Consider the following 72,089-nt stretch of genomic DNA (forward strand, 5'->3'; position numbering starts at 1 on the left):
TACTTACAATTTTCACTCACAGCTTTACCACTTTGGCTTTGTCTTTGTTTCATAAGCAATGAGATTATTGCATCTTTTGTGTGTTTTTGTACATTTCAGGTTAGATTTACATAACTGTACATCATAGCAAAGACCTAATAATTTTTTATAAGATACATGAAACTCTTGAAAGAGGCTTTAATTTTCCATGGCAATATGACCACCCAGCTCACTCAGCGCAATCAAACGAATCTCCCATCTCTGAAAATGTATGTGAATCCATTTACATAGCATTAGTACGGTTTCTCTGCTGTCACCAGTGATTTACACGGAGCTGAAAGGCCTGAACGCGAGTCAATGGCAGAAAGGCTTAGTCAGGATGCTTTTCAGACTCTGATTGATTTCCTTCCAATGTCCCCTCTCGTACAGTGGCGCAGAGGATTGTTCAAGACTGTCGGCACTTTCTGGAAATAGATGGGAAGAAGTATGAACTTAATGCTTCAGAGCATCCCGAAAGCCTGGATCCAGACCAGGTACAAAACATCCGAATCGTGCACGACCTGTACAGAATTTCAGAACTTTTAGCTTTAATTGTCATTGTTTCGGGGTTTTAGGTCATCTTAAATCTAACAGCAACGGTTGACTACAGCCGGCTTCCTGGTGGAATCACAGCGCTGAAAAACCTTCGTAAAAGGCACCAGGATGTCCAGATAAACCCCACTTCTGCTGAGAGGTGTTGCACATTGTATGGCCCGTACTCCAAAGTGCAGGCCGCTTTGGCCCAACTACTGTGCCATCCTGGCGGTCCAGAGTTCCCAGAGACCAAAGACTCAGGTCCAGCCGCCCCCAGCAAGGCTTGGTTTTCTCAGAAATCAAAAAGGCCTCAAGTGTCAGAAGATCAGAGGAGAAAACCCACCAAGCAAAAAGAACACAGAGAAGAAGAATATGTTCCAAGTGAGGGGGAAAACTTAAGCTCAAACAGAAGTCCGGCACATGACGGTGATTGCTGGGAAGCTCCCAATCACACAGAGAAGGCAGCTCCACGTTCTCCTACTGCCTTCGTAGAGGAGTCCTCTATGATTGTGGATGCAGACGTGTTCCAGTATCTGCAGAAGAACTGCAAGAAGGAATACCAGCAAATCCTCAGTCGCTATGGTGTGGAGGTGGTGAACGAAACAAATCAGGGCCTCACCACCCTCTTTTTGCACATTGCTGATACAGCAGCAGCAGCGGTGGAGGAGGGGCAGGACTGCATGAGACTGGCTAAAAATGCAATAAGTCGACTTTACCAGGAGAACGAGTCAAGCATCTGTCGAGACCAGCTCCCTAAGATTATCCTTCACCCCGCAGGAGGACTGCAGAGGGCAACGGAGAACCTAAGCGCAAAATTTCCAAAGCTTCTTCTAACCGAAGATGAGCAGAATATTTACTTTATTGGTAGCAATAGGGATGTAACTGAGGCCAGACGCTCTCTTCTTATGGACCACAAGGAAGCTAGAGATAAAAAGGAGGGTGTTGCCAGTCTTCTTAATTTTCCTTCATATAATTCTGGCTCATCACCAGTTCGTGCTGATGAGGAAAGAGGCCCCCTGCCTACGCCTCGCACCGAAGGACCTTTGGATGAAAGGATAGATCAGATGCTGATATCAGAGGATGATGACCTAAGGGCTGATGGAGCCAGAAGGTATAAACTAGCTGCTCGGTTTAAAGATTCAGGGCTTTCCGGTTTGGGCAGCTTCCCCTTCCGCCCAAATTCATCACCCAGCAGGCAAACCCGCCAGGAGCCACTGCTGGGGCACGACACGCAGTCCGAAACAACGGCGATATCTGGTGAAGAAGTTTCTAGAGCAGTCGCCCAAAATACAGGAAGGGACGTGTTGTTTAAAGGTGCATACATGTCTCCTCCATCTGCGTTTGCACAGATGAAAACCTCTTTAAACACAGATGTGATAGACACGAGACCAAAGAATCTAACATCCCAGTTTGCCTCAACGTCATCCAGTCTTCCGCAAAACCCGCCACCTTCTGGGTCCGGCTCCACTTTAAAGCGAGCCAGTAGTTTCTCAGGAACGCCTCAGCAGAAAGCTCAACTGTTGGGACAGAAGAGTCAAGATGATTCCAGCAAATCCACAGCCCGAGTCCGGGAGCGGTCTTCCAGCCTTAGCAGCCGGACAGTGAGGGATAAACAAGAAGTCTATCGGGAAGAGATCTTAGTTTCCCGGGTTATGTGGCAGTATATAAAGGAAGCCTACAGCACACGAGTGGAGGACCTGACCTCTGATCTCCAGATGAAAGAGAGTTTCTCTGAAGGCAGCCGGGAAGTGACCGTTATCTTGAGAGGGGCCGACTCATCTAAAGTGACGTTATGTCGGCAGTGTCTACAGACACTCGTCGACTCAGTTAGTGCCGACTTCTCGGTTCAGGAGCTGCGCATGTCTGAACTGGGCCTTTCCAGTACCGAGGATGAAACCTTACAGGCATGCTACTACGAGGTTCGGAGCCGCTTCAAGAAGGTTGTTATCCACCTCATGAAGAAGAGCTTGTATGTTGTTGGTCCAGAACAGCTATGCTCTCAGGTAGCAGCTACACTGAGGGAGGTATTTTCTAGAGAGCCTGAACAATACGACTTCTCAAACCTATCTTCGCTGTTGGAGGCAGCTCAAAGCAGAAGTCAAGGTCTGGACAGCAGTTATCAGGTGGGAGCATGCACCCAAACCGGCAAAGCAGATGGGAACAGTGGGAGTGAGCAATGGAAAACAACCTATGACAGAGACTTTGGTGAGAACGGGCTTTCTAATGGATCAAATAGCCAATCAGAATTGAGGAGAGAGTTTGTCTTCAAGGAAAAACAGGATGGAAAAATAATTGAAAAGAATGGTGTGAACGGTGAGAATGACCGAACTTTGCATGGTACCCAGACGCACACCACGGGGCATAGACCCGCAGAGACCCAAAGGACCTCAGTGGAGTCAAGGCCCGGTCTGGGAGGACAAGTTTCAAGCTGTGCCTGTGGGGAGAGCAAGATGCCAGTGGTGAGAACGAAGTGTGGGGTCACCATGTGCACAGCCTGCCTGGAAAAGATGCACCTTTCCTGCAAAGTCTGCCATGAGGCTCCACAGATACCCCAAGGCGTCCGCGGCGAAATTAAGAAATCCAGACTGAACATGAGTTTACCAGGTCAGAACAAGGTTGGCGTTATCAAGATCACTTACCGCATTCCTGATGGTATCCAAGGGGTGAGTAGCTTACTTATAATCCACCGGCGCTGTTATCTGATAAAGAGCTTGTTTTTAATCTTTAAGAGAGCCCATGAAAGCTTTCCCCAGTACAGAGAAAGCAACCAAGACAGTGATGCTACTCACAGCACGAGATTCTGAAGTAAAATAGACCTAAATTTCAAGACAGAGAGTGCTTCTTGTGAGACAAACCTTTGTGAGACATAACTTTTCATTGGCTGATAAGATAAAGAAGTTATGAAGACAATATATATCCAAGTTTCCTAGCTTTTTTTTTAAACAACAAACGATCATTTTAAGTTTCTTCTAATATTGGTGTTTTAAAAGATTGTAGCTTTAACTATGCAATTTGACTCCAAACCCTGATCTACACATGCCATTTTTAGTGGAGTTCCAGTCTAATACATAGGATTCATTAAAACGTTTTATGTGCTTTATCATCAACTGCATATGAAAATGTATTTCATAAATCAGTCACACAATTTCAATCAGTCCCACTTGCACTTTCTCATGTGCAAAGTCACATTGACGGCAGAAAAAACCTGACGGCAGCAACAAATTCTGGTCCCACTTGAAGCCTAATGCTGTGGGGCACCGGTGTCACGTGTACATGACTAGCTATGAAAAGACTAGACATTAAGTACATTACAACTCGGTACTATTAAAAACTTAAATGTGTGTAGTTCTACTATTCATACCAGGGGTGTTTAGATTAAAGTTTGATAACTACACATGGACCATCTCTGGGCCTTTCAGCAGGATAATGCAGCACAAATGACCAAATCAATACAAAATTAGATTTTTTTTTGAGAAAAGTGCTTTCTCTAGAGCTTTAACTTAGGTACAGATAATTGTGAAAAGTTTATAGCTAAGTCACTAATAGTGTGCTATGAATTGTTGATTGTTGGACTTTGGTTCTAATGTGATTTATCTTTGATCAGGAGGGTCATCCTTCACCTGGAAAACCATTTAAAGGCAAGTTATTCGAAGCCTACCTTCCAGACAATGACGAGGCGAAGAAACTGCTTCCCCGGTTGGAAGAAGCTTTCAGGAAGGGACTCACCTTCACAGTGATAGGCAAAGGAACAGAGGCCAGGGTCTTCTGGGACTGCATCCCCCACAAAACCAGCTTACATGGAGGCAAAACTGAGTGAGTGAATTCAGTTTGGATGTCCAAATATCCAGGCCACTGATGTTAATCTACAAATCTGAGCTCAATTGTTCTTGTTTTGTTTTGTTTCTCTCAGGAAAGGGTACCCCGACTCCATGTACTTGAGCCGTTTGTCCAGTATCTTGACTTCCAAAGGGATTAAGTAGCTGTCCGCCAGTTCAAAATTGAAAAATGGCAGAGAAGGAATTTTTATGGTAATTTTACTTTTTTTGTTCAATATAAACTTGACTGTATTAGTCATTTGATTCTCCTTTTTATTGTAATATTCTCGTAACATCTGTTCTACCTTATTTATCCATGAATGTATATTTAACAGAATCGGGGCAGTGGAAAAAAAATATCTGTATATATTTTTAGATTCTATTTTTAATAATTGTTTTCCCAGGATGTCCTTGAATTTCTGAATGTGTTTAGATGACCTACTGTCACAGTTTGCATCCCTTCATGCAGCATTTCCAAACATTTCTTTTATTATTTCAGCTTATTCAGTTTTTGAACAAGTATTTCTCTATGGTAAGATGAGCACATGACTTCAGAGATAGGCACTTCGGAGTATTCGTCTAACCACAATCCCTGTGGCTATTTGTAGAAGACCAGGGAACATCAATATGAATAAAAAGAGAACATTTCCTGACTTTTTTTTTTATGCTTTTTTTATTAGTCCTGGAAAACATGTAAGGCATATGGTAACATTACACACTGAAGCGTTACAAGCTCTAGAGGCCATGTGGACAGCATGGCACCACGCAGTAAACCCAGAGTCAAGCACAGAAGCAGCATCAGTTCAAAGGGTTTAAAAAACAAAGTCGAGACGAGAAGTGTTGTTGTTTTTTTACTTTTCTTTCTTTCCTTTTTAACCCCAAAAAACATCAGAGCGAAGGAAATGTAGAAATCACCTGTTGGGTATGCGTTGTAAAAAAAAAAAAAAAAAACGACCAGTGCTGACAGAACTCCGAACAGGAGGAGGGATGTAAAGTCAGGATCCGAAGCATTTCCCAGAGATAGGTTAAGATGTCACGTGGCTCTACCAGCTGGCCTTGGCAGCACCTGTGCTGAAGGTAAGAGCAGGGACTCTGCGGTGCACTGGCACTCTCCTACTTCACACCACAAGACTATGCAAAACCGATGAGAAGCTACACAATTGCTTTATTTTCTGGTTGACTAAACATGCATTCTAATACTGTACAGAGCCCTGCGCAGGTTGTGCTTTCTTAGCGTCTCTGCGATGCCTCTCCATCGCATTATCTTAAAAAGAGACTGCTAAGAACATTAGAGCTGCAGGCAGATGTTGTCTGAATGAATACGAGCCACTGACTGATCCCCCCTTTTCACATCGGATATGGATGTGAAGGAAAATCATGCAGTCGGAGTTTGTGTCATGAACACAGTGGAACAGCTGCGTATGTGTGCGTGTAATTAGTGAGGGGAAACCCGAGGCTTGGAATGACCTGAGAAACCATAGAAAAGAAAAAATTCACCTCAAAGCTTGACAGTGGACTGAATGCGAGGAACATTAGCCACACACCAAGACAGAGAGGAGATGAGCATTTGAATTACCGACGTCAACGTGTGTCTTCTGGACCTAAATTACTGGTGTTAACTGGCACCGTAATTTCTAAGAAAATGCCTATTTTTACAGTGTAATACTCCCCCCACCCCCCCACTGTGCTTCTCTGGGTTGCTCTCGCATAAGCGCCCGGAATGACTGGGAAACCACTTCAAGATGACATACAATCCGGGTTCACCATAGTGGGAGAGCATCCAGACGGCAGGCCAAAGTAGGAAGGGGGGGGGTGGGCCTCATTTTAACCAAAAGATCCACTTGAGTTTAAACTCCAGACGTGAAGCCCCGCCTCTCTGATTAAGTTCATTTCGAAGGCAACAGCTCCAAAGAACCACTGGGAAAACGAGGGAGAGAAGAAGAAAAAAAAAAAAAAGCCCAAACCTCCTAATCTGTTTTCCACATGCAGATGGATGCGTGCAATATCAAATTCCAGATGTCAAAATCATGTTTTATTTTCTGTGAAAGCGAGTGCGGAGGGAAAGGGGCTGATACCGGGAGGACTTTTGGGCTGGCTGCTTAGCTGCTGCACAGGCCAAGAAGCTGTGCAGATGCAGTGCAGGAAGAGAGGAATGGCTTGCAAACCATCGGTGAATGGAGAGCGGCTGTAAAGCGGAAATGTTGTGTCTGGGGCAGGCTGCGCCTGATCAGCGCTTCGCTTTGCTGGGCTGTTTTACAGTATCTGCATCACTGCACAGCTGTCTGAGAACATCTGTTTTTCTCGCTTGCTTTACGGACTTTTTGGAAACTTGCTAGCAGGGACATATGCACAGAAAGGAATGCGGCGAAGCTTTGGATTTTGAGGAAATCTAGTTGTCCTTTTGGTGAAGTTTTGAGTCCTATTATCTCCGTGTGTTTATAGTTGCCATTACAGTTGTGAACGCACAGGACGGATAATTTTGTTTGTGGGAGAAAATGACTCAACCAACTTGGATTGAGGTGACCTCTGTGTACGGAGAGAGGCACAAAGCAAAAACGCACAAACTGTTTGAAAACTACAAGAAAACAGTCCCACGCTTTCCTGAAATACAAAACTGATACGTATCTGCATTTTTTTTTTCTTCATCTTCTGGGTTGACGGAAATGCATCCAAAGGCAGAATCTTTTTTCAAATATATTTTTATGCACTGTTAATATTCAAAGCATTGACAGAGGAATATACATACAATTTGGCACACATGGTTTGGACCAACAGAAGAAAAAAAAAAAGAACAAAAAAAAAAAACTTTATCACATTTAAAAGGAGTGCAGGTTAGCAGGTCCCCACAGAGTACTGTATGAGCTTTGAACTTTAAACCCTTGGATAACAAAAAAACAAAAAAAAATAAAACAAAAATATTAAGGTAAATCATAATAACATAGTAAGTAAAACATTTTTCTTTCTTTTTTTTTTTACTGAAGCAATTGTTTCTCACATGGCACTCGGAACAGAAGCACCGTCCACAGGTTCACAAAGGGAGCCCAGCAGATTAGAACAGAACACTAACCAGAGGCTGACAGAGCACAATCACTCCCCACACCGGTATGGCAGTGGCACTCCAGTCCATTTCCCCGCAGCTCCGCGTTTTCCTTCCCACAGTCAAGGATGAATGAATGCATTTGAAAAGTTGGCCCAAATGAGGGGGACCTTTACACAATTGAATGTGTTTGTGCCACCTGCTCCGCAAGGACCAGAAACAGGCTGCAAATCTGAAGCTAAAAAAAAAACAAAAACACAAAAATGAATCTCAAAGCCAGCGTGGGACTGGAGAGCCACCGCCATGCTTGCAAGTGCATTAAGATCAGCGAGCAGAGTGCAAAAATACTAATACCAACTGTCCTCGTAACACAGGCCTCTTATCAGACAGGAGGGAGAGACGGAGGTGGAAGGAGGGTCGGTGTGAAGCTACATCGTACTTGTAGCTGAGTAGTGTGAGGCGGAAATAATGTGGCGGGGGTGGGGGGGTTGGGGAGGGGGGGAGGGGTTCTCAAAACCTGACAAACGACCTGAGGACACACACACGTCTTCACACACAATGGCACACCACACACAGCACATGAGGGAGGCCACTCATGCCAACACAAAAACTTTTTTCCCCCCCTTTTTTTTTCTTTTTTTGTCTTTTTTTTTTTTGGAAACAATTTTTTATGTTGGTTTTTTACAAAGTCACTAGTCACCATCTGAGTCTGAACAGTGAAGCCAGACTCAGAGACAGGCAGGCAGGCAGGCAGGCAGGTGTCACGTTTAAAGCTGATAACACAAAGTGCCACTAACACACACCGATGGCCCCCGGCGACTCAACTGTAACTTTACACAAGCTATCACTAGCTAACATCCACACTGTGTAGCACAGCTAGATAGTACAGGCAGAGAGAAAAGCTGCATTTTATCAAAAGTGATTTAAAAAAAAAAAAAAAAGTATAACCTGTTGCAACCGTTTTGGTAGGCGCGGTGCCTTGGGAAAGTGTTTGCTTGCCTGCAGATCTCTTCTGTTCTGTTTTTGTTACAGTGTTTCAGATCATCAAGCACAGCCTAAAACCAGGCAAAGATAGCCTCATTAAACACAAAACGCAGTTTTCAAATAAGTATTGAATTTGTAAAGAGAGAAAATGGAAAAGCTATCAAAACCAACCTGACCCCTTTCAATTTTACGAGGCGCACTGAGCACCAATTACTACTAAATCCGCCAGAGTCAAAGAATCACATTCATACGGGACCCGACTGACAACCTGAAGTTGGCTAAAATGCAGCACACCAGGTCCTGGTCTAAAAAAGTTCACGTCATCATTATCAATGGGTAAATTAGCCATTTCTAAGGCTTCAGGACTCCAAATAGCTACAGACAGGCGTAATTCGTAAACGGAGAAAACACTGAACAGCCGGAAACCTTCTGAGGAAAACTGGACCTACCAAAGTTACTGCATTAGCACGTCACAATGCATCCAGGTCTCAAAGAATCCTGTATAGCAAGACCCTTACTTTCCACAGCTGAGGTCAGTGTTTGGCATTCAACAATAAGAAAGAGAAAAATGACTCCATGGATGTCTTGCTAGGTAAAGAAGAGTGGGCCAACGCTTCTTCACAAAGATGTAAAAAAAAAACCTCAGTATCAGTTATCACAAACGCTAGATGGTAGCTCTTGTTGCCAAGGGTGGCATAACTAGTTTTTAGACTTAGAGTTATTAGATTTAGGAGGCAATTGGTTTTTTCACAAAAGGCCAGATTGATTTGGAAAGCTTTTTTCGCTTCCTAAATATAATCATCCATTGAAAACTGCCTTTTTGCCGTTCAGTCAGATCATCTTTGTCGGATTTGCTTGATGAACAGTTAAGTGTGATTAAAAACTCTTTGACACTAGAAGAGCTCTGTAAGGGAGTAAATACTTTTTCACAGCCCCGTAATCATTAAAAGGAGCATTTCAGTTACTATCAGTGTCAGAGTTACTGACGTGGCGTTAAATATCAGCTATTAATAGCCACAATTATAAAACCCTAGCTGGCTATGAGCCAAACTGTCAATATAAAACATCCGATTTTAGACTGGGTCGAAACCAGATTGGTCGAGCGATGTGAAATGCTTGAAAGCTGCTTCACCCGCTCTCTTTTGTTTGACATCGCGGAAACATCTTCAACCTGTTGAAATACCGGCTGACGGCACCGACTGCTAGCAAACACACAGTTAGAAGAGCATAAAGAAGGAGACACACAGAGAGAGAAAGAGAGAGAGGGAGTTGGAAGAGAGAAAATGAGAGAGACCACAGAGCCATCTCTGACGAGCCTGACGCCTGTTGCTATGCCGACCATAAAGAGGGAACCAGAAAGAGGAGGAAGAGGGAGGAGGCGAAGCATGGACAACAGGGCCGGCTGAATTCGCCTCTCCTGGGTCAGCGTGATCGAAAGGAAGTATGCAGTGAAATTCCTCTCGAAGGATCAGGGAGGAAAGAAAGTCTGGAGCGAAGCAAAACAAAACCAAAAAAAAAAAAAAAAAAAAAAAACTAAGACGTAAACCTTTTTTCTTTTGCTCACTTCAAGCGCCTCGCTGTCTTGGTGGTGCGACAGTGGCTCTTTCATCGGATTTAGAGCCGGCATGTCTGGTCTGTGTGTTTGCACAGAAACAATTTCTCTCTTAATTGGCACCCTGCACTTCTTGCCAACAGTTGGTCAGCTAGAAAAATCTGTAACTAAGGAGAAGGAAGCTGGAAAATAATATCAGCAACTCTATTCAGCAGAGCACAGAAAGGCTCATTATGGAGGGGGGGAAATTAATATTCCGGCAAAGCGGCGACACAAACTTGATTTGGAAGATGATAGGAAAGCTTTCCCTTTGCTCAGTAGCTCTAACGCCATTTTTTTTCTCCTAAATAGCTAAACGTGATTATCAGAAAACTACAATGGAAATATCTCCAGGGGAGGTGAGGTGCATCAGCCAATCAGAGGCATCTCTGACTCATCCTTAGTGACATAACTGAGCTGGACACAGAAAAAAAAAACACAGAAAAAAAACGTGCGAGTGGGTGGGTGTGGTTCTCGGTTTAATCTGCCTGCCTTTGGTGCCTGTCTGTGGGTCCGGCTGGTGATGCTGTGGGAGGTGCGTGTGGTGGTGGTGGGGACTCAGCACAGTGAGGGGGGGGGGGGGGGGGGGGGGAAGCGGAGGTGGCAGGTGGAAGTCAGAGCAGAACAATTTAGCGCGGTGGGAGTCGAGATGCAGAGGGGGCATGGGGGTCAAGGGTGGGGCCGGAGAGTGAAAGGAGATTAAGGTTGTCAGGGAGATGGTAATTTGCCCCCAGGCTTGGACCAAACCCACCATCCTCCACGGCTCTCCGGACGCTTTGATTCCCAATAGCAAAAATCGATTAATACTGCGAGAGGGGTGGGAAATAAGATTAGAGCACATACGGGGTTGAAGGATCGGATTTTTCTCTTTTTTTTTGTTTTTTAAGAGGTAAATATATGGAACAGAAGAGGAAAAGGGGAGGTGGGAGCAGCCAGACCTGAGTAATCACCCAGTAGGTGAGGCAAAGGGGAGGTAAAAGACTGAGACTGGAGTGATCGTTTCAAATTCATCCCGTCTCCTTCCCATCTTCGCTACCACTCCACCCCCATCCCTCTGCAACTCCACCGCCAAGCTCATCCCTGCCACCTCCCCTGCTCCCAGGACACAAACTCCCTGCTGCTGGTCTGCTTGACTATCCATCTTTCCCTCTCACTTCTCCTCCTTCTTGGGCTCTTCCTTCTTCTCCTCCTCCTTCTTGGGCTCTTCCTTCTTCTCCTCTTTCTTGGGCTCCTCTTTCTTCTTCTCATCCTTCTTCTCCTCCTTCTTTCCATCGTCCTTCTTCTTGTCGTCTTTCTTCTTGTCGTCCTTCTTCTTGTCATCCTTCTTGTCCTCCTTCTTGGCCTCCTCCTTCTTCTCCTCCTCCGGCATGGGCTCAGTGGTGAGGATCACTTTGCCGATGTTGTTCCTCTCCTGCATCTTTCGCATGGCATCGCCAACCTGGAGGAAGAAAGTTGGACGATCAGAGAAAGATAGATGGAAGGACAATTAAAGCAAAGAAGGCAAACATGTTTCTAAAGAAAGGTGACAAGAAAAAGACAGATTACCCTCAAACTAATCAAATCCAAACCCAAAACCCTCTGCTTTGCAGCCCCGGTATCCCTGATTTTCTCAGATATTACAGCTGCCAAGAAAAAAAACTAATTCAGGGTTGTTTTCAAATATGAAGTATGTAAGATTTCATTAATATGTGAAGGGAAATTAAACTGTGCCATGCAACAAGCAACAATCTGACAAAACAAAACCGTCTATACAGATAAAACTTCCTTGATATCAAATCCTTTTATCTAATAGTGTTCAAAGCATTACAGTTTTCTCTCTCTCATATTTTTCCATTTAAAAAGCTGAATTTAGACACATTGCTCTACAGTTTCATCTGGTCAAAATCTCTCAAAATCAGAAAAGAACATTTTCTATTTCTGTTATTTAAAACCTTTAAACCTGTTTTCTCCAACTGTTAAAATTTATAGTTGGTATTTTCTTTGGTGTCATTGGTAGGGGTAGTTTAAAGTTTAAAGGCAGGTTCTTTTTGGCAAATATTGACATATGCCCGCCCCTGAACGCAGCGCAGGTGGTTGGAAACTATTTTTTTTTTCAGTCAGATAAATCACCAGAACCACAGAGTTGCATTGACAACGGTCTTTGGGGTAAACACTGATACTGAGCGAAGAACGTTAGCTGTTTTCAGTATTACGGAAGGAAGTCAGAGGAAACTCAGAAGGTTTAAGAATCTATTCAAAAGAAAACAGTATTTTCTGTGACATGTCAGCACGTGTCTGCAGTTCATTCAGGTAGTGAGAGAGAGCAAGACTTACTGTAGAAAACAGGGTGGCTGAATGGAGTCAATCAAAGCTGCTCTGTTTAAAACCTTTGAGCCTCTGTCTGTTATGGAGGATGTTGGATTTTGAAATATTGGCAGGCCTGAGTTGATATACTGATCTACATTCTTGTTTTGGAATAAACATGAAGATCCTCGTTTAGAGCTAGCACAGCTAACCACGCCAATCACTAACATAAAATGCAAAAACAATTTAAAATATTACCTCTGCAATGCTTATGTGTTTGTTTCAAAATATTAGTAAAACGCTGTTTTACGCCGACTCCTCTTTCGTGCGTGTGGTCTGATGTTGAAAAAAAATCCAAACCTTAAAGTGACTTCTGTAAAACCACTAAAGCTCTATCTTTTTGGGATTTTCTTTCTTTCTTTCTTTTTTTTAACAAGACATAATAGACAATTAGACCGTGGAAGTTCAAGTTGAGCCTTCCTAAACCAGCATAGACGACCACAACAAATGAACCAACAAATAAACCCGCCATGAGATAGTCTTAAATCTCCTTGCTGTTGCTGAGATCATATTTTATCACGTGTCCTTATCTGTAATTAGGTTTTCCATACATTCTTGTTGTAGCAGTAAAAAGTAATTTAAGAAGGACAAATTAAAGAGTCTTGGTCAACGTATGTTCGCCTATGTTGGAGTTCTGCTTATAATTTTGAGTGGTAAACCTTAAATGCCGACAAAACTTGGGGATGTTGACTAAAATCTCTAAGTTCTAAAGCTACAATATGAAGGAAATACTGAAAAGAGTCCTTATTGTGTCATAAATCTTAATATCTGCTTAGTTAAAAAAAAAAATTAACAACGTTTTAATCAAATCATGTTAAAAAGGTAAAATAATTCACATCTTTGTGTAGCGTAGACTTAACAAGCCAAAGAAAAATGCACTTTACAATTTAACTGCCTTAAGCCAGTGGAAATAAGACTGTCAGCAGCAGAAATGTTGCACAGATGGTCTTAGCACTATTTTAGGACTTGAATATGTGTACATATCCTTTATGAGACTCCCATTCATCATGATGAGAACAGCAACACATATGTTGGTGCCTCATCTCAAAAATATTCCTGCAAAATTTCATCCCTTGGAGTAAACGGTCCCCTCAAACAACTTCTCCCAAACCCCCACGCGGTGATAAATGGACCGAGGGGCTCTCCATCATAATGATGAGTGGAGGATCCCAGCCAAGATCGGCCCCACCCTCCTCCTCTTTTGACCACTGAGCTCTGTCCACTGTCTGTTTTTGTCTTCATCCCCCCCCCCCCCCCTTTCCTCTCTCCTCCAATCCCCCCACCCCATTTGTGCAAGGCAGGCAAACCACCTAACAACCAATGCCAAGGCAACAAGGCCATCTCTTAGCAACGTAAAGCCTGGCTGAAACGTGGCTCTGACGACTCCCGACACATGGAAACGAAGGGATGGGAGGGGGTCGGGGCGACCGGTACCCTTCAGACAAAGTGTAGGGATAAGTTCAGAAACTGTAAAAATTGCTTTTAGTGTGACCGAAAGTCAACGTGCGCGGCAGAGTATCTTTCCACCAACTCGGTCCACCTCTAAACTGCTCTCACTAAGACCCAAACACTTCTCCGACTCTCTGGTAAAACTGCCTGGACATAAAAGACTGAATGAAGGACGACTTTTATGCAAAATGTTCCTACATTACTACAACTGTGTTTATGTTTTAATTTCACACTTCTCATTGGACTTTTTATTGTGTCAGACGATAGATTTTCAGTGCAAATTTTCCATATAACTTCTCAATTTCTCCAACCCAAGGTGTGGGGAAGACAAACGGCTGAACAGCCGATGCATGTACAGTATAAATCTGGCTGCTGTGGCAGAGTGGCAAGAAGAACGGCACTGTTGAAAGAACGTCATAGCAGGTGATCCCATCTGCCGCAAGACATGTATGGGACGCAGTTGTTTGCTCGAGTCTGCTAAGACAAATCTAACTACATGCAAAAACATTCAGTCCAGCATTTGTGGTGGAGAACTAACCCCGAAAACTAGCCTGAATACACCAACTCCATGGTAAAACCCAGTGGTAGAAGCAGTATGCTGTGGAGACAGCGGGATCAGAGAAGCTAACTACTTAATTGGAGGGTTCACACAGCTAAATTCAGAAGAAACCCCGTTGGAAGCTACAAGATACTAGAGACCAGGCCAGAGGCAGGCTCACCTTAGCCTCGTGAGACCATCCTGATCTCGCGAGCTTTCAAGGTTTCACTCGCAGATCAGTCTGGCTACTTTCTGTTAAAGAAAATTTGGAGCCGTTCACCAAACGAACGTCCAATCAGCGTTGGCTTTGAGGCGGGTTGAGGTGTGACGCAACGAGAAGCGCGACAGTTCAGTCTAAAGAACATGGCGGCTTCGGCCGATGAAACTAGCGTTAGCGTGGCTATCGAGCAAGTTTTATCGGAATTACAGAGTATTTCTTTGCTGAGCTAATGAGCCTTTACCTGCAGCAGCAAGAGTAGCTTGGCTTGTGGTTGTGTTTTCGTCGTCGCTCGTAACAGAGTGACGACGAATCTGATTGGTTCATTTGGCCCGTCTATCACCAACATAGGCCAATCAGCTAACCAGTATTTTCGCCCCTTCCCAAAATTACTTCCACGGAAGGTTTCCAGATGGATATGCGGAGCAAATCTATCTGGCGGAGTCAGGTAAGGCTCACCTTCCTGTAGGACTACAACCCTAAATATACAAGCAGTGCGCTAAAGGAATGGTTTAGATCAAAGAATAATCAGGATTTAGCGCGGTGTAGTTAAAGTCCAGATCGGAATCCAATGGAGAAATGTGATGGGACTAGAAAGTTGATGTTTACAGGAAAAGCAAACAATTTTATTCACTTGATGTGAAAAGCTGGTAGACTTGCAGGAGGTAACTACAGTGAATAGTGGTCCTACAAAGTATTTATTCAGGGTTGTTGGGTACAAACGTTGTTGGGTACACCACAGTTTTCAGATTTTTTTTTAATTGAAATTTTGTTCTATTTTACTATTAAGCTCTACTATGTGCCGGCCTACTCCATACAACTCCCCAAAAATACAACAAAGCTTGTAGTAGCAAGGGGGATAAAAGGAGTAAATTCAAGGGGCACATTTGTGAGGCACTATTCTGTATCCTGTGAGACGTTTCCGGTGGGCTACATAGTAAATGAAAAACTCAGATTTAGAAATATTACAACGGCTAGAAACGACTGACACGCCACATAACAGACTATAAAGTGAATATGAGGCCGTTTCACCGCAGCCCGAGTCCATACAGTTGTCCCGTCTATGAACAACTGCTGCATATCACTTATTGCTGCTGGAGGAACTTTTACCACAGTGCGTAGCGGGGATGGGCCCCTGATGTCAAACTGCAGCGAGGACAGCAACCAAAAATTACTTGGTGTACTGCCCTGCAAGTTGCGGGGACTCGTCAGCTGGTGAAAGCCTTTGGGAAATATATCGCTGTAACTGTGAACTGATTTGACATATTCATACAGAAACCATGCGAACTAAAAAGCAAAAGACAATTTTTTTTTTTTTTAGCACACACATCAGAGGCATTGTGTTACAGAACTAGTCCCATTTCATCTAAAACATGTGGACATATGAAGACTCTAATGCCTTAATATCTTATATAGAGAGAACATTTGACATAAAAGAAGGCATTAATTATGAAAACTAAGAAAAATACCAGTACCAACACTGCTTTAGATTTGAAAAGCAGTCGTCCATTCCTAGCAGGTAAGGATCACAGGTGCATTCAGTTTAGCATCTCGTGGATTTATAATCTTGGTTTATGCAAGTTTATGTAAATTACATTTAAGACTTTCAGACCTTTTTAAGGTATTACAATTTTAAATTAAGAGACAATGAGTAACTTACTAAATAACTTAGTTAAACATAACTTTATTGATTTAAATTGGTGTTTTTCAGCTCTGAAAAACATCTATAGCCAGATGATTAGAAACAGGGCTAGTCCTGATGATCTATGCAGATGTGCAGGGAAAACATTTTAGCCCCCTTATAGATTTTCTTTGCTTTTTTTGTCACACTTTGATGCTTTCTCATCAAATAAATGTTACTATCAGACCAAGTAAATCTTAGTAAATACAAAATGGCCATTTGAGAATGATGTTTTAATTTATTGAGGGGGAAAAAACGCTTTTTGGTCAAAACCTATGTGAAAAAGTAATTGCACCCAAAAGATAACTGCTTGTGCATCCTTTGGTTGCAAAGTGTGCCATCAATGATCTGCAAAAACAAACCGAGTCTTTTGCATAGCTGTGGAGGAGGTTTACCTGACACAAGAGGTTTCTGACCACAAATGGTTTGTTTAAGGTCACACGAAAGAGTCTCAATTGAGCCTTAAGCCCAGACTTTGACTAGGCCACTGCAAAAGCCTAATTTTATTTTCCATTCAAAGCCATTCAGAGGTGGATTTGCTCTGGATTCCCCAATGACCTCTGAGATGAGTCAGTGATGCGCTCTTAGAGTAATTTTGGTAGGCCGGCCACCTCCTGGGAAGGTTGACGTTCTCCATGTTTTCCCCCTTTTGTGGATAAAGGTTTTGAATCTGTGGTTAACCAGATTCTTAAGGCTTTAGACAGCTTTATTTGTCATTTTGCATGCACAAAGTGCGTACAGAATGAAATTTCAAAAAGGCTTAGAAACAGCTTTGTAACCCTTTCCAGATTGATAAGAGTCAAGGAGTCTGTTGAATTTCTTTAGCTCGAGTCATGATCTCTTGCTTTTTAAACTCTACTTCATCTAGCCAGATAGGTTCTATTTAATCCATCTATTTAGTCTTGACTCTTCGGGTCTGGCATTCATCAGGCCTGGCTGGTGAAGGCTGGCGAAATTGAACCAAAGAAAAGTAGTTAATCAAGTTAATTCATTATTGAACAAGGTGGAGCGCAACAACTTTTTTTCCCCCCACACAGGGCCAGGCTGCTTTGAATAGATTTTTTCCCACCTCTTAAGAAATAAAATCATAATTTAGACTGAAACAGCACTTTACTTTATGGATCTGTAGGAGGAAACAGCCTAATGCTAATTTCCAAACATTGTTTGAGCAGGTTTATAGATTTATCTTGCAAATCAAAGAAAGGCAAGGGGGAAGGGTTGTGATGAATGGGGTCAGGGCGTGGCATTTATACTCGGGTTAAAATTATTCATCCATCGCTCCCCGGCAGCATTTTGTCTTTGCGACACAAAGCGCAGAAATATCAGTGTCATAAACCTATAAACTTTACACCAAAGACATGACATCCACCTTTATCTCCTTCTCTGCATCTCTTCTATTTTTTTTTTCATACATCAGGGCTCCTCCCTGAGAGAGACGCATACGCTGACTAAAGGATGTCACCATAGCAACAGGAGAGAAAGAGGGGGAGAAAAAAAGATAGACTGTGAACAGGGAGAAGGAGAGAATAAAGCCAGATAGAAAGAGAGAAAGAGAGAAAGAGAGAGAGAGAGACAGGGAGGGAGTCAATAACCTAAGGATGGCTAAAGAGAAGAATCAGATATAAAGAGCAGACAGATGGAGAGGCAGAGAAAGAGCGTCAGATGGCGGAGAAAGACAGCGGGTGTTTCTCTCCGGCCACAGTCAGCCAAAATACTGACCAGCCTTGACTTTGACAACAGAAGATATCCTTATGATGCTCCCTTTTTTTTTTTAGTCCATTCTCCCCCTTCTATTCATATCTGTTAGCGCTGTTAATTTGTCTGAAACAATCAGAGCCTGTCGGCTCCTGGTGAACTGTGCTGCACGAGACACCGAGCGCCTTGTGGACAACTTTCTGCTTCTGATTGTGAGCCTCGGGGGCCACACCCAGCTGCTGCAGATCCTACCGACAAGCACACAGAGACGCAAAAAAAAACAAAAAAACAACCCAAACACCTGGCATTCATCATGTGTGTTTAAAGCATTTTCAAAAATGCAAAAATGCAATGTAATTCAGGGGGTGACCGCGGCCAAGTCACAATGAATCAATCAGCGTAAGAAGAGGAGGGACGGATCCAATCAGATTAACATCCAAACACAGATGCTTTTCCGGAAAATTTAGTTATGAGTACAAATTAGACAAATCTAAGGCAGGTGTGTGTGGATACATTTGAAAGAAAATTATTGTAAAAAGAAGCAAAGGGCCTAAATTCTTGTCTTAATCAAGAAAAAAATAGTCGTCTGTTGATCCTTACTAAGTTTTCTTTGAGATATTAAGTGAAAAGCTTTTTTTAGCACAAACTCTATGAGGTTACGTAGGTTGGCATTTCCCCAAAAATCCCACTGTGATCTGAGTGATCTGTTGAGACTTCAAAACATGGGTAAAATGGCCACTGAAAGCTAAATCAGCAATAAAATTAGGTAATTTTCAGCTGGAATGAGTAAAAAAAAAAAAAAAAAAAAGAAGTGTTCTCTTTTAAGAAGAACGATTACTATTTTTTTTATTTGCTGGAAGCATCAAAATCAGTTTGAAAAGAAAAGTAAAAAACTGACTCATGAGGTTCCTCCTACAGAAATGTTAAAAAGAGAATGTTGCACCATCAAGGAGATATTTACATTTTTTTAGGCATTTCATTAAAGGAACTTTAAACCAATTAAACGTTATGATAGAAAATTGTTGTGGTTTTGGATGAGAAACTTTTTAAAAACGTGATAAAAGGTGCTTTAGGTTTCTGCCTCACTGGAGGTTTCCTCTATTATTTCACTATCAGATGAATATAGCTTGAGTAAACACAAAAAGCTGTTTTTTAATTATAATTGAATTTATTAAGGGAAAAAAAAAAACACATATAAACCAGTTTGACCTTTTGTTAAAAAGTCTACCTCCTCTCCTTACTGCCATGGCTGTAGAAACAACAAATCACCAGGAGCTTTAAGTTATTCTGTTCAGGGATCAGATGCCAAGATGTTGCAGCTGTTACAGAAAATAAGCTGAATTATCCGATGTGCATGTAGTACAGAATAAAAAAATTTATCTGAAATCGATCATTTTGAGCCCATCACTTCCTCATTTGATTATCTAAAACCTTTTTCTGTTCAATTTTTTGGAAATTGTTCTGTCACTCTAAATTAGTTTATCACATCAAATGTATTTTCTGCATGCCCTGAGTGTGACTTTTTTTTTTAACTCTGTAGAAACATCAGTAAAATGACACTTGATTTCCTAACACATTTATTCATTTCTTAAATCCTGGTGGAAATTGGGGGTGGCGAACAGTTGTACAGTTGGCAGACATGGACAAGAAGGTCCTGGGTTGAAATCCTGGCCTGGGGTCTGTTCTCCATGGGGTTTGCATGTTCTCCCTGTGCATAGGTGGGTTTTCTACAGGTACTCCGGCTTCCTCCCACAGTTCAGAAACATGACTGTTAGGTTAGTTGGTCTCTATATTGCCCTGAGGTGTGAGTGTGAGTGTGTGGTTGTTTGTCCCGTTTCCCTGGGATGTCCAGGGTGCATCCCGCCTCTCGCCCAATTACCACTGGAGATAGGCACCACCACCTCCCTGGTGACCCCGCACAGATAAATGAGTATCGATGGATGGATGGATGGATGGATGGATGGATGGATGGATGCAAATCTGACCGACACCACACACCCAATGTGTTGCTGCCTATAGACGCTCTTCATATTTTTTAGTCCAGTTCATAAACAATGTCTGACTCATGATGCTGTATTTTCATGTCATTTTCATATCAGCAAGGAATAATGTGTAAATAATAAACATGATCAAAAATTTTTTTTTGTAATGTAAATAAAGTTTAAATGTGAAATTTTTATCTAAATTCATTAAAACAAATGTATTACTTTTGAAATGATTTCTCTTTCATTCTGTATATGTCTATTTTGTTTATATGATATGTGGGTGGTGTGCCTATGCAGATCCAGTTATATCTTCTATAGTTTATATATTTTAATCACAGGTATAAAAAAGAGCTTTAATTATACCTTATACTATGTAAAACTGCATATGACAAATATATTAATTCATGTTATTATCGTTTAGTGTGATATTAACTCTTTAATGCCCCCTTTAGAGGGCAAGGCCACACAAGTGGGCGAAAAGGAGGGGTGGTTTGTGCAGCTAATTTCCCGTCATAAAACACAACCCCAAGTCAGTCGAGGCTCACACTGAGCCTGGTTCTGCTGGAGGTTTTTCCTTTCTGTTAAAGGGGAGTTTTTCCTTTCCACTGTTGCAATATGCATGCTTGATATGAGGGATTGTTGCAAAGCCAACGACAACGCAAGCGACTGTCCACTGTCATTACACGCTCTTTCAGGAGGAGTGAATGCTGCAAGTCAATGACTCGGTGCAATCTGCTGGGTTTCCTTAGATAGGAAGCTTTTAAATCAACGTGAATAATAAACTAAACCTGACTGCATTGTTTGATAACTAGGGTCATATTTGAATGTGTATAACTGCCTCCTGTCTGTATGATTAGATCGAATTGCATTTAATATTTTTTTCATTTCCTGGGAATCGGTGCTATATAAATAAACTGAAATGAATTAAATTTCATAAATTATCCAAGTTATCTTTGTGTTATAGTGAAATGTGTGATCAGAACCATTTGTGTATGATAAAAAGGTAAACATCTTTAGGAGTTACATTACTGATAATTTGTCAATGGCTAATTTTTACACATATTTTCAAACTTACACTCACACTAAAACCAGAACCTGTGGTATTTTTGTTGTTCCTTGTTTGACCATAAATTTGCACTGTTATCCTTCTCTAGTTGTTTTTCGGACATCCATAGACAAAATAAACTCTGGGTAAATGTGTCAGACACATGAAAAAGCTAGATGCAAATGGCAAAAAAAAAAAAAAAAAAAAACAAGAACGGGGCAAACCTGCTCAAGATGCCAGGTAGAGTCGATGCGGGGCTTGACTTTACCCTGCTTGTACAGGTCCAGGATGGTGTTCATGGCCTGGGTGAGGAGCTCCATCTCCCCATCCAGGTAGCCCAGGTGAAATCCGCACACGGACTTGTTACCTTGAATAAGGCTGAGCGTGTGGATGGAGAACTGGTGGTACCAGTTCTTAGCCACGGCGATCAGGTTCTTCCTCTGACCCGCCAGCATGTTGGCCGCACCTGAAGGGAGAAACGATTGAAGAACAGAAAGAAATGATCAGGAGTGAATGCTGCTAGTCGAGACTTTGAAGGAATCAACCGGTTCCCTTATATAGGAAAATCTTTGACCAATCTGTATAATATGATTGAGTTTGACTTTGTAAAGTGCCTTGAGATGACATGTTTCATGAATTAGCGCTATATAAATAAAATTGAATTGAAAATTGAATTGAATCAATTCTGACTCCAATAACTTTACACCATGTGTTTTAGCACTTGTTAGTGTATAGCTTTTAACATTGTGTTTACATTTATTTAAAATTAGAAAGTGCTGGCACTAAAAGGTCACATCTCGCTTAACCCATAAGAACCGTCCGCTGTTCTTTCACCCCTGTCTCTCTGTAGTTTCTCACCTATCCTTTCACCCTGAAAAAACCTCTTTAGCACTTCGGCTGCCATCACATCCTCCTCCAACCCCTCCTCCTTACGGGTTAATTTAATGGTCTCGCTACTCTCAATCTTTGCTCTTCTTGGATTGGAGAAAGGGGGTGGAGGGGCGGCAGGGACAAAGCATGCTCTGAGAAAACCGAGGGACCCGGCCCGCTGTATTCACACACATTCCAGGTTTCATGCGGATAGAACGCCCCATTGTTCCACTGTGCCTACTTCTGATAAGCTGGAGGAGAAGCAGCCCAGCGCAGAGACCAGAGAGGCTGAACGGCCGAGGGTGGAGGGCACCATGCTGGGTAGCGACTTTCTGAGGAACACGGGGAAAAAAAAAAAAGGCCAGGCCCTGTTCTCCGTAGATGCCGACTCCGCCCACTCCATGCATGCATTCAGATTTGCATTGTAACAGAGGGAGCGTAAAAGGGCTTCCCACGGACGACACACAGCACACTGAGGACATGGGCCTCCACAGAGAGGCCAATCCACCCACTAGAAAGCAGCTTTTACTCTGCGGCAAGTGTGAAACTCACAACTCTACCATTTACTCACAACCACCTAAAAGGTCTTGGGAAAATGTTTTTATTTTTTGAACCCCCCCCCCCCCCCCCCCCCCCAAAAAAAAACAGCTACAAGTATGTCTTTTTCAGCTGATAGTTACAAGTAAAAAAAAAAAACGATTGTGTGAATACTCCAGGATAAATACCAGCCATACTCCAAAATGATAAGAATGCAAAGAATTTGGTTTGATAATCTGATATGTAGCTGATGTGTTCCAAGAAGGAATGCCCTGTTCGCTGACACCTCTCCTCAAAGACACTAGAGATAATAAACAGGCTTCAACCAACTTTAACTTTAGCCATCATGTATATCTAAAGTCTTAAAATGCAGGGTCCCCTAAAAACACAACAACAAAAAAGATGTCGGTAGACCTAAAGACCCAATGGTGTAGCTTTTTTTCATTAACACATGTACACCAAGAATAAAAAAAACAAAACAAGGCAATTAAGTTTGCATTTCCACTGCAGCATGTCTCAAAATCCTAAGATTTTAAGCAAAAAAAAAAAAAAAAAACACGAAAAAATGCATGCGCTTTATTTGTTTTTGTCTTGATGACATCAACACAAACACATGTTCTTTACATTCTTGTAAAGAAATTTCTTGTCCACAGTTTTTTTGGTTCAATTTCTCTATCGTAACCCAATTGTGATTATTTCCAGGCACGTAGAATCAAGAAATCCCTTAAATAGTACCTGTCTGATAACATGAAGGCTAAAAGTTCACCAAAAGCAACTCATCATATCTAAAAAAAGAAAAAAAAGCAACTCTAATTTAGATAACTTATAAAATCATTGGCATCTATCAGTCTGTAACAGGTTACACGACTCATTCTAAGGCTTTGGCGCGCCAGTGAACTATATTGAGAGCAATTATCAACAGATGAAGAAAACATAAAGCAGCGCTGAACCTACTAAGGAATGGTACGACCCATCCAGGAGGTCACAAAAGAACCCAGAACAGCATCTAATGCGCTAAAGGACTCACTTAGGCTTAAGGGTCAGCTAGGGCCAGAGTCCATTATTCAACAATAAGATGGTGTGAACAAAAATGTCCAGGGGAGATTTCCAAGGCCAAAACAACACCAGAACCAACATTGGCCATAAAAACAATTCTTAATGATACCAAAGACTTTTAATAAAGTAGTAAAATTTTGTCTTGCCACATTGGGAGTATTCTCAAGTAAAAAAAACAAACAAACAAACAAAAAAAACCACATAAAGTAAATCACATCGGAAGTGTCATGCTTTGGGGATACTATGCTGCTTCATGACGTTTGCCGTAATTTAATTCTGCTTTCTAGCGGAACATCACGAAGGACAATGTCCGGCCATCATATTTGTGACCTTAAGCATAAACAGCAAACAGGCTTAAATTGCAAGCAACCGGACTTTCGTTCAGTTCTTTATGAAAACGAATCAACACCTATCCAGGAATCTTTTTTAATTCTGGTGGCTCACACCTGACCAAACTGTGCGCTGCTGTTTTTAAGGACATGGAGGCCCATCCACCGGTTTCCTCCCTTTTAAGCCTGTTTGCTGTTGCGATGATCCGGATGACTGGGGAATGTGCACAGGCTTAAGCACAAGTCTATTTAAATGTGCTTAAATCTATATTTAAAAAGGTGCATAGTGCAAGTTTTGAAGCTATACATTATTTTCTTTCTCATACATGCCCGCACAATTGCCCGACGTGTAAAATGAGTTATCCTGTATTTACAGCAGTTGACTCTTTAAGCTGGATATTCAGTTCACGAGAGAGTAATTCGGGACGAATCCTCTTGTGCACGCTCTTAAATATTAAATATTTATAGCTTTCTTACCTCAGAAGACATCACGCCTCTGAACTAAAGACCTGTGCAGTCGCAGCGGCAGATGCTTTGCCTCTTCTCCAATGCATGTGTACAACACTGGTGTCATTTCAACTTGTCACCAGAGGGGGCACACTTCTGCAGAAATCTTTGAACCTACACTATGATCCTTTAAGATCATGTGGTACGAACTTATTCAGGCCTTATGCAGACCTCATGAAACACCTCCAGAGTGGCTCAATTAAAACAGTTCTAAAAAGATTGGGCCAATATTCTTCCAAATCCCTCCAATTTAAATTTTTATGTAGTTCCAGGTTGGCTGCTGCTGTCAATCTAAACACAAGTAAACGTCTTTGAATGAGTTAAGTTAGGTTTATACTCGCCGCATCGTGAGGGGCGTGAGGGTGCGCATGCCAAAAGTGATGCAGTTGCAGTGTCCCCGGTCCCAAATGCGGGCCCCGCGAGCTGCATTGGTGCAAGATTGTGCACCTTTGAGTATTTGTAAGTTGCCACTGACTGCATGCGCAAGCCTAATTCAAAACGGGGGGATTCAGAGAAGCCCTTGTCGAAAGAAGTTTGCCTGTACTGACATCAAATGGTCTAGAAGTTTTAAGCGGCACAATTTTGTTAAATTCTATGTTGTTACTGCTTATTCTGTGACTGAAAACAGCGTACCCAAATTACTGGTACAGGGGGGAGTTTCTTGGCCAAGTTTATGGGTACAAACGAGGATTTTGATTTCTGTTTCCATCACTTGCAAGCATAAATCAATTATAAAACAACAACTCTCAGTATGTAAAACCATCAGCTCGTATTTAGTACTGCAAAATGTTTTTTAAACCTTTTATTTAAAAAAAGAAAATCCCTGTGGGTTTACACACAGGCTGTATTCCCCATCTTTTCGTCTCATCTTCCTGTATGCAACAGGTGAAATAAACATCTCCGTTTATTTTGCTTAGCTGCCATAAACACACCATCTATTCTCCATTATCGTTTACAACACTGCTCGTGGCCATTTTGGAAATGTGAGGTCGGCCGTTTCTTCTCTTTTTCACTGCATTTCCACTGCTTATGTTGAGTACTGCCCCCCTGTGTTTTTGCCGAATACTGCAACTATGTCCGTGTCAAGTATAAACGTCTACAGCGATTGTGTGGGCTCGCGCTCAGGCCGCACAGACCGGCGTGACAACCCGACGCGTGAGTATAACTCAACCTTTATGGGATGAAATACAAAACAGTCAGAGGTGCATGTGGATTGGTTGCCTTATATGATGTCATCAAAGGCATGTGCAAAACCCTGAGCTATATAATACACTGGAGTGCTGATTTTGCCGAAAAACTGAAGTCACTGGCTGCCATCTTGCTACTCCCTACTCTCACAGAATCCCATAGGATTTGGTTGCAACAACAAGCAGTTTTCTGGCTGTGTGAAAACGTTTCACAGGTAATTATACAGTCAGTGGATGTACTAACACTATCAACTACTAGGAAATGATGTGCTGAAATATTTTACATGTTATTCATATTAAATTTATATATATGTATATATAAGTATGTGTATATGTATATATGTATATATATATGTATACATATATGTAAATATATGTTTTTGTATATTGTTATTTATATATTTATAAATGTTATATATGTATATTTAAATGAATAAAATGCTAAATATTTCAGCACATGACTTTCTCAGTACTTGATAGTTTTAGAACATAACATAAAAGTATATGGCATTTGACATTTTAAAAGTTTTAAGTCCCCCCTGAACATGAGAAAATCATCGTTATTCGATGCTGTAGCGCACATATTCCTTAGTTACTGGAGGAAAATAGGGAGTACCAATATGGCGGCTGGTGACTTCAAAGCGACTCATTCTAACAGCGGCTATTAGCACTCCAGTGTATAATATAGCTCATTAGTGCACATAGAGGCTCGGCTTTGGGAGGGTAGACATTAAGAGGATTTAAAAACTATTTGGAACAATATAACTAAATAAATAGAACTAACCAAAACCTGGTATATAAATAACAAACTATATGTGCAGTGAGTTTAAGAGTGGCTAATAAGTTAGATTTTTTGGCCCAGTATCTCACAAAAGCAAAGCATAACACGAACAGCCTTTTCTTAACATTTTGTGCTGTCATAACACTGATAATCTTTCTGCTGGATTTATTTTTCACTTACCATAGGTGATGAGCTTTCCCATGGGCTTCAGCAGATTGTAGGCCTTGTGGGTGTCTGATCCGCCGAGAGGGTCGAGCACGATGTCCAGTCCTGGGGCAGAGGAGGCAAGCGGTGGAAGTTATCTCGGGCGTGACTTCAGCAGGAGCGGCACGCCAGGTCTCCTGAGCTCAGCATGCCAAAGTTCACCAGGAGTAGTGAGGGTAGGCAAGCTGCTCCATGTTTACTCAAACCCATAAAGGAGGACAGGAGGACCGTAACATAACCTCCCTTATAGGATCCTTTTTCTTTTTTTCCCCCCCTTCATGTCTCTCATCTGACAAGAAGGATGAGACGTCTCCCTGTTGCTAACATTTCAGCATAACAATCCAGCGTCTGCACAGATGGTAAAAGCAGACAATAAACCTTTCTCTGTGGCTTATTAACGTCCGGCCATGTAGGTTCTGCCTTAATGATGTCCCTTTGTGCCAGAGGGAACTCCTTAAACTGGGTTAGCCCTCCTTGCTTTGCTAAACCCTGGTCCTATTGATTGTAGGGGCTCACAGCGGGAGTCTGCCTTGACCGGAGCACACATGAATTGACAGCGAGTCAAAGATAGAAGGATTGGCGGTGAGCGCATTGATCCAAGCTTCTAATTGGATACATTCTGTGTGAGGTGTCAGCTCCTGCTTTAAATCTGTCTGTCTATAGTGTCTGCCTGACTCAAAGATGAGGTGCCAATGAGATGAGCTTCTGGGAAACTGTATCCTTACTTTAAAACGACAGGAAGAGCATGACCTGCACTTTGTTTCTATTAGCTAAACAAAGAGGCGGCAATTCTTTTTAATTTCATAGCAGCAACTTCAGCTACACAAAACATTTCTTGCTACATTATTTGGGGCGGATAGTGTCAGTTTCTGGAGAAAGGATTGTGCTTGGTGGGAAAATGACTCCCTAGTCGACGCTAGTCTGGTGCGAATGAAAGCCCAGAGTGAGAAACTGAGAGGAAAAAAAATGGCACAGCAATGTTTCATGTGACCACATCTACAGAAAGAAAATAATCAAAAATCAACATGCACAATGTTCTAAACAGATTATTTTCAGTTGCATTCCCCTGTGGAAGCAAAATCCAAATTTAGAAGATTTATTCCCTGCGGATGCTAGGTTATTTTTTCACCTTTTGGACTGATCTTGCGGACTTCCTCCACGTAGTCCTTGGTGCGATAGTCGATGGTATGCGTGACTCCACCCTGACTGATGGCCTCATGTTTGCTCGCTGATGCAGTCCCGAACACGGTCACGTCTTTCACAGTCTTGCACAGCTGAGTGGCTGCAATGCCAACACCACCTGAGGAAAAGGTGCGAAAAAAAACCCAGGTAAATGTAGAAACTAAATATAAGTTGGACAAAGTGGAGGGATGTACACCTCTTAGTTTTATCATTTCATCTCCAGAGACTCTTGCCTCTCCTTCCCACTTCAGGTGTTCAGCTAGATTTTATAATTTTGACTAAATTAACCCTTAGTTTAGTCGAAAGAGAGGCTTACTTAAAATGTTTTATTTTCCTGGCCGTCAGTCTCTTGTGACGGTTCCTCTCCCAGAAGAATCAGCTGCTGAGAAGCTGTGCTTAAATGCAGCAACAGAACCAAGCTCTCGAGAATCCATTTGTCCAAAGCAGCTGGACCAGACCCATTCACCAGGCCTTAACAACAGTTACAAAATGTGGTTGAGATAAATGTTTCTTTTTCTCGTAATGTGTGTGCCCAGGTGTCTGTTTTTGACTAAAACTCTACAAGATTCCTATTTTGTTTTATGCATTTCAGCCATCTCTTACTTTAGCCAAGCCCATTACCCAATTCCAGTTAGAAAGTGAGGATCTTCAGACATCCAAAAATTGTGCATTAAGGGAAACCAAAGTGGTTCTGAAAAGAGAGGTGAACTGTGCACAGCTCCAGCTAAAAGCTGAGCAGCTTTCACTCTCCTTTTGCTGGTAGTCTTAAACCAAAGGGAGACAGATTATCCTGGTAGTGTCAAAACTTGGGGCTTTAAAACCTTTTTTTGTTCCTCCCACTTTTGGGTTTTAAATCAGCTTTAATTCCTATAGAAAAAAAAATATCATATTTGATTTACTCTTCTTGAATAAATATTGAGTACGTGTAAAGTAGAAATGCTCAGCTTTTAGAATAATAGTCCTATAGTAACCCTTTTTTTTCTGGTTTTAGAGTTGTAAAAGGTAATTTTTCCATTTTGTTCACTAAATATGCCTCCTAAAAACAAGAAATATAATTTTCTTGTTAAGTGTGATTATTCAGTCAATAGAAATAAATTGAAAGAAAGGAAGAAAGGAATTTCAGAGCAAGTTAAAGGATCAATTTGTTTTTTTTGGAAACCAGCGGGCCGTATTGAGATACCAACACTAATATATCTAAAAGTTGTTGATATTTGGAGCAAAGACCAACGAAAAAAATGACAAGAATTCCAATTCAACACATATTTTCAGGGCCAGGTAAATGTGATTAGCATCATTTATTGTGACAAACAACCAAGTCAATAACACAGTGGATGTGTTTTTCGCTGAGGGGCAGGTATGAAGCACATAAAGCACAATCGCATTACCCCGGCTGGCCTGGGGAAAGAAAACACCCACACAAAGACACATACATCCAACTCTGGAAAAAAGGAGCCATTGTTGTCCTGTAATATATCCAATTTTTTTTTTTCAGTTTTGCATTCTCAAGACAAACTAATATTGCACAACCACACAAATGTAGCTGTAACAGAAAGAAGAAAAAAATCTGCTACACTGTCCGCGACTTTGAATACAAAGTAGAAGTTTGGAATATTTGCGTTTTTCTCCACTGTGTTTGAATGTCTTGGCCGGTGTTTGCAGAGGGAGCCGTTGGGAGAAGTAATAGGTTACCGATAAGCAAGTGGCTTGTTTGAAATGGAGGCTGACTGGAGGGGCCGGGGCTGAGAGGCATCCATAAAGGTCACTCATGCCTGACCAGGAAAGAGCAAATCTTATCTGATGCCAGAGAGTATAAAGAAGCACAGAGCAACAGCTCCATGTCATAGCATTTACTGTTATAATTGGGATGTTTGCACAAAATAAACGACATAGTGTTAAAAAATTAAACAAAAAAGCATTGAACATTGTATGCAACCTGTGCATTTCACTTTATGCATCCAGTGTATATAATATTTGGCTGTTTCGCCAATGCATGTCAGCTTTCAGGAGAGAATCTTGTGCACTGGATGACGCCGGCGCACCTTTTGTCCCTTCGTCTGAACATAAATGTTTCTGAGCCAGTGAGCCTGTCTCATAGCACAACCTCAACCAAATCCAGGCAGTTTCTCTCTGTGGCCGCATCTTTGCATCAAAGCACAAAAACAAGCTGTCTTCATACGAAGAAGGAGGAAGACAATTTATTCCAGGGCAATTCAAATATTTCAATGCAAGTCTTGCACCTAATTGGTAGATAAAGTACTTCTCTGTTAGTGCAGGTCCAACGGGTGCCTGTAAGACGAACAGGCAAGGCTGCATCACTATGATCACGCCTGTTGACAGTGTTAATATAGCTGAAAAGAAAACAAAACCCAAGGCTGTTGCTCTTGGATGCGAGCGCTGCCGTGGCCGCGTTGTAACAGCAGCTCGCGCTCAGTGAGAAAACCAAGTTTGTGTTGCCAAGGTAACCTCAGCCAAATTGCCAGCAATGACGGAGCAAAGGGAACCATTTTGTCTCATTGACTGCTCTTCCTTCGGGCATGCGAGTGCAACAATCGCAAGTTTGCCAGCAGTTCATTTCTGACATTTACATCGGAGCATTTTCTTTTAGACGGACTCGTCTGAAAAGGCATTGTATTGCCTGCTGCTGAATATATAAATATGAATAGTAAAATTGATATAATTTAGAACAGCAGACCGAAATGTCATTTTTTTATCAGACGGTTCTTTCACACAGTAACGTCCTTCATGTACAGGTATTAAAACGGACCAGCAGAATAATGTGTCCATTGATCCTTTGTGCTCACAAGCTCCCAATTACATTTTAATGTATTGCTAAAGCAACTATCGACAACATGGGGATCTCCCTTCTGCTGCAGCTTTATATATACGGTTTTCCAATTTCTTTATCGATAAAAAAGTGAAGACAAGTATTTATCCAGTTCATCAGGGTCTTGATTGTTTTTAGGTCTGGACCTTCACTGGGCAGTCCCAACATATGGCTATGCAGGTGCTGCTGCCACTTACACCAGACTTTAGTGAATGGGTGAATAATAGGAAGAAGTGCAGTGGAGCAGAGACACAACTTAAAAAAGGAAAAACAGTGGGCGCTAAGGTCGAAGATTGAGAAACACTGATCTAGACCATACGTCACTGTAGCTCTGGCTGAATATAGGAAGGAAAGTGAACCTCCGGCCCAGTCACGCGTCTTTTCAGTCTAACAGATTTTCTTCCAGCTTTGCTCCGGATTGACTAGCATGTCTGTCGCTGTAGAACAAATCCAGCCCCACAGCATGATGCTGCCACCACCGTGTTTCACAGCAGGGATGGCATGTTTGGGCTGATATGCATAGTTAGTCTTCCTCCACACATTTTAAACACATAGCACAGTCTTCTACATGTTTGCTGAGTTCAAATACATGATTTGTGGCAAACTCTAAACAAAACATGTTATTGCTTTCTATCAGCAATTGGCTCCTTTTTGCCACTCTTTCATAAATCCACATTTATGAAGTAGATGACTAATAGTTGCGCTTTCAACAGATGCGCCCACCTGAGCTGTGGGTCTCTGCAGCTCCTCCAAAGTTACTTTGGCCCTTTTAGATATTTCTCTTATATGTTCTTCCTTCCCAACCTGTCAGTTTAAATCGGGTAAATCCATATGCAACTATGTGTTATTGTCCTTCACTTTACAAATATGTATGACTTTGTAGGGCTGAAACAATTATTCGGATTAATCACGATTAATCGATTATTGAAGTAATCGTCAACTCATTTAGTATTTGAATCGTTGACTGGAGTCTACAGACTCTAAAATATGTAATTTTCTGCCCACTCAGAGCAGTAATTAAGCCAGGAATGTACAGAAAATATACATTTTGGACCCTTCATCTTTAAATATATTCTATCCAGAACTCCTCAAGCGGCAGAATTTAAGCTTCTCCTGATTCAAGTTATATATATTAAAAAAAATCATTTTTTGCTGTTTGATTATTAATCTGTTAATAAAAAAACAGCACACACATTAAACAATTAGCAAAATAATAGTTGCAGCCCTAGTTATATTGTCTACCGTTTTGCCAAGCAGGGACAAGTAGACTAGACAGACAAGATAGATATAGACCTCAATAATTAAATTATCAGTATTAAATTGATTTTTTTACAGGTTTCTGGCATTTACAATGCATTTAAAATGTACAATAAAAATTTGCACTTTAGTATTGAAGTATGTTAATCTATGAAGAGTGTCTCTTTTTAGATAAATCGGTTACTTGGACAAATAATCGATGGATTACTCAATTACTGACACAATCGATAGCTGCAGCCCTACAACGTTGTTGTGGTCTGTTAATAAAATCCCAAACATGTACAATAAAGTCTGTTGTAATTTAGTATAATGTGGTATGAATGCATTTTTGAGGCACTGTAACTTGTTCTCAGTCAAAAGCATGAAGCTCATACCTGTTTCTGAATCCCATGGGAACAAACCCCTGATCTCCAATCACAAGACTGCTGAACTGTGCCAAGAACCCCTCCAGTCCCTCTCACCTCTGATCAGACACACACATCCATACATACCCACGTCACAAAGGCAAGAAAAGCCTTAAACATTCCCAGATAGCTGGTGGTATCTGCTAATCTTCACAAGATTAAAACGTTAGCCTTCAGTTCATGCATTTACATGTTTTACCAGATTTGATTTTTTTTCCCAGCATGTCCTTAGAGTAGAACCCCATCTCTTAAGAGATTACGGCTGAAAAACAGCCACGAAGAAAAATAAACCTAAGCCAATACTTGCTGCTATCTGCTGTTGTTCTCCGCCAGATTTAATTTAACTGTTTAGACGAGGAAACAAGGACGACTCAAACATCATCCACTTAAACTGAGCACAGAGGAGTTTTGTCTTTCCCCCACAATCCTTACGTTCTCCCATTTTGGCACAAATTGTGCTCCATAACATGGCCGTTATGGAGCGAATAGGAATTTCCCCTCCCCAAAAAAACACAGAAGGAATCCAGACTGACACTGAGGCCGCTATTATTGCTCCACACCCAGCGGTTCGTCAAAAAGCGAGGGAGGAATGGATAGTATGTCTTCAAATCGGTCAATCAGCTACAGAAACTGATATCTATGGATCTATTGGCTGAGTAAACACGATGATCACCGCATGGCAAGGTGCAGGGGGCCAGCTGTGATCTCTGGCATTAGAGGTTGGATGGTTGCCATATTGTTACTGTCAACACCAGGTTTCCCCCCCCCCCTTTCTTTTTGTTTTACTTTACAGATTTTCTTCAACATATTTGCACATTTCCTCCCGGCTTCGTACTGTTCATAACCTATCATTACGCTGTGGCGGTGGTGGCCTGCAGAAAGAATGAAATAAAAACACGGAAAAGAGCGTCGCTTTTCGGCCAAGCTCTCGACGGAAAAACTACGACACGGACCAGCAAATAAACGGCCGGTTCTCTTTTGCAGATGTGGAACGCTCTAACTTGGTTTGGATACGAGTCCTCAAACAATGAGAGGAGCCACAGTTGGCTGTTTTGTGAACGTGTGTGAGGCATTACGCTGCGTTATGTAATCCTGTTGTTTCTCTTGGATGCCTGCGCGAGTGTGGGCTTCAAACACAGTTCAATGTGCTCGCTCACTGAAGGTGATTTTCATAGAGGAAGTCCATTTTTTATTTGCTCGGTGAGTGAAGGAGGCCCTTGTAATTTCCTCCTAAGCATTCTCATATCGAGCGACACGAATAAAACCGCAATCCACAGAAAAGTAATATCACAGACCTGAATATAGAAGTGAGCATGCACAAACTCCTTCCCGTTGCAGACCTGGTTGCGAAACGAACCCCGAGCTGTTGCACACACAAACAGGTGTCCTAACAAAGGCTTCGCATCCACCTGTGATTATGTGGTAGCGGGTAGGGCGGGAGGGGGGGTAGACGGGGTAGACGGGGTCATTTGTCAACGACTGCAGCAATGAAAGCGCGAACGAACGATGTGGTTGGAGGTTGCCCTGGTTTTCTTCCACTATCAGCGCAGCTGATCTGCCTCCGGCGATGACGGGCCCAGGGAACGCAGAAACGGTTCAACCACGCGGCCCAGACTCCCGCTCAGTGGTCAGAGTGGATTAGCATTCACTAAACTAGGGTACGGCCTCTTGAGCAGACAGACTGCGAGGAGAGGGAATGATTCTCAAGCACTTTTTATCACAGTTTAAGAACAAAACACAACCCAAGAGTACAGATGAGCTGATGCTCAGATCAAAATAGCTAAATACTGAACGAGTCCAAGGAGGAAAAACAACAAATGGATTGTTTAATTTTGCTCCCTGTAGAAAACAGAGAAATACTTTTGAACCAGTCAACTCAGAAAACATATTTGAATTGTCACTTTTTCTCGCCAGTCAGCTACGCACAGAAGAAAGATACGCCTGAGGCCCTGCCTGCAGGTTTGACAGCAGCCATGAATATCCACGGCATTTAACAGAACCAAGACATCCAGCCACCTGTTGCACCCACTTTAGTTTAATTTGATGTATATGGCGCTGTGATGGATGCATTCAACAGCAACACGCATCAAATGCAGTGCTGGCAACATTCATTGGTACTCCTACTAAAGATGTGCATCCTGTTTGGTCCCTCAGAGGGTAAATTTAAGCCATCCCTTAGGGAGCAGAGTGCTGCCGACACTGAGTGTCTGTGGTCAAGGGTCTTGCTCAGAGACCCAGAGTGACAGACAGTTTCAAACCGGCAGCCTCAAGACGCAAACGCCCGGCTCCCTAACCTCTAGGCCACCACTCCCACATTTAAGGGCTTGAGGTGAATTTACATTTTACATTGGAAGGAAAAATCCAATCCTTGTTTGATTCCATGTATTATATTTGCTTAGCCTTGTTTTATAAACCTTTCAAGGTTGTCGCATTCAGAGAGATCTTTCACGATTTCTCTCTGCAAAATCGCTCTAGAGCCGCCCGACCCAGGACAGATCCTCTGAATAATTTAAGTGGAGGCCATGTAAAAAAAGGTGATTATGTGAACCATGGGAACCATTTCTGTGCTGATTTTGCCGTACGTTTTGAATCACTGTCTTGTTGAAAGACTCACAAATTAACTGTTTCCATTTTACTGCCAATGTCTGTCAGTTTTATATGATAAATGTCCATGTATTTCAAAGAGTTCATATTACCAACACCGCAACAAGGTGCCGTTGGAGGAGAAACAGATCTACAGCGTCACAGGTCCTCCGCCATACTTACTGTTACTCTGGACCGGAGCTATTTCCCGACATGTTCGCATCCTGGCTTCACAAACGTTCAATTTTGGTCTCGTCTCCAAAGCTCATGCTTCTAGTTAAATTCCCAGTTGGTTTTAGCAAACTCCACATAGTTACATGTGTTAAAGTAGGCCAGAAAATGCTTCTGTCTGACATCCCTTTTAAACAACTAGTAAGCATGTAGATAGCGTTTACATACCTACTATTGTTATGGAGATTTTGGGACCCCAAGCCGCTCTTTGCTGCAGTTCTCCAGCAGTGGGCTTTGGAGAATTTTCCCTTTCATACTATCTGTGTTGGCGAGATAAACTTGGGTCTTCATCAAGCCTATTAGCCAGCGGGTGAAAGAAGTGGCCCCTTGTGTCACATCATGTTTATACTCCAGGGAAACGGAAATTCATGGATTACCTATTATATGTTACATTGATTTCTGGCGTATCGATCATCGTTATGGGATTTTTCTAATCTTTACGAGAGGTGCCAATAAAAACGGCCCTAACCAGACGGTCATTTTGGACCTTGAGTTGTTTTCATGGCCAACAGAGAAAGTGTAAATGACTGACATCTAATGGGAGAGCAAAGTTAACAATGCAATCACATGGGAAGTGCAGTTAGAGCTGAGGTTCTTCCAGCGAATGAGCCAAACAGGAGCAGACTGTGTTGTTGTGTTGTAAAAAAAAAAAAAAAAATAGAACTTTAAAGATTTTTAAACTACAAAGAACAGCATAAATAAAAATACTTCCACAACCAACGCTCCAGCTATGCGGATTACCATTAACAAGGATTTAAACCCCTCAGCTGCGACCACATCCAGTAGCTGGAAGCCTCTCTCTTTAAAACTTAGAAGCTAATCTTCAGCGTAACCCGGTAACTCGATCCAAAACCGGGAGATTTCAACCAGAAGCAGCTGAATAGTGGAAGGAATAAATTCCAACTCACAAATGTCAAACATACGGATGTATGCGCGGATTTTACTGATAAGGTTTATTCAGCAAACCAAAGCACTTAACATAGCTCTGGCAATGATGGAAGTCAAAACCTGAAGGGGACGTAAACTCCTAATCAAATTATGCATTCCTCATCTGCAGTATGACAACGCTTCGTGCTGGACTGCATTTACTCCAGAGCTCATAAATTAAGCAGAACCGGACGTCATCTTTGTAAGCAGTGGGTCCCCATATGCATGCAAGAATGTGTAGTGTGGGTGTGGTGGCTTGGCTGGCGGGCCGGGCCTAATAAACATCAGGACCGGTTCAGGGAGAGGTCAGAGGGAAAGAAAAAAAAAAAAAAGTTGGCTATATACAGTGGAAGACCCACAAGATACATCCAAATGTCGTCCAGCTTCCCCCTCCGCCCCAAACCCCCCCCAGGGGGGGAAGCAAAGGGGAAACGTGCACACGTTCCCAGATGACCAGGACCACGGCACGGATATGGCCGAGGGTCACGAGGAGGGAGACGAGGTTACGGAGGGCTGGGGAGGCGGGCAGCGGAGGATGCAGATGTGTGGCGCGGTGGAGAGGAGAGGCACGATGGGAGGAAATACAAGAAGCTATTGTTTGGAGAGAAAAGACAGGAGCGGAGCCACGAGCGAGGCAGCTGAGGGTTATTCACCACATGCATACAGAATACCAGTCAGACATTCCCAACTGGTCACTTGATCCTGATTGGGAAAGGGCCCTATACTTTTCAGCGAGGGATGCGGGTTGTGATGATGTGACATTACCTACAAATGTGGAACAATGGAGAGGCTAAAAAGGCAACTGAAGGGTGACCCATCATCCTTCTACACTAGAGCTCAACAGGGTATTTGCAGAGTGGAGCTGCAAATGAGACTTATCAGTGGAAAAGTACGAACTCCACTGTGGTACGAGTATCACTGGAGGTACTTCAACTGTGTTTGGTGGTGCAAATATCTGCGTTCACTGTTATAACGTCTCAAAGGATATGAATAATTATTTAATTTTCAAGTTCCCTCAAAAGTAGGGCAGTGGTACCTCTCTTGTTGCTGTGCACAGCTTGTAAGCCGGCTGAAAGAAGCAGTTTGGAAATGCAGTCATGAAAAACAGGCTGCTGTTGTGTGTAAAAGTAAAGCAGGGGCTCCCATCACTTCGGTTAAGTTGACACTGTTTAATATCTGCAGTGGGCAAGCTATGAGCTATCCATCTCTTCCTACATCCTGGCTATGCTGCTAATTCAGGCGATCGCCCAGCTAAAACCAGTTTGTTCTACTCCAAATGTAACGCTATAAAAAGTGTAACAATGAAAAAACAAGATTTTTGCACAGTAAACACATTTACTTGCAGAACTAGAGCTGGATTTTTCAAGCATTTATTGTGCATTTTCTCTTGAGTCTATATATTAAGATCAAAATAACAATGAAATTAGGTTATAAATAATTTAACTGTAATAGTATGTTCTATTTCCGCATGCATTGGGGATGACCGATGAAGTAAAATATTTGTGTAATCAAAGTGACTTCATGAAACCATCATATTTCTTCTCAACGATAACGCACAGTGACAATCTCATGTTGGACCATCTGAGGAAATCTGTTACTTCTATTACAATAAAGGTAAAAGTGTAAAAATGTTCCTCCTCACCTTTGCAGAGTCCCGAATTACAGGTTAATAACAACGACGACTGATACTTTTGAGGGTTTGTTTACTTTTGCATGTAAATCCTCTAAAATTTGGAAATGGTCTGCACCGACTGACACACACGGTGTGAAAGGAATATTACAAGTTCTACTCTTTTTATAATAAATTATCTTCTTAGCTGAAAGCTTGAGGGCCTTTAGGGATTGAAAGTAGCCCGATCATTTCCCCCAAAGAGATCAAATAAGTGGATTAATTTGTTTCTAGAACGATGGGGTCAGCCATTAAACCCAGACAGGATGAAGCCTATTACTAAAAAGCAGGGAGCTGGGAGTCCATGGCTGCAGCTATGAAAAGCTGTTGATCAAGGTCTTCAATGAAAAAAAAAAAAAAAATCACACTGCATTAAATCACGATGCATACCGCTGCATCCTGTGACTGCGAGTGAAAAAAAAAAAAAAAAACAGCACTGTCTGCCTGTCTTAGGCACTACTGTTACTCCTCATCGGTCCAGATCGTTCACAAGCTGATCTCATCCATGAGCTCTCCATTTTATCTTTACTCAGCCGGCGCGCGATATATACGCGTTGAGGAACGACAGACGCATAAATCTGCTCCTCTTTAGTTGGATATACAGCTTACTGAGCCGTAAAACTGCTCCACGATGTGATGAAATCATTAAACCCACGCAACAGGTAACGCCACGCTCTGTTAGACGGGGCGTGTGCAGAGTTTGCGGCCGGGGCCAAGCTTTTAATTGCTTGTTTGTCTTTAATTATTGTTTCACAAAATTACAAAACATAAATGCAAAAAAGAAATAACCTCTTCTTGGAGTGTTGTTTTAAAAAAAAAAAAAAAAAAGAAAAACAGGAATGTCTGGAATTGGGGAAATAGCAGTGGTGTTCCACATCATCATCATGTGATACTTAAGTCAGATAAATGTCAAATAAATATTCTTATGTAACTTCGAAATACGCATGCAGGGAATAAGAGCACCATTATTAGCAAAAGGTAATACATGAGAGGCTTTAGATGTTTCAAAGAAAAGCCCCATTTAAGCTTAAAGAATACATAAGACTGCGATTTAATGAGACGTTGCTTTAGTCAGGGAGATGTTAAAGATTTTTTGTTTTTTAGTCAGAAAGCTTGTTCACTAATTTAGCTGAAAAGGCCACAATAAACAACTACTTATACTGTTACATATATTAATGTATGAAATCAAATGAATTCAATTGAACACAGTGAGTACAGCATTTCTCTGGGATCTACAACAGCTTAGTGTGAAAAATCATTACATGGATGAAACACAAAGAGATAAGATTGATCACATGAATGATATATGAGGCAAACGGCTCAAATTTGTCAACAGATTTAGTGAGCTGTGTAGTCGTCTGGTGGTTCTGCTTTTCCTGTCCTGTTCCCAACTGTTCAAAAACGTTAATGGAGAGGGTTTGAGGGCTCCGTGACAATGTTCAGAACCAAGTTCCTGCAGCGACTCAGAAACAGGTCCTGGAAAAAGGGAAGAGACGCGCTTACGAAGTTCTCAGCTCCCCTCACCATCTCCTTCGGGGCCCTATTGCAGCTGTATTGCTGTTGAGATGGAGTGCCAACACAATCCCAACCACAGACAGATGTTGTGAGAAAACACAAAACAGGTATTGGAGGTTAAAGACGTATGATATATTACATTTGTGATCTCCCTTATACTCCTAATATTACTTATATGTGTGCTTGCTGGCACAGAAGATTTTTTCTTAATTGCCCGTGGTTGAATTTATTTATTAGTCCCAGACGAACTAATTATTTTTACTTAGCTCTGCAGATTTACATGAGAGAATTCAATTTTAACTGTGGTGGGTTAGTCTTGGTCATTTGCAACTACAATACAGACACCAAACGGGGCTTTAATACCCTTCAATCCATTGTAACATGCCTTGTCATTTTCCCTGGATGTAACACATATATAGTACATTGAACGTCTTTATTTATATCACCAATAGAAGTTTGTTACACTGATATATGGTCAGGAAAGCAACTTCTTTTGGTTTGATAGCTCTGGTTTGGAAATAAAGCTAAGCCTGCCTGCCGTCTCTTTCATATTATTACATGAAAGCCGAGCACAAACAGGCCCACACCTCCCCACTCTTCTTCTCTCTCTGGCCCCGTCACAGCAGATACCTTTGATCTGTCTAATCACTGAGCATCAGCGACAATTTTGACAGAATCCTGGGTGGAACATCCCCTCGACACATAAGACACCCGGCATCGAGCTCCATGTGCGAACCCTGAGATTTACATGGGGAGGGGGCTATTTCACACCACAGGAATATCAACGCACAAACCATCTAGGCATGTGTTTTTTTTACAATGCTAATGTCCGGACAGCAGGAGATTAAAGTCTTCCCTGAGAAACACGAGGCGATCTTCTGACTAAACCAGCGGGGGGGGAAAGTGCTTTAAAACCCATTTCCACAGTGTTCCTCCTATAAGGAACACGTATTCTGCACAGAATACTGCAGCATGTGTTCTCACAGGGGTGGATGACATCACCGGGAGGATATGATAAAGGCAAACATTTGGGATTCTCAACACCACCAGTCCCACAGCCACAACGCTGTTAGCTATTGCTATAAATTGCAGAATGTTGCACTTACAAATTCACTCCCGTCCAACGTGAAGGGACATGCGCACCTGCACTGGCGGGCTCCCAAAGCGTTATCATTTTTTTCTGTTTCCCATCGAGAATAAGGCCAGATTTCATTATGTGCTCCGAGCCATTTACACCCACACACACACTGTCCCAAATGTAAACGCTCCGTTCCTAGATCCCCCTGCACAAGAAAAAGTGGGAATGAGAGGCAAAGCGATGATGCAGAGAAGGGGAACAATATCCTTTAACTAATAATTTCGTTCCAGCTGGCCTGAGTGTGAAAACACAGAAAAAAAAAACCTAAAAGCTCTCAGGCTCATCACGCCCCGAAACAGGTGCTTTCTATCCCTCACTCCCCATTCTTCTTCTGTACAGCTCTCCCATTCTGAACTTTGGCCTCTAAAGCACAGGTGGCAGGTGTGCTTACATTAGCGCAGTCATGCCAAGAGCACAACACTGAACTGATGTGCATCTCACACTAGTAAAGCGTGGAACCTTTTACAACAGCTTTAAGATTAATGGAGAAACAGATGCAGCAGCAAGAAGTGCAAAATGAGAAGAAGCCTCCAAACCCCTCGAGGTTGTGAGCTTAATGCAGCTTTACGAGTTTCTTATTTTTTCCTTTCTGTTTTAGTAGGGCACACTTTAATATTCTAATATGTATTGAGGCTGCTAACGACAGCACGTCGAAATAGCTATTGCTAAGGGCAAGCAAGATGGTCCTGTAGAGGAAAACCTGGAGGGCTCATTAAAATGTCCCTGGATCTGCATCAGAACTGCTGCAGGAACAGGGCTCAGTGCTGAGCTGCTTTTAAAATGATGCACTTTATATTATAGTACCAATTTTATATTTTTATGTAATTTTTGTTTTTATAAACCTGGGTTTTATCCATCCATATTTCGTTTACACCAATCCGTAGATTTACCCCAGAGACACACTGTCAACTATTTGCTTTAAAGAATAATGACAACCAATCCAATGTGAGAAAAAGTGATTATGTTTGTAGTTCTACTGTTCTTCAATTATGCATTATGTGTCGTCATTTCTGGTTTAACTTTCTGTTCTCTCTCTTTTATCTTGATAGTAGGTACATCTGGTCTGACGTTCTGTTAACTGTGACATCATCCAGGGAAGACGGCTCACACGCTATTACCATCTAATGTAGAACAGATTACTAGATCAATGTGTGCTTCTGTGTTTTTTGTTTCTCTTGTTGTGTCTCTGCTCTGTCTTCTGTAACCCCCAGTGGGTCGAGGCAGATGACCGTTCATACTGAGCCCGGTTCTGCTGGAGGTTTTTCCTTCCCGTTAATGGGGAGTTTTTCTTCCCACTGTCGCTTCATGCTTGCTCAGTATGAGGAATTGCAGCAAAGCCATGTACAATGCAGACGACTCTCCCTGTGGCTCTACACTTCCCCAGGAGTGAATGCTGCTTGTCGGGACTTTGATGCAATCAACTGGTTTCCTTATATAGGACATTTTTGACCAATCTGTATAATCTGACCCAATCTGTATAATATGATTGAACTTGACTTTGTAAAGTGCCTTGAGATGACATGTTTCATGATTTGGCGCTATATAAATAAAATTGAATTGAATTGAATAGTTTAAATTTCCTCCTGGAGTAATTTAAGAATTTCTCGTTAATCCCTACCTGGACCTGTGAACAACTGACTGAAAAGGTGTTCGAGGCTGTGCCGTACCTGCAGCAGAATGGATGAGGACGCTCTGGTTGGGTCGCAGGTTGCCAAAGTCAAACAGCATCAGGTAGGCGGTGATGTAGTTGACTGGGAGGGCAGCTGCCTCCTCAAAACTCATCCCGTCCGGGATAAGGAAGGTGTGGCTGGCGGGCACCACAGCCACCTCCTGCCAAAGCCCAAAGCGGTTCAACACCATCACCTTATCACCAACCTATAAAAACAAGACGGCAGATGAAGAGATGGGATCGGTGAGAATCAGAAAACAAAAGTAGTTTTCATCCAGGTGGCCACTTTTTGAAGTTGTTAAAGACATCTAAAAAGAATAAATTTAAAATGAGTTATCAACTGATAAAAAAAACAATCTGTACATTTTTCTTGAATGGACAGAATAGGCTACTACACATCAGCAGTTTTCCTTCTGTACATTTGTACCTCATTATTTCTTTTCATAGTCCTATGAACACTGACCGAATACCCCTGAATGCTGCAGGAAAGTTTATTGTGTTTGGCTAGTAATTGCTAACATTCACAGCGATGGTTGCTACTTTGCAAAAACTCATAAACGGACAAAACAATCAAATAACATTTAAAGCAGTGGCTCATAGGAGTTTCAATGGTTATTTTCGGATTTGCTTTATCAGCTAGCTGTGCAGCATTGTTACGGATGCTTGTAAACATCTTTACGCTGATGACACAGTGGTTTATTGCCGTGCAAAAGTGTTACTGCTGTGCTTAGGTGTCTACAGTCTGCATTTGACTTTATTCAATCTGACGTGCTTAATCTGAGACTAACCCTAAAGACTGATACCACAAATGTCCTGCTGTTTGACAACAAAAAGAATCTTTCACAAAATCTCCCTTCCATAAAAACAATGAACATATACAGCAATGGAGCTTGTTGAAACTTACAAGTATCTTGACATAAGAATGGTCAATAACCTTTCCTTTAGGTCATATATTGAACATGTTGTAAAGAAGTTAAAGAACAAGCTATGTTTTTTCTTCAGAAAGAGTCTGCTTTTTCACTGCAAGTAAGCATCTCGTCGTAATGCCCTTTCAGCCTCTAGATCACGATGATGTTCTTTACATGAAAGCATCTGCCACCTCTCTGCATATGCTGGATGCTCTCTATAATGGAGCATTATGGTTCATATCATAACACTGTACTTTGCATTCTCAGGTCAACTGGCCATCATTATCAATCTGCAGACTCATGCACTGGTGAACTTTTATCGATCAAGCTGTTGTTAGACGGTTCCCGCCTTCTTTAACCTCCTACATGTCCCTTAGACTGAAACGCATTTCTTTCTCTGCCCCGTCAACTTGGACCTCTCAACAGAGTAAGATTGGAAATTATCCACATTTATTCCTTTGAGACAATTTGAACTTATTTTAAGAAAAATAGAAAGATAGTCTAATGAAACTTGTTCTTTTTACATCACATGAGTTATCTTAGATTGAATCAAATGTTTTATTTTTATCGATTGTACATTTTTTGTTGTTTTTGTGTTTTATCCAAACAGGTCTATCTTGTTAGTGAGATTTTGGATCTCAATTAAACAACCTGCATAAATAAATAAAAAAATATAAATCGTGCTAATGCTAGCTTGTGTGTATATAGAAACAGAGGAGATTTGGAAGTTGTGTCATTTAAGGCTATTGGTGTCCTCCCTTTATCAGGAACACATCCAACAAAATTTTAATTATCTTTGCTTTAAAAAAGTTTATTATTTGGTCATGCTTATGTTATAGCAATATAGCTTCCAAACAAGTAAGTATCAAGTTAACTAAATCTAGTTAATTAAATCAAATCAACAGTACAAATCAGGGCTGCCGATCATCAGGAAAATATTTAATACTTATATTTCTATTGCTGAAATTGCAATTGTGATATCGATTAAACCCCATCATCCTGACATTTTTTCTTTAAAATTACACAAAGACACGCCCCTCCAAGAAAAAAGAAAAAAAACTCCAGCCAATAAAGATTAGGATGATAAGGATTTAAGTGCAGTTAGAGTCAATCCAGGTGGCAAAATACATATGATACATAGATATGCAACGTGTGACTTAATGAAATTAGAAATATAATATACCACCTAATACTGCCTCCAGTCAGTGTTTTGTGAGTTTTTTGTTGCACTCACTGATGACGCATGATAACCGAGAGTTGATATATGGAGTAGCTGTAGTACAAGGACAGTATTTCAGAGCTGTGAACGATTAAGGGTTTTTAAACACAAACCAACAGACCAAAATCTTGGGTTGACAACCGTTCAAGTTGGGGCTGTTGGTGACCTGCCATGCGACGCTCACTGTTTCACTGAAACAAGTGTGCAGGATGCAAATTGTGTGGCAGGACCGGTAAGAATGGGAAATATTGTTTTGCCTAAAGCAGCAGTTGACATGCAAAAGTGAAACCACCTCATCTAGTGTCATCATGAGGCCAAGCAGAAAATACAGCTGAAGCAGGGCAGAATGCAAAAGGTCGTAAGAAACAGAGTACATGGATGGTATAATGGATCAAACGTCACCAATTAAAAAGGTGACAGATTTAATAAAGAAGAAGATCACCAGAGTTTTGGCTTCTTTACAGTTAAAAAGCAACACGCTGCAAGCCGTGAATTCCCACCTCCTCTGATCCCAACCTTTCCTTATCAAAGCAGGATCCTCAGATACACAACTGTCTCTCGCCAGAAGAATGAGCCATGATATAAACTTCCGCCCCGAGCTCCTAGACCAGCCAATCAGGAGAACTCACTCTAGGGACACAGGAAACAGAGACGACAGCGGCATTATAACTCTCTTCCTGTTTTCTTCCTCCCCCCCTTATCCAGTCCTCCCAACATAGCCTTCCCTCCCACCCTATTTCCATTCTCCTCACTTTTTCTCTTCCCTTCTTTCTCTTTCACTTCCTGAAGTCCTTTTCCTCTTACAACTTCAGAATGTCTTCCTTCCCCTTCTCCAGTCCCCCCCCCCGGTCTCATCCTGTCTGTCTTGTATGGCGCTCCTTCTTTCATCCTCAGCCTCTCATTTTGTTGTGTTTTTTTCTGCTACCCCTTGTGAGGAATGCCCCCCTCCCTTCCCTGCACCCCAGACACACACACCACCACCATCCATCCCTTCTTCCTCATCAGCGTAACAGGACAATGGGGCCCATCTTCTCCCATGGCTTCTCTCTACTCATCAGCCTCCCTGCCAGATTCTTCCCCATGGCTGAGCATAAGACAAGCTCTCTCCTCCTGGGAACAAACCCTCTCTCCACCCGGACCTCTCTAATGGTCCGGAGGGAGCCATGCGTCTCACTGTCAATCCACTCCAATTAGAGAGAGCTCTGTCTCTTTCTTTCCGAGTCCCCCATCTCACTGTCTGAGGCCCTCATCTCACTGTCTGAGTCAGTCCTTTGGTTTACTTCAAACTATATATTTTTTTATTTTGTTGCTATTGGTTAATTTCTTTATTCTGTCTGCAACTCCATTTTTTTTTTTTTTTTGTCACGGCTGTGGAGTCTTCAAACTCATCAAGCTCACTGGATAATTGGGGGTGCAAAAAAAAAAAAAAGACAAGAAAATCGATATGCGGGGGAGTTCAGGCTTTTACAGGAAAAATAAAAAACATGACTCACGCCGTCGAAAGGGTCTGCCGCTATTCTTTAGAGCCCCTGCAAAGCATGTGAGTTACTGTCAGTCATACTGCCAGATTAGGAGGAACATTCAAAGCCAAGCAAAAAAGGGGCCTTGTGACACTTCTGTTTCAACATCTTCACAGCGTGACACATAGACAAGCAGTCACTTCTTGCATTTCCTCTCAGCTTTCTTTCTGGGCAGTCACAGTGGGGGTCAGGAGCGAGGGGGGGGGGGGGTCACCAAACAAAGACACTTCCAGTTAACTGTATATGAAAAGACTTAATCAGATGGTGATTCAATTTCATGGGTATGCAGGCCTCCGAGTCAGCACACTTTGTAGTTTAGAGCTTTGACATGCTCAGCAAAAAAAGAAATAAAAAAAAAACAGAAAGGTAGTCAGATTTGTGTTTGTCAGAGTGTTTCTGAGTCATCTCTGAGGCAAAAAAAGGCTCAATTTAGCAGTATGACCAAAGGTTGTGGTGTCGCTGTACTTTAAAGCTATAGGTGGTAATCCTGTTCAGAAACATTTTTTGTTATACTGGGTAAAATCGTCCTTCCATCCGGACAGTAGTTAATATATTATGTCTTCACAAAAAGGAAGTAAAAAAAATGGTTCTCTGTGGGAGCTGCAGACCTGTAAAAAAACTATAACCTCTGTCGTTAGGTCCGAAGGGTAGGGTTTTGTCAGAGTTTTATTCCTGCTCTCCCCCTCTGTCCCTCAAGTTATGGGGGAATCGCCTTATCTATTGGTTCTCCCACATGCCAACCATTCTGACACGCTCACGTAACACCAGTGTCCATATTCTTTCCTTCTAAGGTCCCGCTTGCTAGCTGCGCAGGCACACTTCTAGTGTTCATGTATCCAGTTAGCTTAGAGGCTAGGTTAGCGGTTAGCCGTTCATCGTAGCTCCACTGCTCTCACCGTAGGCTTTGAACATGGCTGAAAGTCACAAGAAGCAAACTGCGATAATGTTCATGAGAAGAAGAGGAAGGCCTTAGTAGAAAGAAATAAGACCAGAGAGGATTTGGAAGATTTTATTCACGCGATCCCCCTGAAGAGTGGAAGAGCAGGAAAGACGGTCTTGCACATGCAAAGATATTGAAAAAGGGACTTGGGGGAAAATTCCGGTAAAATTGCCGACCCTAGCGGTGCCTTAACACCATTTAAGTCATATACGATAAACTCAATACCTTACCCACAGACTGCACAATCTAAAATGCAAGTCTGGTTTTGCACTAATGAGCTGTTTTGTATCGATTCAAATATATGTTGCCTATTAGCATTTTTTCTTTCGCTCTTTTTTTAAGTACATTTTCACAGATTAAACTTACTTAACTAATGAGATAAATGTTATCCTGGTTTATTTGCGTGTTTGTTTTTGTCAGATCCAGACTTCTGACCCAAATTTCACATAAAAAAGTGGATTGGTTGGGTTTGACTCAGGTTCCTGACTGTGCAAGGATAAACGGGTAAAGGCGATAGATGGATGCACAGGTGGATGGATGGATGGCAGACAGTGGTGATTTTTGATACTAGTCGAATGGGCGGTTATCCAGGGTACCATTAGAATGGGGGTGGGAGTGGGGGTGCTCAAGCACCACTTAAAATATGTACAGTTTATCTTTCAGTTGTGTCATGAACACGTTTTCTATCATTTGGGGTTGGTATCCCTGTGTGTTGTGAAGGTGTGAAAGGGAGTGCAGAGACTATCTTAGGTAGTTTGTGAAAGACTGCACTGCATTTTCTTCTCTCTTATTTTCTGTTTAAATTGGTAAGTGGGGGGTGGGGGGGGGGGCAGAAGGAGGAGTTCACCCAGGATGCATTTCATGTCCGTCATGAGACTGCGCTGAGAGCAGCCGAAACACTTGTCACTGAAAAATACTACGTTCAAAGCAAATGCTGAGTTTACGAGTAGAATAATTACTTATTTAAAAAAAAAAAAAAAAAACTTTGTCCACACACGATTAACTTGAATCAATGATTTTCTCAAATAAGAAAGTAAACACATTAGCGTTATCCTTGCACTTAAGTAAACTGTTCTTCATGAATATGTCATTGAAACAAGGCATGTTTATTGACGGCTGTAGCTGTGTGTGTGAGAAGTCAAATTTTAAGAATGAGCTCAAAACATTTGATGTTTCTCTGTTACTATCCATGTATCACCATCTCATTTACGCAACTAATAAAGTTATCTTCTTAGAAATTTCCACAACTGAAAAAAAAGTTGGTAAAATAAATCGCTGTTTTTTTGTCTTTGTTTCGTTCTTTGAATTGTGCAACAGCTGTCCAGTTGCTTGTCATTAGAGGTATTCAGTTATAGTCCAGTGGGTAAAGGGGTTTTCTCAAGATGACTAGATAGACAGGAGGGGGGTGGGGGTGATGGAGGAAATACCAGACGAACAATGTGGGCCGATGGGAGGTAATTGAGAACACATGGGTCAGATCCCTCCAAAACTTACCAATGGAGCCAGCTTTCATGTTTTTTAAACATGCCTGGAAGAAAAAAATAAATAAAAAAAGTGCTGATATTTGGCTTGAGGGAAGCCTTGGTGTGATTTGTGATGTTTCCACTCTCTCCTCGCTTACTCTGTTACTCTTCCCCCCCCCACCATCCCACTTAGGTCATGTCGGGTGAGCTCACTGCAAAAAAGTATTGCAGTAAAATAAAATAGATCTGAAAATCAAAATAAGAAATGGCATCTAGCACCAAACGATTAAAGGAACCAGGCAGGGTAAAGTCTGTCAGCCAATCAAACATAGATCTACATTCTAATATTAATATATGTTTCTCAAAAAATAAATCTACACGTTGTTTTTTTTTTTGAGGACATTATTACATATCACAATTCATACGTGTATTTATGCAATCCTAAAAGCTTATTTAATTTGTATGAGGGGCAAACAAACGAGAGAGCTTGAAATGCCAGAAAAATGACATAAAATCACATTTGATTTGATGCATATGCTGTTTAATCTGTTTACAAAAGCATTATGTGTTTAGGAGGAAACGCTCAGACACACCCATTGCATGTCTTTGTGTGTGCGTGTCTGTTATAGACAGAGAGAGCAGCAGAGAATTGAACCTCCCCAAATAAAATCAGCATCATTGTGGTCAGCAAATTCTCTGAGTTAGAAGTAAAAAAGAAGAAGAAGAAAAAAAAAAGAAACAGGATCTCCTGTCATCAGAGGGACCGGCTCTTAATGCAATTAGCAGAAAAGCCTGTGAGTGGATGTGAAAGTGTGATGACAAGCTGCATGTGTGTGTGTGTGTGTGTGTGTGTGTGTGTGTGTCGTTTGTGACCTTTAAATCCAATCAACATCTCTGACAATGAGGGATACAGAAATAAATTAACATGGTTGAACTTTCATCATACAGCCCTGATTCCAAACCCATCCATCCATCCATCCATCCATCCATCCATCCATCCATCCATCTATCCATCCATCCATCCATCCATCACTTGGCAGACACATGAGCCACGCCCTGCCAGGTGAATTCAGTCTGCTCCTGCTTCCCTCACACATGCGCTAATCACGATGTTATCCAGAATATGATGCTGAAACAATGTGAATCATCGCGCCTAAATTGCCTTTCCGAGACGTTGCTGTGGTGATGCCATGCAGCCAGGAGAGAGAGCCATGAGCTGCCAGAGCTGCCTGTGACTCATCATGAAATGCAAGAGACACTTACAACCCTCTCAGCCACAATCGGCGCGTTTGATCACTTATAGTCTTAGTGTCAGGTTATAATTTCAATTACAATATATAGATTTTTTTTATTGTTGCAAAGATATCAGGGCCTGCAGTCTTGCAGCTGCGAGGACAAAGACGACCCCACTGTTCACACCTCACGGTGTCTGCTTCTGCTCGCGCCGCGCCTCGCCCTTTTCCACTCTGCGCGTTTGTGCGCCACCGTCGCTCCCGGTAACAAAAGGCGTCGCTGACTCCGATCTCCTCCACCGGTGTCAGATTGCGTCAACCACAGTGGCCTCTTTCCGATGGCTCTCCAAAATAAATCGCTATTTCCAACAAAATCAGCGTCTTTGAATTCAAAATAGCCAGTTAAGTAGATTCTGGCACATTATAGTCTTAATTCCACGATTTCCCTCCCTCTTTATAATTCCCCATTAAGCACGTTGCGCTGTTCATGTTCTAAATATGTAATAATAAAAAAAGAATTTGGCACAGAGTGCCGAGTGCTTTAATTCTGAAGGCAAGAAAAAGCCAATTTCCTGTCTAGCAGCTGCCAACTTGACGCAGCGCTCCGCGCCGTGGCGCACATCAAAGCGCACAGCAGCGTGGGTGCCGCGAGCGTGGATGGCATCCCACGGATTTGAACGGGCTTATTTAGCTTTACGCTTTCAACACACGCACCCTGGATAGACAGAAACAACAGATTGCGTCTTTGAAACTTATCTGTAGCCTGTATTAGAAGTTGCGGTTTTAAAACGCGAAGAGACACATGGGGCGACGCCTGCGTCTGGCGGCGCGGCAACTTGTGTCACCCAAACACTTGATCTCTATTTTTTGCGGAGATCTAAGGATACAACGTCCAGCAAATAAACCAATAAACTCAACTTTTATGCTCCTCAATTATTCAGACAAGCGAACGAACTGAATGGGCTGCATATTCACTGACATTATAAGCGTGATAAAAAATGCACAAGTTGAATATTATTATGTTTTTTTTTGTTAAAATATATTGGTTTATTATCTGAGCTTTGAAGCTTGAAGTTTATTATATTGTGCCTGTGACACAATGAGGCTGCGCTGCCGTCTCTGAGCAGCCAGTGAAGCCTGACACGCCCATGTCCACAAAGCGCCCAAATCAAGTCGACGTTAAAACAATGTGCATCACTTACATTATGAAGGAAAACAAAAAAACACATCAGAAAGACATATGATGATTGCATTCAACAAAGGCTGGTGCTGGCGCGCTTACTTTTCTGTCAGTGACTTCTTCCCCCACAGCCTCCACCACCCCCGAGCACTCCATTCCCGGGGTGACCGGCGGGGACGGCAGCCGGTCGTAGAGACCCTGTCTCGCCATCAGGTCGGCGAAGTTGAGCCCGCAGACCTTGACCCGGACCAGCACCTCGCCAGCTTTGAGCGCCGGCTTGCCCTTCTTCACCTGCAGCTTGACTTTATCATAGCCTCCGTAGCCGGTGAGCACCAGAGCGCGGTAGGTGAACGTCTCCTCCTCGGGGGCCTTCTCGGTGGTCGCCGCCGGGGTGGCCGCTGCCTCCGCGGACTCAGTCTTGGGGGGCTCGGCTTTGGGCTCCTCGGCGGGCTTGGTCTCCTGCTTCTGGTCCACGGCGTTTTGCTGCTGGGCAGGTGCGTCCTCTCCAGACATTGTTGGGCAGATACAGTGGGGATTCTTTAAAAAAAAATTACTTTAAATTTTTGTTTGTTTGTTTGTTTAATTTCACTCTTCAGTGAATTTTCCAGGCGTGGACGGTGTCTCCGGGTGGGATGTGCACGGATTGCTTTTGCAAGAATAAAAAGCAAGTCAGAGTTTCTTTTGCAGCAGTCTTGCACGGAGACTCGAACCCCGACAAAGTGGGTTGATCAGTGGCTGTCAACGCCGCGCTCTGACTGAGAGTGTGAGTGGGGCGAGACGGAGGCAGACTGGAAAACACGGAAAAATTCAGGGATTGGCTCATGTGGCTGTCTGGGTTTGGCTGTTCGGATGGAGCCATAAATTATGCCCATATAGCTTTAAGCAGAGACATCAGCTGGAAAAAATACCCATTAGGAAGCACAGGCAAGTTTAATAAAGCGAAAACCTCCCTTAAAACTACTGGCCAGACTATTCTGTAACATTAATCCAACTCTAGCCATGGTTTCACCCTAAATGACCTGTTATCCTAACTGTTTTTTTAAATTTGTGTAACTACTTAATTAGTGTAATGGGTTATTTAATGTAAAATCTCCCCTCCCAAAATTTAGTCTTCCCTATCCATATAGAATGTCTCTACGTCTACCCCAAAATTACTCATGCACCTTGAACATTTTCACATTTTGTCATATTAATACAATGTGGATATAAAGAAAAAAATGTGTTTTTTCCAATGTTTTCAGAAATGTAAATCTGAAAAGTGTGGCTTGTTTCCCCCCCCCCCAGGGCAGCCTTATATTTACCTTCATCCATGTTCTCACTGACCGACCAGCACGTCTGTCGCTGCTGAAGCAAAGCCTCCCCACATCATGATGCTGCCACCACCATGTGTCACCGTTAGGATGCTGTGCTCAGGGTGATGTGCAGTATTAGTTTTCAGCCACATATAGCATTTTCTGCTAAAACATTCATCTGGCCGGAGCATCTTCTTCCATCTGCGGCAGATTTTTTAATGACTTTTTGAGGAATAGTTGTGCTGTCGGCACTTTCTCCCATCTGAGCGGTGTATCTCTGCAGCTCCTCCAGAGTTACCATGGCGGTCTTGACTGTCTGATTGATGCTCTCCTTGTCCGTCCAGTCAGTCGAGGTTGACAGCCATGTCTTTGTAGGTTTGCAGTCTTGCCATATCTCTTTCTTTTCTTAGATGGGGGATTGAACAGTTTTCAGTGAGATGTTCAAAGTTTGGCACATTGTTCCATGAGCTAGCATTAAAGTTCTCCACAACTTTCTCCCTGACACGTCTGTTGTGTTATTTGGTCTTCACGATGCTGTTTGTTCACTAATGCTCTCTAAGAAACCTTTGAGGCCTTCACAGAACAGCTGGATTCATACTGAGATAAAATTACACACAGATATTTACTCACTAGGTGACTTCTAAGGGGAATTGTTTGCAGTGTTTTATTTAGGGGTGTCAAACTAAAGGGGACTGAATTTATCCATTTCCCTCCACTTCATAGCTGTGCAATACTTATATAGCACATAAAATCTGAATAAAATATATTAAAGTTTGTGGTTGTAATGTTATAAAATATGAAAAAAAAAAACAAAAAAAAAAAACAAGAGCTATATATATTTCCAAATCACTTTACCTCTGATGTCACATAAGGTTTAAAGCAACTGACCAGAGTTCCTCTGGGTGCATTCATTTGAAATTTTCTTGCTTTTTCTTCCTCAGTGGTATGTTTTTAAAGAACTCCTTCAAAGCTGTTCACTTTTATTATGTGTGGCTGCAGCAAACCTGCATAGATCTTAGGAAAGTTTGGCAGCAATAAAATGCATGAACATGGTATGTGAAAGAGGACCAGATTAGCCTGGACTGGAACTGAAAATCACAATTCATGTGATAATCTCTCAAAAGTTGGTTTTCCAACCTAATAGTTACTTAGGCCAGCCAGTCAGCCTGATTCCTGTGAGTTTACCACAAATAGTATTAGAATTAGTAGTGCTTCTGTTTTAAAAAAGTTATTTGAAAGCCTTGCAGTCTGGCCACCCAGTTTTGTTTTTATCATCAGTGCACATTCGTTAGGGAAAATAGTTCAACGCTGGATAGTTTTTTAATAGTAAAGACAAAATCAGAGACAAAAGATGTCTCTTATCAATTACTGCTGACAGTTTTTCCCCTCTTTTGGTCTGCTTGCCAGATTTGCGTTTCAAAATGTGCTCCAGCTCTCCCATACAATAAATCACAAGCTACACTTGCACAGTTAAGGGATTTAAATTTATTGCTGCTTACATTTGCATTCTGTTTACTGCGGCGTGTTTTGCAGAGAGGTCTGTGAAACACCAGGAATGGGAGGAAGCGTCTGTTTATGCTGCCTATTCTACAGTAGGATTTGCAGGAACTTTTGGCCTGCGCACGGCTCATTGTTGCAACTTCCCCACACAGGCAGCTCAGAAAAATATGAGTTTGTGTTGAGGTCAGGCCAGTTTCTAGGTGAAAAAAATATTATCTGCTGTTGTACGACTTGGCCATGCGCGAGGGGAATCCAGAGCCGGCTGCTGGGATCACCTCTCTGAGCAAGCAAGCACAGACAGGGGACCTTTGCAAAGCTGAAGGTCAGAATTTGTGCAAATTTGGTGTTTCTTACAGGTTTCAGAATGAGAAATGGGTATATTTTGACATGTACACAATGAAACTAATTGTCAATGCGATTCATAATTGCCAAAGAACTTCAATCAACTGCGTAAAAGACCCGCATAGTGTCCATTAGGAAGACTGACCACAGGAGGAGTGGAGAGACACCTTGTGGCTCTAAAGTGCCACTCAGCACTAAGTCAGCAGTGTCCCAATCAATATGCCACAGGGGCTTAATGATGTATAATGCAGACATTATAGATCTGCTGCTTTGACACAAGCAAAATGTTACAAACCAAAATGTTTGTTCTGCCTAAATGCACCGAACTGCGCTGGATAATACAGCACTGTGCAAGACTTGAGTCAAGCCTTTTTTTTTTTGTCTTTGCAGTTTTCTGCCAAGAAGCCAGACTCTAATCTCTCAAACTGGTCTTGATCAATAGGTGTTTAAGCTGCTCCAGGGTCTTTTAAAGATTTTGATTGGGCTTTGCAGAGCATGTTCCCAATGGCGCCACCAGGGGGTGGCCAGGGGTGGCCACGGCCACCCAGTGCCATGTCACCCCACTGGCCAGTGTAAATTGCAGTAGCATCAGTTTAGCATTTCATCCCATTATGCACAGCGCTTTTATTTTTTATCTGCCAGTATTTACTTTCCCCTACTAATTGTTTTGATTTTCAATAAATCAATAAATGTGCACCTTATTCCTAATATAATTACACAATAAAAATGAATTGTTGTTCAACTCAAAATGTTAACTGTACTGTTATTGGTCTATGCACATTAGATCATTTGTAACATTAAAAATCAAACAATAAACCAAAAGATATTAGGCGTTTACTTAAGTCTTTAAGATAGTTTTTTTTACATGCAGCTTTACTACAACAGTATAATAAAACCCTGTAATTATGGCTTTTAGTTAATGTGTGCCACCCCAAGACTTTAAGTGGCCCCATCTGACCCCCCTGTGAAACATCTCTGGAGGCGCCACTGCATGTTCCAGCAGCTCAACAGGATTTGTTGAAATGTGTCCATCCCAGCTGATGGCTGAAGCTAAAGGAAGAGTAGTGCACAGGAACCGATGTGTGCACACCTGACGTAGTCTGAAAACTTCTCGTCTAAGTAGGTTACAGAATGCATAATGTTGCTCAGCAGGACAATCTGCCTGGATAGAGTTCTGTGTTCTGTTCCAAGCAAACAGACTGAGTCTGCAGGGAGCCTCTGAGGATGTGCCTTTTGAACTACAAACACACCCACGTTGCAGTTGCATTAAATTGAGAAAACACAGATTTAATAGACATCTATGAGGAGAATTAAGATTGAAATCCCCTTCGTGGCTGCCAGCACGAGTTCCTACCACAGATTTTATATTAATGCCTTTGTGTGAGTGGAGTCTCTTATCTGCTCATCGCTCAACTCATCGTAGCGGTTCAATGGCCTATTAAATCCGGTCACCTTCTTTCACCAGGAAACCGTAAAGCGTAACTTTAAACAACGGATTTCAGCTCCCCTGCTTACAAGTTTTAATATCTCTGAGGTTCAACGTGCGACCAAAACACAGCAGTCTATGAAACACTATGATGGAAAATCCAACATTGAGCAGCAACAACTTAAAAAAGATGTTATCCATGGGAAAAAAAGTAAATAGATGTATGAATGAATAGCAAAATAAAAAAAATACAGATATCAGAAAAAAAACGAGAAAAAAATAAGAGCAAAACTACAACAAAAGATTTAAAGACTTCAAGCCTCAAAACAGTCCAAGAAATCCATTTCCCAAAGTGGAATAAATAAAGTTATTTTGTTACATGTTATATTTTTCCTTAAATGTTTTATGCCCCTAATCATAATCCAATGTTTAAAAAAGGTTTAATTTAACAAATCATTTATTGGTTTAAAATATAGGGTTAAACATTTAAAATATATTATTTCCTTTGCTTTTTAGTTTTTCTTACTTCCAGAAATCTTACACAAACTATTGTTTTTCAGGATATAAAGTAATGAAAACTGGTGTTTTTTGATGGTGGGGAGGCATGGATTTTTCTAATACATTTATGTTTTATTTATTTTTAATTCTTTTTCACTTTTACACAGTAGATATAAAAAAGTCTTGAAAAGACCAGTCTGAGACAAATTTAAATCTTATCAAACCCAGTAAAACTTAATTGAAAAAAAAAAAAAACATACTGAACACTTTTAGGGAGAAAAAAATATAAAAATAAAAATCTACCACTAAATATAATCTACTTGCATATCATCTAATAAATGAGGATTTGGCTGCGTTTAGATTGTTCGGTCAGGGTCTTTCCACACCTGCCATATTTTGATGAATAAATGAATAAATTATTTCAGACAATCCAGTGAAATTATAAATTCAACACATCCAAACATTATGTATAAATAATAATATATATATATGATTATATTATATCCGTAATTTAGTGATTATGTTTCTCAAGTTAGACCTAAACAAGTATAGGCTCAGTTCTTTACTTGGCCTTTTCTGACATTATTTCTGTCACATTTTATGCCAAAGGCCATGGCAACAGAGAGCTTCTAAGGAGTCACTGGAACATTGTGAGGACAGCTGTCATCCAGAGGAGAAGATTTCACAACAACAACATTACCAAGAACTTGAAATCCCTCCAGCATTGATCAGAAAATTTGATAGAAAGTGTCCAGGGAGACTGTTAGGGGATCAAGGAGCTGCAGGAATTTCTGGCAATGCCTGCAATATTATCAATATGCAGTGTTAGAGTGGTAAATCAGGAGTATTTTCTTATGAAGGGAAACATCCAAACCTGATTTAATTTCAAAGTCATTTGAAGTCCCTTCAAAAATCACATGGAAAAATGTGTCATGATCTGATGAAGCCAAGGCTTCGATTTTAGAGCAAAAACACGGCAGATTAACCAAAGAAGACAACAGGCACAGTGAAGCAGTATCATGCTTTGGGACTGTTTTTTAGTCAGATAAAATTCGAGCCTTTGTTAAGGAGGAAGTATTTCTGAACAGCTCTGAACACCGGTACATTTTGGCACTAAACCTTGAGGCTTCTTCTAGAAAGCTGAATGCGCGTCATCCTTCAGCGTGACAAAGAGCTGATCCAAATCAACACAAGAACGGCTTCACTGGAAGAAGACGGCCCAGACATGAACCCGGCAGAAGATCTGTTGGGTTATCTGAAGAGGACCGTGCGCCACAGTCTGTCAGGTTTGGAGTGTTTTTATCGCAGAAGAATGGGCAAATATTTCCACGTCAAGATGTGCCGTGCTGATAGACTCCTACCCAAAAAAAAGACTGAGAACTTTAATAAATTCCCAAGCGGCTTAAACAAGGTCAGCTGAATGGTGTGCACCCTTATTCAACCACACTATGTTTGCTTTTTCACCATAAAAATGGCAGCTTGTCTTTCAACTGTGTTGTACAGATTATTGTTTTTTTATTTATTTATTTTTTATCTAACCCCCTCATCCCCTCACCCCCAGTATTTAATCAAAGGCATGCTACAAAGATAGCACTTCCACTGCAAATTAAATCAGTTTGGGGAGTGTAAAAAGTTGATGACCATTTTGTACAATTCAATGATAGAATTTGTTCTTACATTTGCTTTTATCACCTGGTTTAACAACATAGGAGACAAAATAGCATAATTGTTTACCTGATCTTGTATAATTTTTTTAGAGAAACAGAAAAGGCAAAAGATATTCTCCACTCCCATTATTACCCACTTCATGGCAAATTGAAGTCCCTACCATTTGGAAAGTGATTCAGACAGTATAGCAAAGCCCAGCAGATGGAAAAACCCTTTATTGCATATAATAATAATAATAATAATAATAATAATAATAATAATAATAATAATAATAATAATAATAATAATAATAATAATAATAACAGTAATAATAATAATAATAACTTATTATTATTAAGTTCTGTAAATAGGCTGACGTTTCCCCCCTCTGTTAAACCTGAATATTGCATTTTTTTGGGGTTAGAGTTAGAGTATGCTATGATCTTTGCAGCCCATACACAATGCAAGAACATGCTAGGATTGTACTTATTTATTAAACCTTGCAACAATTTAATATTAATCTGTGACCCTAATACTTCAGCGTGATCTACTTGAGAAAAGATGCTATTACTCAACTGTCTATGTCAGTCTTTAACATCATAGCAGCTGGAAACAGCAGACAGTTCTTGTAATGAATGAATACTGCCATCTGCTGTTTTATTGATGCCAACACTCAAGACAGTGAAGACATTTTTTCCCCCTACAATAAATACCAATAAATCTTTATTAGGCTGCAGCCTTGTCCTGAGCATATAGTTAGCTAAGAGAAGCGGCACCAGTGAAAACTACAATGAAAATATGCAGGCATATTTATTAGTTGTTATTTAATCAGTATGTAAGTGGTCCTTTGCGAGGTCTTTTGTGATTTTAATTAGCAGCAACTCTATATTTGTATGTTTTTCAAGCATTAAACATTCAAGTTGAATCACATTTACCACTTTTCCCTCCCCCTTTCACCCTGAATGCTGTATTTCTAATGCTTTTTTATTTATTTTTTGCTGTGTATGTGTGTATGTGTGTGTGTGTGTGTGTGTGTGTGTGTGTGTGTGTGTGTGTGTGTGTGTGTGGGGGGGGGCTTTTTAAGGGCACACCTGAAAAGGACGAGGTAAGAGCTGCACTCATAAATCCTCTCGATTAATGTCCAGATTCATTCACTAAATTCAATGAATTTGCATATTATTTATGAAAACATGTTGCGTAGATAAACACAGGTTATCAAACCTCCGTCCAGCTCTGTTAATTCTAACTATTTTTTCACTTACAGCTTGTGAAAAACTTACAGCTAGTGAAAACATGACATTTAAGATTAGAATATCACGTCAGACTGAAAAAAATAATAAAAACTACAGAAATGTGGTCTTAATGAAATGTAAATTTAATACATACTTCAATGTACTAAGGATACTTTTAATCTGTGAGTGAGTTGTTGGATTAACCCTAGGAAATGAGATTCAACCTTAGATTGCTACATTAGAATGACTAAAATATTATTCCGCTGTGCCTCGTTTATTTCATGACACATTTGGAAAACTGGCTGTTGGACCCCCAACATCCACCATTCTGCGGTAATAGATGCAGAATTTGCTACATACATTTTCTTGTAGCTCTTCAATAGCCAGTTCATGCTACTATATGTCATATTTTAACGCGTTTGTCTTGCGTTGGTTATCCTCCATTATTTATTTGCAGGTCAGTGTTCAGATTGTTCTTCATGTCATTGACTTATTTCTGCCCACATATTCGTGTCTTTCTTCCATTATTGGTGATTGGTGTGGATTGGTTAAATATCTGAGTGAAGCCTACCTGTCATGACCTGTCAGAGGATCACAGCTTCCTGACTGACAGCAGTAGGTGAGGATGGGTAGCATCTTCTTCTGCTCAAGAATGGCCATCAGCACCAGTGACCCCCAGGGGTGTGTTCTCCCCCCCACTCTGCTTTTCTCTATAGAAATGACAGACAGCAGACCCGTCTGTGAAACTCCTGAAATGCATGTACTACACTGCTGTCATTGGTCTGATCTAGGACATGGAGCAGTCTTCTCAATGGATCGGTTTGTCCACTGATGTAGCCAGAACCACCTGGAACTTAACCCACTCAAGACAATGCAGATGACGATGGACCTCCGGAGAACATCCCCACACTGCTTCTCCTCCTCATCCTCAGCAACACTGTTCCCTTTGTGGATCACTTCCTGTTCCTAGGAACCTCTCAGTATGGGGACCTGAGGTGGTCTTCACACATAGACACTGTTCAGAAGAAGGTCCAGCAGAGACTGTACCCTCTGAGGCAACTCGAGAAGTGCAACAACCTTCCACAGCAGCTGCTGGTCATCTTCTGAACTGCCATGTTCTGTCCCATGTTCATCTATCACTGTGTGGTTTGGCTCATCCACCAATCCAGAGAGATCCAAATTATTATACCATGGTATGGTATGATATGATATGATATGATATGATATGATATGATATGATATGATATGATATGATATGATATGATATGATATGATATGGTGAGTCTGCAGAGAGGATCATCATGGCTGACCTTCTCTCCATCCTGGAGTTGTACAGGTCTAGTGCACGCAAAATGTTTAGACTTTTATCTTAAGGTTGGAGCTACGGAGTGCTATTAGCTAAAACCAGCCACAGACTGACTCGCAGACTTCCCAATGAAGACATATGATAAGATAAGATAGACTTTATTGATCTCACAGTGGAGAAATTCACTTGTCACATCGGCTCAATAATCAAAAGAAGGTGCCAAAAGGAGGAAAAGGTGCATGAGGTATATACAGTGTGTCCACATATATACTGTGGATCAAGAGAACCCCCCCCCCCCCCAGACATTTACATAAGGGATATGAATATGTTTAACAATCCATTTTAAATTACAGATGCTAAGAAAACAAAATAGATTCTTTTTAAAATTGATACTCCTTTTACGTTGTTGTGGTATCTGCAACGTGAGATCAATAAAGCCTATCTTATCTTATCTTATCTTATCTTTGGAGAGATTGCCTTCCAGTAATACAACTTATTAATTTTAATTCAAATAATTAGAAATCAAAACCTAGCCAGGCTATGGAAACTGTTGCTTTTCACCATCTAATACATTACACTTCCAGGAGTTAAATTGAGCGCTTCTTATTTTAATGTATGACAGCCGTTTATTTTTTTGTTTTGACTAAATTCTTATGAAAGGGTTGGATATGGCATGACAATTTGTGTGAGCTGCTTGAGTTGTTGGCATGTTAATTAATGTATGAGTTTTCAAATGAGTAGTTTTTATTAATCGATTCCTTACCATAACGCACTTTCAAATCCGTTTCAAGTTTTGATCAACTGTAGCAGTCAGTCACCACTGGAGGGCGCTGCCGCTCTGCAGGCCAGAAGGAATGACTCAACAATGGCAATGAGTTGCAGCGTCACTCATTCAGAAAAACGTATCATGGGCTACTTAAAGTTGCATCTGCTAAACGAAAAGCTAAGGCCAAAAAACAATCATGTTAGCTCTAACTACTTCATTGAGATCTAGGAACAGCTGGACGAGCCAGATAAACGAAGAAGAAGTAGTAGAAGAACAAGCAGAAGGAGAAGATGATGAAGATTAAATATATTATTATTATTATTATTATTATTATTATTATTATTATTATTATTATTATTATTATTATTATTATTATTTGCAAAACATCCAACAAAGTTGTTTCCTAATATGTAGATTAAACATGTGGATTCTGGAATATAAACTATATTTAATGCTCGTAAAGATCTAAAATCTTTTCATAATGACCGTTGTTTTAGCGCACATCACCAGGGAGCAAACAGTTGATTTGTTTGTAACTTTATGAAAGACCCATTTTTGATTCATTAAAAAAATAACTCGTGGTTCTTTAATTCATTGTCAGACTCCTAATTCTCTGTAAATGCTACATCCCCGTGTGTCAGACGGCAATATCGGGAAGGCGTGGTCAGTCAAGTACCGGAGTTTCCAGTGGAGGCTGTGCGCGTCTTGCTCCTGGTTTCGGCACCGGCCAGTTTAGACACGGTCCGTCAGCGGGAACCACAGGACTGCGCACAGAGGAGCGGAGACTCTGGATTAAAAAGGCGCACCGCTCCTGCGCAAGAAACCGCTCGTTTCTATTCTACGCTGTTCGACTCCCGTGCGCGTTTTGTCGGATGCTGGATGCAGGCGCTCGCCGTGTCAAGAATCCACCTCTGACGGACTAACCATGGACAGCATAGGCAGCAGCCGTTGCAAGATTGTGGTGGTCGGGGATACTCAGTGCGGGAAAACGGCGCTCCTGCACGTCTTTGCCAAGGACTGCTACCCAGAGGTGGGTGTAGGGAAAAGTCTGAACTTCAACTTTTCCTATTATTTTCAAAGTGATTGACATACAGATGAAAAAGAAAAAAGCAGAGCGCAACATCAGGTCTGATTGAGCAGGTTAGATCCACCTGCACAACAGAGAGACAAAGAAGTGCGGACACAGACAGGGGGATGCAAAGAAAACCATAGAACCAGTATAAAATTGCCTCTTTCCTGACATTATGTTACACCCAGCGTTATCCTTCAAATCATATATTCGTTAGAGAACTTTTCAGCAATTGTAGTTACATGTTTTACTGAATTTGACTGTTGAAATATAAAAGCCATCAAACGGCATGTAGCTGAATCTGAATTTGTCTTTGTATGTGTATGACTTGGAAAGTCATGAAAGAATCGAGAATCAAGCGTCAGGAAGCTTTATTGCCTCTGTTGTGTTACCATAATGACATTTTTGGTTATGCAGACACCGGCTCAGAATGCACATAAATACATCCAACACGCACACACAATAAGACATGATCTTCATCTTTTTTTATTTTATTTTTTTATAAACAAGTTGATTGCCTTGGCCAAAGTGTCAAATCAGAGTAAATTGAACAGCAAATGCGTTGAATTGCTCACTGGTGTGTTTTGACAGGCATTTTTCAATGTCTTTGTGAAAGAAGCTTTATTGTGCTCCACGTTACTAAAAGAGAATCTTGTGCTTCCAGAACTACGTGCCCACTGTGTTTGAAAACTACACAGCCAGTTTTGAGATAGACAAGCACCGGACTGAGCTGAATATGTGGGACACGTCAGGTAAGACAGCTTTATAAATCTGTATGCGGCAGCTCTCAGACGACGCTGCTGCTGACATCAAACCCTGCCATGCTGCCTGCCGGTCCCAGGCTGAGACCGTGAGAGGTCTGCCTCCATCTCCCCCTCTCCGACTTTCACACTAGTCATCTCTCTGACAAATTGCTTTGACCCGGCCGGCTTCACATGTTTCTTTTTTCTTTCTCTCGTCTCTACTTTTGAGGCATCTGGTTTTTTATGATTGTTTTCTTTTCGAGGAGACTTCGGTTGCCAGCCCTGCTTCTGTGTGTCTTGTGTTTGCATTCCTTCCCGGGCAGGCCACCGTGTGTGGCTGACTCTTCCCATGCTCCGGCTGAGGGTCAGGCGACTCGGGGGGGAGGGAGGAGACAAGAAAAGAGGGAGAAGGCATGGATAATTCAGACAGGATGGCCCTGAAGGGACCAGTAATTGCTCTAACTGTTTAAATGTCTTCATCCGATTTAGATGAACGCAGGTTTTGCCAGATGTTTGGGTCAAACATGTGGTTTATCATCTGCTGCTTCACAGTGCCTCGCAAAAATCCTCCATTTTTTCTTCACAAATGAACAAATCAAAGTCCAGTCCTAACAATTGAAATCATAAATCGTCCTAATTAGGAAATAGATATTTATTTTCAGTATTAAATTAGCCGTGACGTCCGTAAACCTTTCAGAACAGGGCAGGCCACCTAAACCGAAAGGCACAGAGGCACATGGTAACTCAGGAATGGGATGATGGGTCAACAACTATATGAAGACTGAACCATGTGGAAAAAATGTGCTCTGGTCAGTGAGACGAACATGTCAGTTTGAGGCAGAAAACCTATGGCGCATTTCAACCTAAGCACATGGAGCCCAGACTGAAACACGGTGGTCGGGGTCACGATGTGGGGATGCCTCTTCAGCAGGGAAGGTGGTCAGAGTTAATGACCAAATCAAATCCTCCAAGAAAATCTGACAACAGCTGCAAAACGCTTTGAACCGCAGGGGAGATCCACCCTCCAACAGGATGATATACCTTGACATTCAACCGTTGCTACAATGGGATGGGTAACGCCAAAGGATATCCATGTGTTAGAAGGGCCTAGTCAAAGTCCAGATGTAAATCTATTTGAGAGTCCGTCTTGAGAAGACCCTCTTCATCCAATTTGAGCGAGCTTTAGCAATTTTTAAGAGTTTGTAGGAGCCTGAATTTATATTTTGTGATTTTCTTGGTATGCATTGTTAATGTTTTGGGTTTGTTTTTCTTGCTAAATTTACTTTTCTCAAACTTATTGGTAATTCATATTAATTTTGGGAATTTGTATATTTAGCTATTGGGGTTATTTTGTCATAATTTTCATTATTTCTTTGGTTTAAGGCTCCATACGTGTCACTTTTAAGGATGATGCATCATAGGAGTTCGTTGTTGTGTAGCTCACAGAGTGGAGCCAAATATATATATATATATTTTTTTACCTTTCTATGTATGTTTGGCACCTTTTTTTTAAACTACTCACTAAAACATTTTTAAATGCTCCATGGATTTTCTTGGACGAATCATCTGGACAACTTGTGTTGTCAACAATGTTGAGGGAACAGCGAGTCAGGCCGGCTTCACTTATTTTTGAACCCTACAGAGTTGATTGAGCAAATATATCAGCCTCTAGATCTGCAAAGCAGGCAGAGACACACACCCAAAGTCCTGCAGCTGTAACTGCAGAGGAAGGTGGCTCTGCTCTCTGTTGACTCAGGGGAGCGAAGGCGCAGATGCAACTTTCAGGTTCATTTAATGAGAGTTTCAGCTGATGCTTTTAGTCACCAGATCTTGTTTTAGGGGCACTCCCACCACAACAAAAAGATTCACCACTCATTAAAATAACAACTGCGGGTGACATCAGTGGGAAAGTACTGTGGAAAGCTGGAGCAACTTGAGCGGTTGAGGTTTGAAGTAACCGGTTCTTGCCGGTAGATTTCCCCGTCCGGCAGCCAGAAGCACTGGTCAGACTGTGTCCTGCTCCTGTCAGTGCGGATGGAGTTACAGCTTTGAGCTACTGAGACTTTGCGTGTCAAAACCGTCTCGGGCCAAATCAGCTCCTGTCAGCCAGGACAGGGGACAGGAGCACTTCTATAAGATCTTCCCAGAGGGAATTCTCTAGTTTTTTATTTCTTTTAACATAAACATTCCCAAACCTGAAGCCATATTCCCATGGAGAAATGATGAGAGAGATTTTATTTTTATTTTTGTGTGTATGTGTGTGTGTGTGTCATGAAGGAATGTTATTTTTTCCTTGAACCGAGCCTCGACCCAGAGAGTAAATCAGCTTGAGCTTGTCACTCAGGGGGGTTGAAGCCCTCCAGGGCCCGGGGGCCACAATTTAGAGTTGCTTATCTCTCAGCTGTAAGAAGTTAATGATGCGGAGGAAATATTGTGCTTCTGTCCATCCTTGAAACCCCCCCAACAAACCACCTCTGGTGATTTCAGGCTTTAATCTTCAGTGAGGAGACGCCTAATTCACAACAAACATGACGTCACCCAGCCCACAGGGCAAACCCGTGTGTGTGCGTGTTTGCCTTTGCGCTGCTTTGTGTGTGTCCTCAGTAGTTTTTTTTTATTTTGTGCAGAGCGCCATTATTCACTGATTCAACGCAAACACAGATGTTCATATTTTCTCCCAACAAAAAGGAATAATTGGCTCACACTTAGATGAAAAAGGCTTTCATGTGTAGAAAGTGGTCCATCGTCCAGCATTGATCATTTAGATACTGATTTATATTTCTATCGGTTCTTCGCCTTTAGACTAGGGCTGGGCAAGATGGACCAAAATAATATCTTGACATTTTTAGGCTAAATGCCGATATACAATATTTATCTTAATCTGTTTTTCTTTTCATAAAGTAATTATAAAAAGGCATCTCTGAATCAAAGCTTTATCCCAAATGTCTTTCAGGCACATTTTTTTAACAAACAGCTGTAGATAAATATGAGAAACGACTGAAAAATAACCTACAGGAGTACATAAATGTATAGTTGTAAAGCCACATAGACCATCTCAATATAAATTATATAGTCTTGTCTTATATCTCTTTTTAAAAAATCTCATTATTTTTAAAATCTCAAAATATTGCCCAGCCTTAAATTGTTTTATTAGTTAAAAATGTGGGAAATGCTTGTAATACAGTTAAACAAAAACATTTTAATTAATTTTTCTTGAGACATCTAAACCGTGCCCTTCTGGCTCATTTTTGTCAAAAAAAAATCCAAGACTGAAACATTAACAAGTCACATTGACAACAACACTCTATTACTGAGCGAACAATGCTCACAATTAGCTATTTTCATTATTGGTCAGGTATTTAAAAAGAATGTCAGAGGACGCTTACGAGCTTTTAAGGTGCTATATTATAGGAAGCTGTATTATTGAGGCAGTTGGCTGCACTTTGAGGCTGCTAAATGGAAACACTTCACATTCAGAGGTTCAGAAGTAAAGTGCTAAAGTAAAGAACTATATCAAAAAGAAGACCTACAGTAAATTAAACGAACAATACAATTTAAATGCTACCAAAAAATGTCTGTTCCTGGGAGTCTGGTGACCTCAGAGGTCTAGCAGATCAATCATGGTTCTGCTATTGTTCATATCAGACCTAAAACTCTGAAAGTATCTGAATCTAAAATCATTTAGGGACTCTTTTGGCAGCATTTTGGACAAGCAACTGTCATATAAATTTTTTTACAGAGATAAAAAAATAATCTAGCCCATTTAAAATAAAATAAAAATTGCTAGTCTTTCTGGGTTTTCATTAACCTGACGAGCCAGATGAATTGCGTTCCGCTTAGCTCCGCTTAGCTTCACTAACATCCATCTGGGACCTCTTCCATAGAGAGTGATTTCTCCAACTAATTTTATTGTCCAGCCAATCAGGATGCAGGACTGGAGTTTCATAGATGTGACGTAGTGGAGAAGCGACCGTGAGACTGTTTTGATTCAGACAACAATGGTGGCTCGCATGGAGGAAGCAAGCGTTAGCATTGATGCTGCTATTTCTTCCATGTTGTCCAATCTACTTAATATTGTTTCATTAAAAGAACATCAGAGAACGCCTCTGAAGGCTTTTGTTGGTGGAAACGATGTTTTCGCCCTTCTCCCGACCGGATTTGGCAAGTTTTGTTTTTTCCTGCGTCACTCTTATCAGCGTCACGGGTTATCTTCGGTGTGAGTGGTTGAAATAGCACGCCGATAAAGATGACAGACAAGTGGCTTATCCAATCATATGCAAGGATTTTTGATAAGGCCCAGCCTTGTGAAACGCTATTCCTATGGATCTGTTCCAGATGGATGAGTGGAGCTAGGCGGAGCGAAATTCATTTGGCTAGGGTCAGGTTAGGTTTTCATAGGAAAACCTTAAATGTGGCAATACTTTTTAGATTGTAGTTTGCTCACAGGCATTGTTGACACACTGACTCAGAGACTGTACCGCACTGTGATTATGTCGTGACACGCACATAAAAAGATATTGTGGTACTCCAGAATCTGAGCTTTGCGGAGCACAAGATACTGAATAAGTGAGGCCCAATAACCGACCCATGAGGTACTCCATATGTAATTTTCGTTTTCTCGGCTTTATAATCAGCAAATACGAAAATCTAATCCCATTCTGCCAGGTGAGATCTGGGCACTTTACCAGAAAATAACACCCAACCCTGTTTTACAATGACTGTTCTCTGACACATGGTGGGAGGTTGCCATTGTAGCATAAAGAAGTGAGTAATGAACACTTATGTCAGGAAGGCCAGAAAAATATTTAGCAAGCTGTTAATTATAGCTATTAAAGAGAGATCGGAAGGGCTAAAATTAATATAAGCAAAGCTTTATAAAAGCTTGAAACGTCTGACTGAAGATTTTCTACTTATTTTCTGTCTGCTGGTACAGCTACAGCCCATTTGACATTTTCATGTTAACGAGAAGTTTGTGTTGGTGTACTTTCCACCTGCTATACCAAATCCACACTCTTTTTAATTGTAAATATAAATCTGACTTCTTCTCCTTAGCTCTCACATGAAGAATCGTCTCCTATTTAATTGCTCCCAAAGTCAGACTTCTGCATTCTGCCTCTGTCCACAAAACATTATTGATCACTGCTTGAGGCCAGGCTATTGCGCTGGACCCGACTCACATTTCTCTTGTGGGGTTATGTAGTATTGCCGGTATCCGTTGTTGCTGCATGGAAGTTAGCCATTGATTAGTTTGGTTTCATTAAACCCAACACTTCCTCGAGGTCAGAGCCGGGCAGGAATGCTGAGCTTTGCATCTGCTTGAGGTGGATGTTTTTGCACGTAAACGGATCTGGATTTTTTGCAGGAATTCTAAGTTTTAGGTGTGTGTTCTTGTCTGACCCTGAAGCCCTCTGCAGAGCTAAAGAGCTAAAGGAAATATTATGAACTCATGCTTTATGAGAACGTCGGTGAGCTATTACATAGGGATGAACGGGGAACCCCGTTTCACCAAAACACTTGTCTTTGTCTATTTAAGAAACTCTTTAAGCAACTCAAGCTGTCAAGCAGTCAAGATGTTAATGCCGCTTGGCGTTAACGTGTCTGACACCCATTGGTGATTACTGTCAAACACTCCCAGGCCCCACTAGCCAGCCTGTCTGGGTTTTTACTGTGCCTGAGGTATTATTGCACTTAACCTGCTCCCAGTATGGTGAGAGGGTCTGGGAAATAGCCCCTCTGTAGAGCTGTCGTGGGTGTGAAACCCCTGGAAGAGGTAGGAATGCTGCCTCTTAGATGTCCACGTTTTGGCAGTGTCGGATTTTCCTGAAGTCTCTGCTGTATGCAGTATGCTCATGTGTTTTAGCTTTACTTCCAGCTGCCTCATTTATGCCTAACTTGATTTTCACTTGAAACTCTTGCGCTCTGTTTAGTCATGCAGGGCTGGTGCTCTGAAGACGCAGTCTACAAGAATCTAGCTTCTCTTTCTTCTTCTGCAAACCTCTTTAGTACTACTTTCTAACATAAACTTTTAACCTATGACTCAGACTTTGTGTCCATCGCACTTTTTTTTTTATTTGATTTTGAATGTTTGTTTCTTAATGCCACAGCATTTCCTCTCTGAATCTGATCTAATGAGTTATCCACGGGTGAAGTTGTTTTTAATCTTCCCATTGCAAAATTTTCCCTGTAATTGCATTTGACTCACGAGATAGCAACAAGACACTACGAGTGTGTTACGCCATTCCTAATGCCCGCGATCGCTTACAATTAGTCAGGCATGGATGTGCCTCTCTCCTCTCGTATCCGACTTTCCAACATTCCCGGGGACTTTATGCTCCTAAAGCTCCACATTCTTAGCGCAGTGGAGCGTCAGGACATCCAGCGGCCTATAAAAACACGCTGAGGTCAGTGGGCTTTGCGATCCTTAACACTTTACACTTGATTAATCTTTAATGGACAATGAGTGAACTAAACCCACAGAGCAGAAATAAAATCAACAGACACTCTCCTCTCAAGCACGCAGCTTGCTGGAGCAGGGGGATGCTCAGAAAGTGCTTCAAGATCTGATATAATCTAAGTAACGACAATACTGAACACAGTAGCCTGTATTACATTCTCCATACAGCCGCTCCGATTGGCCCGTCTGAAATGGATTTGTGGCAAACGGGGGAAAACAACAGCAACGTTTTCATTGATTCCACTCGAACCAAGCTCGGTTAGGGGTGTTTGGACCCGCACGATATAAACACAGACTATAAATCCACCTTTAGTTTTCTTTCTTCAGCATCCTGGAGGGATGGATGACGAAACCCTTTCAACTCCGGTTCAAAAGCGCGAACGTGCGCACCGAGCGTAGGCCTTAAAAGTGGTTGCTGCTCTTTGCCTAACCAGCCTGAGGCAACAACTGCCTAAACGAAACCTGTTTGTGATGCATACCTAGAAGAAAAGACTGACACTCCCGTCTACAGAAGAACAGCGTCTGCGTGACACATTAATCAGTAAACAAAAAGCACAAGGTTGGGGAAGAGCTGTAGCATCCCCAGGTTTTTACTCTTTTAACTTACAAACTATGACATGCACAGTGTCTACTCCGTCGCCGATGATTAAAGGTGCGTGGCATTCTGCTAATTCGACGTCAGGAACTTAGCTCCAGCAGGAAGTCATCTGGCAGATGGATCAAGAGTTCCCATCCATGTTTTATGAGCAATTTGCCATTTTGTCACCGTTACAAATAGGCTTAAAATGTTCGGCTAAAAGGTGTATTGATTAATGCGCTGGGGCTGCAAACCGACTGAGCTTTGTGTCTTGGCCAGGGCTTTCTCCTGCAAAAACAACGGCATCTTCGGGGGGAAATGGCATTGTGATGTTTTTCTCCTGGATTGATCGCACCTTCTGCTGCATGGGCAAGGTCCCAGCATCGAGATATACAAAGTTTTAAATAGCGAAGGTTTCAAAATGGCAAAAAAAAACGTTCTCCACTTTAGAGGTGATAGGCAGTTAGGCAGGCACCTTCACTGTCTTCTTTTAAATCATTTTTTAAAGACTCACCTTTGTTCCTTGGTCTTAAACATAGTTTGAGTTGTTTGTTTTCCCCCCAGGAGTCAGCTGTGTACTTTGTTTTTATGTCTGTTTTATTTAATTTTTATTAGTTGTGTTAATGACATGTAGAGCACTTCGGTCAACAATCTGTTGTTTTTAAATGTACTTTATCAATAAATTGGATTTGGGTTCCAGTGGTTTAACTCCTTTTTGTGTCAAACTCAAGGCCCGCGGGCCAAATCCAGCCCGTCAAGTCAATTTATCCGGCCCTCAAGAGCCAAACAAGCATATCATGTCATAAAGCATAGGCATATATCCATTTAAATTGTATAAAGTGGCTAAAGCTGTGCCTCATGTAGCTTATGATTACTGTGTAGTAACAGCATCCTGCCACTAGAGCTTTCCCACAACACATTAAAACAACCCAGAAATGTCCAAAAAGAGAAAAAGTGATGCACAATGATGAGTTTAAAGAGTAACCCACCACAATACCAACTAATTTTGCAAATAAAATGTATGAACTGGGTCTAAGGGTGTTACTTTTATGTTACTGTTCTTTTTTTATATATACATATCTATGTGAACTGAAGTGAAATTATGAGTTTAAAAGTATCATTTATACAGGCGCAACCGTCCCTTTTAATGACTTCATGATGCCAAAGCGGCTCAATATAGAAACGAGTTTGTCACCCCTGCCATATAGGGTGTTAACGTGAGTTTTCTCTGCTTATGTGAAGCATAGAGTAGTGCTAAACCCTCCTTCCCCTACCGTAATTTCCTTAGGTTGTGCTGTTTTAAAACTATAGTTGAGTGTCTCTTAGGCCTTTGACTGGCGGCTTGATACTCATGCAGGAAGTCTGACTAATTAACCAGCTAACTTTAGCTTGTTAAATTCCCAGTTTTACTCTATAACGGGCAGAGCAGCAAAAATTTTGATTTCTTTCAGTTTCATACCCCTGACCAGAAAGAGATGTTGCCCCTATACAAAATAAAAAAAAGACCCTGACAAACACGCACGCACACAATTTTTGGATTTGTCAAACCTGGATTAAATTAGTCTAAACTATTTACAGAGTCTTTATAACAAAGCTATCAACAGTGGGCCAGTCCATTACCGGGCAACACACGCGCCAGATGACCAAGCATGCTCAAATTCATAATCTCGATCAACCAATTAACCTAACAGGTAATGTTTTGGTATTTTTTACTGTAAAAAGAAGATAAAGTACCCAGAGATAACTCACATTGGGGAGAACCTTCAAACCCCATGCAGAAAGACCTTGCTTGCTGCAAGGCAACAGTTTTTTGCAAACTGAGACTCACACTGCTCCTGGGCCAGCTGCGGCTCTGGTTGCGCAAACGGCACAGGCGAAAGATGTGTTCTTTTCTGTTGCTGTCCCACATAAATGATTAAAAATCAGCAATGATTTGATTCAATGATTCAATTTTTAGGGCAGAACTCGTTATCTGTGTGCTTACATATCCTATTTCATCCTACAAAGGCCCCTCTTTTTCCTCGTTTTTGTAGTTCATGTTCGGAAGGCTGTAGGCCCGGATTTGACTAGAATCATCCATCTGCGCTCCGTCACATAATGACATATGAGATAAAGGCTGTTTGAAATCGACACAGCAGTCTGAAGCTCCTTTCCTCCCTACGTTAGAGTTCTTCCTGTTGACCCAATGAAAGGTCAAGGAACAGCAGCTATTAGCTATAATTAGACGATTTCGGATTCAGCCATACTTACTTCCTCCTGGCCTAGACATGGCAGGCGGTCTCTAGAAGCCAAAGGGAAGTGGTGGAGACTGAGCGGCTCATACTTCACAGCTCCTACTGTTTTCAATTCTCTGAAAATGGACCAAAGGATGGATACATCTAAAGGCATGGCAGCATTTCAGTATCCTCGTGGACGCAGCAATATTTTTCTAAAGCACGTTTATGCCTTTTTCACATTAATGAAATCGATTTAACTGCTGAACTGATTATAGTGCTAATCTGTTGCTTCAGCTTCATCAGTGTGCTCAAGGGACGGATGTGTTGCCATGCAATTTAATAAGATTCATGGTTGCCATGCAGTTGATCAGTTATCCAATACTTTTCCTTTACCAGCTCAGTTACGATTACTTCTTTTTAAGTAAAACAACTCGATTGTTTTCATCGTAAAAGCAAGTGTTTTTGAGCTGTGCTTAATTTTTCACAAACTTTTCCATTTTAGGTTCATCTTTGTTGAATAAATAATGACATGGTGGACTCTGTGGTGTGTGCTTTTGTACACTTCAGATTAGATGAAAGCAATTTTATACCTGTGAGGGACAAGACTATTTCTAAAATAAATTGTAATTGTCATGGGGCTTGCTTTCTTTTTAGCATCCCTGCATGGATTTCATAAATTTGGGACAGACAGGATCTGTCCTTCGTTTTCTATTCACCAACTGATACAAAAGATTGTACTTGAAGTATCAACACATTT

The 72,089-nt window shown here is 41.5% G+C and overlaps 3 protein-coding genes across 3 annotated transcripts in view; 2 read left to right on the forward strand and 1 right to left on the reverse strand.

Annotated features, from left to right (window-relative positions):
- si:busm1-163l24.3 overlaps positions 1–5,021 on the forward strand; it is a 7,452-nt gene extending 2,431 nt beyond the window's left edge. Inside the window, exons 3-6 of the mRNA XM_021321265.2 lie at positions 409–512; positions 594–3,215; positions 4,157–4,365; positions 4,463–5,021. Of these exons, the coding sequence (XP_021176940.2) occupies positions 409–512; positions 594–3,215; positions 4,157–4,365; positions 4,463–4,532 (3,005 nt within the window). The 3' untranslated portion in view covers positions 4,533–5,021. The remainder of the gene's footprint in view (positions 1–408; positions 513–593; positions 3,216–4,156; positions 4,366–4,462) is intronic.
- Positions 5,022–7,048: 2,027 nt separating this feature from the next.
- Positions 7,049–51,032, reverse strand: vat1 (vesicle amine transport 1). Its single transcript, XM_012872004.3, has 6 exons — positions 50,367–51,032; positions 41,801–42,008; positions 27,533–27,703; positions 26,380–26,469; positions 21,157–21,398; positions 7,049–11,417 (listed from the first exon to the last, which is right to left on the reverse strand). The coding sequence occupies exons 1-6, from the start codon at positions 50,775–50,777 to the stop codon at positions 11,130–11,132; spliced, it is 1,410 nt and encodes a 469-aa protein (XP_012727458.2). The 5' UTR covers positions 50,778–51,032; the 3' UTR covers positions 7,049–11,129.
- A 9,900-nt stretch (positions 51,033–60,932) lies between these two features.
- rnd2 (Rho family GTPase 2) overlaps positions 60,933–72,089 on the forward strand; it is a 41,517-nt gene continuing 30,360 nt past the window's right edge. The window contains exons 1-2 of the mRNA XM_012871967.3: positions 60,933–61,303; positions 62,007–62,094. Of these exons, the coding sequence (XP_012727421.1) occupies positions 61,199–61,303; positions 62,007–62,094 (193 nt within the window). The 5' untranslated portion in view covers positions 60,933–61,198. The remainder of the gene's footprint in view (positions 61,304–62,006; positions 62,095–72,089) is intronic.

This window comes from Fundulus heteroclitus, chromosome 16 (genome assembly GCF_011125445.2).
Source record: "Fundulus heteroclitus isolate FHET01 chromosome 16, MU-UCD_Fhet_4.1, whole genome shotgun sequence".
Lineage (NCBI taxonomy): Eukaryota > Metazoa > Chordata > Actinopteri > Cyprinodontiformes > Fundulidae > Fundulus > Fundulus heteroclitus.

Excerpts from the sequence above, each read along its gene's own strand:
- vat1 (XM_012872004.3), bottom strand. The coding sequence starts at position 50,777 with ATGTCTGGAGAGGACGCACCTGCCCAGCAGCAAAACGCCGTGGACCAG. Across the intron at positions 42,009-50,366 it reads AAGAAGTCACTGACAGAAAA|GTTGGTGATAAGGTGATGGT; the intron begins GTAAGCGCGCCA and ends TTGTTTTTATAG. Across the intron at positions 21,399-26,379 it reads GGGAAAGCTCATCACCTATG|GTGCGGCCAACATGCTGGCG; the intron begins GTAAGTGAAAAA and ends TTCTCCCTTCAG.